The following is a 71,688-nucleotide window of genomic DNA, read 5'->3' on the forward strand; positions in this document are numbered from 1 at the left end:
AAACAGCCAGGTACCTGTAGCCTTTGAGACCTGAGGTCAGGGGCCCTTCCTCAGGACAAAAAGATGCCAGTAACCTCCCAAAGAGGGCCCTGGGTTGGAACAGCAAGGTCCCAGAGCTGTTGGAGATAGCCGGTGCATGAGGGGCAGATTCACTAACCAGCCTGCCTGGCCTTCACGGTTGCTTTGCCAGTTGCTGTTAGAACTGCTCATCCTGCGAATACGCAGCAGCCTTTTCTTTAAGTAGCTGTTTTGTGTTTTGTATGCATTTCAAGGTGGCAGCTCCTTCGAAGGGGTCCCTGCAGGAGGCCTGGTGCACTCACCACAGGTTTCCGTTTTTCCCTGGTGTCACTCTAATGAGTTTGAATATCAAGCAGCTTAAAACATGTAGGGGTTGTTCCCAAAAGGGGTGAATAGTCAGTGTTTTATATTCATTGGAGCATTCCAGCCAGTTTTAATCTGGTCCCAGCCCTGTGAGTCCTCCCTCATTGTCTCAGAAAGATTTCTGATAGCACTGAGTAGAATCTGATCTGTAAAGGAAAGGCCTTGTGGATTGTCTGCATCAGGGCAGACTGCCATCAGCAGTGGTGTGAGGGATGCAAATGAAACTTCGCTGGCCTCCTGTGAGCACTGCGTGGATTAGGCGGGGGGAGAACACATTTTTTAACTGAATGCAGAAGACAGAATCTGTGCACTGTGCCAGTTCGCCTGTGAAGCGTTTGGGCTTGTTATTAGTCCACACAGTGTTCAACCCCAGGGTAATGTCACTGACTTTGCTGAGGCTCCTGTTTGATGCAGTTGTGAGTGAAAGCACAAGGTTCTTCTAGGGCTTAAAGCCTGAAATATGAGAATCGAGACAATATATATTCAATAAGGTGAAATAACTAACACCTAACATTCCAAAACCAGCATTTTTGCTGGAGGCAGCAGTAAAGAAGAATGATGGTCTAATAATTAGGTCACCCACTTTGAACTTGGAAAGCATTGTATTCTCTGCTCTGCTGATCCTGCATTGGCCTTGGGCGCAGCACTTGGGCTACTCCCTGTCTCATTTCCCCTCTCCGCGAAGAGTAGACGTGCCTTCTTAGGAGTACGTGAAGTGCTTTCATGCAGTGTTAGTAGTGACCATGCAAATTCACAGATGTAGTAACAGGGAGGGCAAAGGCCTTTGTGATTTGATCTTTGTGATTTTTGATCTATGGAATCAACTACTTCTGACTGTGGAAGGAAAGTACATCGGAAGATATTAAATTCAACAGGACCACTTTTGGCTTAGTGACACTAAAAAGAAGTTTCCTGTAGGGCGGTAGGGTCTTCTAGGAAAGCATTGGCACATACTTGCAATGTTCTTAGGCTTCATCTAGATGTTTGCTATTAACCACTGTGGCAAAGAGGCTATTGGAGAAGATGGACTTGAGTCAGACCTAGGCTGGCTATTCTAATATTCCCTGTGTGTAACTAGTGTGATTTTCAGAAGTCTGAAGCCTTCATAGGTCCTATTTGTTTCTTCTGCAATTACAGGCACTCTGTATTTCAGACCTGGTCTATGCCATCATATAGTGTCATACTTCTCTGTCCTTTCTTTAATTCACACTCCATTTATATTTCTCTTTGTAGGTGAGTATAAGCATCCTTTCTTTATGAAGTTTGCTAAGTAGGTACTTTCCTTTCCTTGTGTTTTCCCATTTTTGGTTGCTCAGTCAAAGCATTTTTAACAGTCTTTGTGTTTTGTACTTGATTAAGTGTAGTTATAAGAAACAGAAAAAATAATACTCTTGACTAAAATGATCTGATTTTTCACTTACAAGCATGAGAGAGGCCAAGAAAGATTCAGGTTGCAACTGAATAGTTTTAACTATTATGAAATTTGCCATCCTTTCTGCCTGGGAGGAACTGAATCAGACTCTTCCGCATACCACTCAGAGCAGATTTGTATCAGTGAGGTCTGATTTACAGGACTCCTCCCACAGGCACTGCTTTTCTACCCATGCAGTTCTACTCTGTCCAGTGGATGTTTGCCTGATTTATTACCATGTGAGCGAGTGCTACACCAAACTGTGTGGCTCCTCCAGTTAGTCCCAACTTACACTGATGCAGCTGACAGCAGGATTTGACCTAAATGATCCCACTGTTGCTGTGGCACGTGCATTGTAACTGAAGCCAACGCCGCATCATTATCTCTTTAGAAATGCATGCTGTGTATGCACTTCTTAGCTCACTTCTTGTGTCTACAACTGCCTCCTCTTCTGAATAACTCTATTCAAAAGCATCATTACGTTGCTGTGCATCTGCCGTGAGGAGACTTCAGGTCCAGCATGGTGTAACTGGGGCATGTGTCCAAACCCCAACTCTGAAGTCATTCCCACTGTTATCCATTCAGGAGAATGCCAGTGATCTCGGGGAGAGCTCAGGGTGCTCAGCACGTGCAGGTGTAACCTGTGCTGGACAGGCAAATAAGTGAGTGCAGATGCCTATCGTGCTGGGTGTGGGCTGCCTGGGCTGCATCCTTGACCAAGAATTAGTGGAGCTAAGCGTCTTTTGTCTTTTGACTGAATGCCTCCAAAATGCTCCCCTTTCATCTAGTTTTCCTTCAGTGATTATTTCCAAGCAGTGCTGTGCAGCTTGGCCCAAATTCAGAAGCTGCTGATGCTGCAAGCGGTGTTGGTAAAGCTGGTTGTAGGAATGGGCAAAACCAGCAGCTCCTCGGGGCAGCAAAATGGTTGTGACAGCCCGATTTGTCTGTGGAGAGCTACAGCTGTGGGGCGGGAGGGTTAGGCTTGATGGGGCACTGCTCGCTGCTGCCACGGCAGCCCCTTGCAGCAGTGGCAGTTACTAAATGTGCCCAAACCTCTCAGAGGCAGCAGAAGCAGCAGCTCTGGGCCCCCCATCCCCAGCTGTCTGTCTCAGCGCTGCCCACGTTTTTCCCATACCCAGGGAGCCAAGGCACTCACCAAAAGGTTTCAGGAACTCAGAATCTATTCTCCAGCCCAGTGCATTTGCCTGATCAAGACTGCTATCTCTAATTCTCCAGGCCTTTCTCCTCTACTGCTTGCAACTTACAATTTTTTTGTTTATTTTCATCTTTATTTCCCATAGTGTACTGAAATGATGTGAAAGAAACATTTGTTCACACAAATAAGGGAAGGTAATAGCTTCCCTCCCTGACCACATGCTCTCTTCTGTTCCAAGTCTTAATTAAAATGGTACTAAAGGAAGCAAATCAATTAACAGATACAAGATGGTTTATTCACTTACACATGTACACACACACAATTACTTACAAGTATCACATTACTGCTTCAGTTTATTTGTTAGGCAAATGCTGCTAATGAACTGCAGTGTTACTGAACTAGGTAACAGACACCTAGGAATCCAGGGAAATTATTCCAATATATCAGTTTTCTCTGAAAATAAACCTTACGTTTTGTTGTTCAAAATGTACGGAAAAATTACCATCCAGTTTCCTTTGCACATTTTGAAAATTACCTGCTTTGCTAAGGTAATATTCACATATTCAAATCCTTTCAGTTACAGTTACAAGTAGTACAGTAGCTTATTCTTCATAGAAACAAAATTCTGACATATCTGCTGTTATGTTCTGACAGTGTGTTGACTCTAAGTCCCTGAGTCAGCACATCAGCTCTGCCTTTAATGTGTGGGGTTAATTGCAGCTCTTCACGGTCTGAAAGTTGATTATTGGATGGGAGGCCGTGGCTTCCACAATTTTTTCGAGTGATATTTCTTAATAATACAAAGAATTTCTGGGTTGGACTTCAGTCTAAAGTTTGCCTTTTTGTTTTTTTTTAAGTTTAATAACTTCTGCTGTATTACAGTAGTGAAGAACTGGAAAGAACTTCATTTATTATGATCTGCCACATGGCGTAAGAGCAGACACTGGCTTAAATGTTAACTTTAGGAATGCACATTAGATGAGAGATTAAAAAATCCCTATGTCTATAGACATTGGCCTGAGCTAAAAGTTTAGGCAGATCCAATCTATTTGCAGTTTGTGGTCTTTGGATCTGGCTAGTGGTTATTTGTAAGCTGCAATAAAATAGTGTAACATCTTGCTTGGAGTCATCCTGTAATGCTACAACATAACAGCTATGCCTGTGAAATACTGTGATATTTCTTAATGCTGTGCGTGCCATCTACCCGAGGCTCTCAAGCCTTTGAGTCCTGCTGAGTTTCCTGAGAGGAGTAGGAATAGCAGAGGACACCCAGCATGGCATTGCTGCTAGCCAAGTGCTCCCAGGGCTCCCACAGCTGACATTCGCTGCCCTGTCTTCACAAGCTGAAAGGAAAGCCTGGCTTGAAGTACAAAAATATTCCTGCTCTTCTTGCATCTTGTGATGCACCTTGTTATAATAAATCGTTCTTGAAAGAAGTGGATTTAAACAAACAGAATAGAATCTATAGCATTATTTTCTCAACTGAGACCAAAGCCACAGGCTCACAGCTTTGGTAAAAGCTGGGATGTGTTTACAAAATAACTTTGGTTTAAACCATTTAAAATTATTTAAACTATTCTAAATGTTCTGAGACAAAGCTCTATTTTTTCTTGTTGTCACTCCCACTGTAAGAAGCTTGTAATTAGAGCCAGGCAAAGCAATTCTGATGAAATCAAATTCAACAGAAAATATAAGGCTACAACAAGAATTTCAGCTCGGAGACTGAAATTATTCACAAATTCTGATTGAACTTAGTGCATTATTTTATACTAAAAAAACAGGGATGGGTGAATTTTGGAAATGTCAGATTAGCTTTTTTATAGCATGTTGATATGAAATGTTTTGTTTCAGATGTCCAGAAACTTTTTTTTGAGGATACAAAACTGTTTTCATGAAAAATGAAAATGAAACATGAAACATGAAAAATATTATTTCAGAAAGGAATTTTTCATTTTAAATGACCATAATTCATTTAAAATGGCAGAAATCGGCATTACCACCAGCACTTAAACAAAAGACATCAGTCCTAAAGCTAAAAAAAAAAGATATAACTTTAGTGTGAATTAAATGTTTTCATATTAACACAAAACATTTATTTCCTGAAAATGAGAAGCTTTGTTTTATTTCAAACTCAAATTAATGATTTTTAAAGTTACTTTGGTCGTTATTTACCTAACTTGAAATATGGGCGTGACCATGAATTCTGCTGCTGAAATGCATTGCTACCTTTTTGCTACTCTGTATTTAATTGATTTTAGAAATCAATCATATACTTATCGCGGACTAAACAGGATCTATTAATGAGCAGAGCTCATCTATTTTATTTTCCTCATACATTTCCTTCATATACATGCTGTTGGGGATTGCAGACTTTTTGTGTGCAGGTGATTGAAGTTAGCATGCATTATAAGCTCTTCCTGTAATCAATCAATCAGTCTTTCAATTAAAGAACAAAGAAAGGAGTTGGTATTGGTGAGATTCCTGCCTGTGCACAAGAGACTTCTATTGATCCTCGGACCAGGTAACTGTCGATTGCAAAAGGATTATTGATCATTTGTACTTTGTTTTCCTAGTACATTGACATCGTCTCTGAAAAGAAAGAAACATCACAGGTTAACAATAAGGTTTTGGCTTTGGTTTTACCTGGAATGATCCATAGCATCATTGTAAAAGCTGAGCTGGGAGATTCCCAGATAAAAAATACAGGAATTCTAGAAAAGTGTTAATGGAACTGCTGGAATTACATTCATGAAGTTCCTCCCACTTAACTTTTATTTTCCTAGAGGTTTCTTTGTATCTTTGGAGGTACCTGTTTTTCTTAAGTGAATTAACAGAACAAATTGTGATTCTGGCTGCTGTGGTGACTTCCAGATGCCAGGGAGGAATCCACTAGCAGCAAGCAATGCATTTTAGGGCAGCATCCTACTATAAGAACTGCTCACAGTGCTGCAGACTCTGGACTATCGTCATTTGGGCGGCGTCCCAGTATTGTCTTGCCACATGAGTGGGGAGCAGTTCCTGGATCCATATTGTGGCTGCATCTTTCCAAGAGCTTACTACTTGGAGCACCTCCTAATGGGAGGGCAGCTGCATTGCAGCATAGTCATGCCATAATGCAGACAGCCTTGCAGTGTGCCTGGGCCTTTTGTTAGGGTATTCCAGGTATACAACTGGGAGGCTGGAAGACAAGGCAGTTAAATGACTTGCCTTAGGCCATGCAGAGTGTCTGGCAGATCTGGGCTGTCAGCAGGAACTCAGGGTAACCCCATAGCCTTTATTACTGTGCGACCTTTCCCTTTACCTAGGTGGATGTGCCTTTACAACTTCTATGTGTCTGCCTAGAACTGTCACTCCACCTCCCTGCTCCACCAGACTCCCCCTTCCCCCGAAACATACCTGTTTTGGCTTGATCCCATGTTTGACCTGCAAAGTATAGAGAGCAAGATATTAATTGTGACTTTCAGAGCAGTGCTCAAAGATGAGCATTCGAAGAAGCAACACATTAGCAGCTGGGGAAATGCAGGAACTTCTCTTCCTTTCTCTTTTCTTCACTGCTCTTAATCTTTTATTCAGTTTTACTCCATCTAGCGTCAGTGCTTGGAAATAAAATCTTTCCTTGCCTTGCAGCCCTCAACTTGTTTATGTTCTTAGATCTCATGACTCCACGGGGAAATGGTATTCATCGTAGTCCCGTTCCTTCAATACTACTTAAGCATTTTCTGGTGACTTTGCTAAAGAACGAACTCACAGGAGATTTGGCAGGCAGGGATGCGCTTCTTGTAATTCACCTCAGCCTTTTTGCCTTCTCTGAGAGAAACTTTGTCACACGTGTCTCTTAGAAAGCTGTGCTGAAATTCTCTGCACTAACCGTTAGTGTCTGTAAGAAAGAGTTGAGAGCTGAGGCTCATCTTTCTCGTTTGAACTGGACATACAGTCCACGGGAGACCATATGGTGAGGCATATATAGGCTGGAATCAGAGGAAAATCTGTTTGGTTTCTTTTTTTTTTTTCTGCTGTGCTCCATTTCATCCCTTATTTCTTTCATTGGGGTGAGTTTGGGGCTGGAGTGAGTCAGCATAGCTCTATAGGTGGCAGTGCCTACTGCCCTGCAGTGCTTTCACAGCTAAATTTTCGTACTGCCTGCTTTGCCCAGCCCTCGGGGAGCTTCCAGGGCATCCAGAGAAGGCGTCTGCTGAATTGCAAGGGGGGAAGCTCACCAGCACCTAGCCAGTACCTGCCTGCCAGCCTGCTTGCCTGCAGCCTGGTGACCAGACTGGAGGTACCGGGGGTTGTCTCAGCCCTCCTTTGCCTGCAGCAGTCTGGCACGTCGCAGGTACAAGGAATTTCTTTTAGTGACACAGCACTGTTGTTACCCAGGATGTAATGGTTATGCAGCAATATTTTTCAGCTTGTTCCAAATAGTTTGTGGCAGCTCTTTCCCGGAAAGGAGAGGCATTTCAAGACATAATTAGGGGACCTGATATGGGCTGTGCTTATGAACTTGTCAAAATTTCTTCACACAAAATAACACAGATTTAAGCATGTGAACTAAGTTACACAAATTTCTGCCTGACTGGAACTGTAGCCATTAAAAAAACAAAAATTCTCCCCTCTTGTTCTGACTATGACAACAGATTAATGCAGAACAAGGCCAGTGCAAAGTGATTTGGGCTAACTGAGGTGAATTGGGAATGGATTAGGTTCAGGGATTCTCACCTGATCCCTTTCCCTGCCTGTGTCGAAGGGGTAGAAGGTGGCAGGGAACTGCTGGGAAGGGTGTTGTCTTTCAGCACCATTCCTAAGCCATTGCCTGCTTGTGGCCTAACCCTAAGTAACTCCAATTCTCTGCATGCAAAGAAGATTCTGGTTGGGAGGCCAATGCTCTTCTTCATGTAGCCCAACGTAATCGGTAAGTCACCTAAAGAGAGTGGCTTTCTCACTGATGCTCTCAGGCTGCCTTCCCACTATTGACAATGCCAATTGCTGCAGGAAAGGGTGGTCCAGCCTCCCCCAGCACCTTGACTGTAATATTTCACCACTTCTTTTGTGCTGAACAGCCTGGTCTCTCTGAAAATTATTTTTATGTTATACTGCATAGATTTTTGGCAGGGCCAGTTCCCTGGGGCAGTGGGGATGCGTGACTGCCTGACCAGAACATGCGGCTGCACTGGGAGGGAGAGGGAAGCGGAGCAGGACTGTCTTTGGGGATGGGACACTCAGTTGGTCCCACGCTTTGCTCTCCTTCAGGGAGTCGTGGAAGCTCACTCAAAGGAACCAGTTCACAAACACTTTAAAAACAGCATGTCCACCTAGGGGGGTAGTTATTCTTTAGCACTTGTATTTCAATGTCTGTGTAGTAAATCAGATTTGGGAGTGGGCCAGGTGTTGTTTTTAATGCACAAAAAATAACCTAGTTACTTTTCCGCCAGTGGTTTTCTGTCTTCTTCCATTTACAAGTTGGTACAAATTTTCCATTGAAGCTGTGGGCCTCTGTGAAGTGTCTTTAAGCCCAATTTAAAAACATATGAAAAGCCTTTAAACCCATAAACTTCTGTGAACTCCATGGATCCCCAAGCATTTGCAGCCTACAAGGCAGAAGTCAGCATCACTTTGTGTGATACTTGCTCATTTCTTTCAGCTTGGTATTTGCTCTCTGACACCAAGCTGTAAAGTGCACATGGAATATGGAGGGGGGTGGTTATAAGCAACGATCAGAAGAAAAACAAACTTAGTTTTGCTGATACCTAGTACCTTCAGGACAGAACTCTTGGAGAGTAAGAGATCAGGGAACTGAAATAAAATTATCTGACAGACTATATACATGATCTTAAAAAAGGATCTATAAATAATCTTATTTTCTGAGAAGTCACTGAAAAAAGGCTTCTAGGAGTCCATCTGAAATTAGTGATTCCTTTTTCATATGTTTAGTGTGAGCTCGTCCAGAAATTCAGTGGGACATAGGAAATTCTGAGAGTTGGAATATGCAAGGAGCTCTGATTTGATGCTCTTCTTTCCTGGCTGAGGCCTGTGGCACTCTGAGTCCCTTGCTTCAGGAGGCTTGTTTTGTTTTGTTTTGTTTCTAGGCTGTCCTTTAGCTATGATAGCAGCTTTCATTTCTAGCTAATCCCATGTTGTCACCTCTCTGACAAGCCCTAGTCAACATAAAGCTACTCAGTCTGGATGACAGACGGGCGCTGCCTGCGAGCAGGAGGTTCTCTGCTCGGTGGCATCTAGTATTTGAGTTACCCTGGGTGTCTGCTGACAGGAGTGAAGAGGCTACTCTTTCAGAAACATTTCTGATTTTTTATGCAGACTTGCAGCAGCTCCAGGGAAAGGTAGAGTTACTCATTTATTGCTGGAATCAGTGGCACCAGCAAGTTTGCCAGCAGAGACCACGATGGCTGTGGAAGGAATTGCCTCTGACAGGTGTCTGAATATTACCAGGAAAGCATTCTCCTGACTCAGCAGGTTTGGGACCAACTCTTACAAGCAAATGATTTAGAGCTATTCAAGACTAGCCTCAAACAGTTGTGCAAAGGGTTAGGAAGGAGTAAGGATTCCTCCCTGTTTGGCAGCTGTGAAAGGGTCAACCGCAAATGCAGCCCCCAGGTCGGAAGGGCGTGCAGGCGTCCTGGGGCCAGATGGTCTCCCAGGGAATGTGGTGAGTGGCCAGGGAGGAGCAAAAATTAGCCAGAAGTGTGGCTCTGCCCGTCAGGCTGGTAGCTGGCATCAGTGAAGTATGCTGTATCATGGAAAGGGGTTTAATGAATTAACCTCACCCCAAGAGTCTGAGCTATACGTATGTAAATATATATGTATAAAACTGTCTCTGTGTGTGTCTGTATATGAAGTATCCCCTCCATTCAAGAATGGTGCTAAGAGGAATTGAGAGCCTGAAAGTGCCTACAGAGTGTCTTAATGCTGCTTTTTAAAGCCTGGTGTCCCCAGCACAGTGCAAAGCTCAGTGTCCTTGGTTTTGAAGTGTGTGATATAAAGATTAATTTCATTTTATGGAAAGGGTAACCTGAGCCGAAGTAACTTGTCCAAGGTTGCTCAGAAGAACAAGTTCGGCTAGACAAGGCAGTGACTGAACCAGGTAGAAAAGCCAATTTATTGCTCTAGTCAGTGGTGACCATTGCCTCAACAGAGAATGGGTATTTACATTTTGTTTCTGCAAATGTATATGTGCAAGGAGTCGAGACAGCCATTTCTGCTGAGATATTTCCTCATTTTTTAACACTTACACAAGCACACATGGAGTTGTTTAGCCCACCTCTGTTCACACTTATGTTTATTTGCAATAGCGTGCATTATTATGGCATTTGTGCAGCTTTTAAATATTTTTCATTAAACTCCATTCTCGGGATGCATACTGAGAAAACCTAAGGCAGTGAATATAGCCTTCAGTCTATCAGCCACCCACTAATCCCTCCAGTGTTGAGCAAGGAATCAGGCCTACCCTGGTGTATCAGCAAGGCCAGACTCATCTTGTGCAGGTGGTATCTCCTCCTTAGTGAAGTGCAAATACATTTCTGTCTAAGAGGACTGTAGCCCTCCCAAGTTGTCTTCCACTGCCATTTTCCCAATAGTTGTTCACTACTGATATTTGGCCATGGTAGCAACGTGAAGGGAGGCTCTGCAGTCAAAGCAGACCACAAAGGAATAGTTTTTCATTGATTTTGCAAGGCTTATTTAGATCATGGAGGAGGCTAAGTGTCTTTGCTGGCTCTGTTTTTCCTTATTTGTAAACCTCTAACAACCTATAAAAACTTCATGTTGACCTGATGATTGGGTTGTTTGTAGAATATATTCATTGGCAGAATGAAAGACCTTGTGAAGGGCTGCTTGGAAAAAAAAATGAGTGGCAAGTGAAAGAACAGCTCATGATATAGCTGAGGAATGTTAAGAAAAAACATTCAAGTCTGACCCCAGAGGTGTCAAAGATTCTGCTGAATCTGCATGACTGATTTTCTCCAGATCCAAGAAGATGACACTGACTGTCATAGTTTAAAAGGAATATTCCTGGGAGAGGAAAAGAAAAAAGAGGCTTGTTTTGGAAGAACAAAGACAGATGCAGGCAACTCAATGGAAGTTGAGGATTACTGAAGAAATCCAGGAAGTTGTCTGGATTACTGGGGATTAGAGAGAACAGGGTTGCATGTAGGGTACAGCTAATTTTTCCCTTTGATGCTTCACTTCTGTTGTTGCAAGATGCTTTATGACCATGCATGAGAAGGCTACTTTGAACTGGTCATAGCTCCTGTAAGGGGGAACTGTAGCACTGAAACTCAGTTTTGCCTCCTCCACAAGTCCAGAAGATACTTAAAATCATAGAATCATTAAGGTTGGAAAAGACCTCTAAGATCATCAAGTCCAACCATCAACCCAACATCACCATGCCCACTACACCATGTCCCTAAGCGCCTCATCTACACGTCTTTTAAATACTTCCAGGGATGGTGACTCCACCACTTCCCTGGGCAGCCTGTTCCAAGGCCTGACCACTCTTTCAGTAAAGAAATTTCTCCTAATGTCCAGCCTAAACCTCCCTTGGCGCAACTTGAGGCCATTTCCTCTCGTCCTATCACTTGTTACTTGGCAGAAGAGACCAACACCCACCTCGCTACAACCTCCCTTCAGGTAGTTGTAGAGCGCGATGAAGGCTCCCCTCAGCCCCCTCTTCTCCAGGCTAAACAGTCCCAGTTCCCTCAGCCGCTCCTCATAAGACTTGTGCTCCAGGCCCTTCACCAGCTTCGTTGCCCTTGTCTGGACACGCTCCAGCACCTCCATGTCCTTCTTGTAGTGAGGAGCCCAGAACTGAACACAGGATTCGAGGTGTGGCCTCACCAGTGCCGAGTACAGGGGCACGATCACCTCCCTGCAAGGTACGGGGGGAGCTGTGGCATATTTTGTATTGTATAAGCACCACCATTTCTAGTCCTCCACGTGGGAAGAAACAGACACCTGCAGGCTACAGACGAGGGGTGAAGAAACGCCAGTTGGCACTGGGGAAGATAACCAGGATGGACATGGGAGAATAGATGGATTAGGAGGCAAGAGAGCTCTGCCATTTCCATCAGCTACAGTGATGGTCATAGGCAGGTGAAAGCTGGATAGACTTTGAAGCTTTTTGGTATGTTCTCCAGTGCTTTTTCTTCTCTGCTTTCCCATATGCCTCTACCTAACCTTGCTCTTTCCAGACCAGACAATGTTTTCTTTCTATGGCAGGAATGCCATGGCTGCACGCAACAAGGGCAAAACTGAACTGAGTGGGGAAAGGGAGGTAACTGGTGGGCTGGGGCAGATCCACTGGGGTGTGTTTTTGTGGGACTATATGAAGTGATTGTTGTGCCAGGGAGGCCCATCTGCACTGCAGTGAGAGACCCATCAAGTGCCAATGATTTTGAATGGCTTATGATAACTCTTCCATAAGTCTCTGTTTTGTTTTTTTTTCCCTTTTTTTTTTTCTTTTTTGCAGGTCTAGTGACTTGAGTTTGCAATTTGAATCAGTTGCAGTTTGAGTGAATGGTAGGCAGAGTCATATATTACATTTAAAGAAGAAAGTACTTTTCGAAAATTAGGATTCTTCATTGTTATATGTCCGAAGGCCAGGCTGGGAAAGAACCGAGCTGGGACTCTGCATGAAAGGCTAAGCCAACTCACCTTTTCAAACCATTCCATACCAAGACTTGCTCTTCTGGTAAGATTGGTAACACTCCAATGCTTTCCTCAGAATACCAGTGACTGTGCTTAACAAATTCCTTTCCTGTGCCTGTATTTCTTACTTGCATCCCGTGTGTTAAAAGAGGTGAATCGGACAGATAAGAGACAGCTGGAAGCAACTGAGGGAACTCGTTTAAGCAATAGGAGACTTGGAAGGTGGAGACTGTAATCTTACAGGCAAAGATGGGATGCTATAGTGCCCATCTCCTGGGGGCATATGACAGACATAGATTTATGCCTAGGAAAATGTGTGCTTCTTCATATCCATCTGCAATTGACAATGTTTGTAGTGATAGAGAATTCAGTGGTCACATATTTAGTGTAATAAGTCATTGATTTCATCTCCCTCTGCAAAGGTGTCCAAACAAATCCTATGTTAACTTTTTAATGGGGGTCTTAGCAGGAAGGCCACAGCTTGAATGAAATGTGGATAATGAACTAGCCTCATTCCAGGTATCTCCAGGCTGAAAAGTGAGATACCTTACTGCTGGGAAAAATGTCCTCTTAAAGTCAGGTCAGTGCAAAGAAAACATCTGTCTCCAAGTCTGACATATTTCCACAGGAGGGAATTACTTCATTGAAAAGTCATTAAAATTCACAAAAGTTGCTGTAGCATGGCTTAAAACAACCAATAATGGTCCTTGTTTCCTGCTCGCTTTGTATAAAAATCTTCCGTGGAGAAGATATCTTAGTTACTCTGATTAGGAACTGGATAAAGATAATTCCTTTGCATATTTATTTTTGGCATCATGCTATTTCAAGTACTTTTGCCATTGAACTTGCCTATAGTAGAGCAGCAGTATGTGCTTGCATCTTAAGCAGATATGATTTCAATGGATAGTACAGCGGCTGAGACAGTATCGCTCCCTGGTTGCAGACTGAATGTATAGTGTTACGTGTGAATAGCTGATGCAGTATATAAGTCGCTGCAATGCATTTCAATGCTCAGCGTCCTGCGCAAGCTGTGTTCTAGATCTTGATCCTTTTTCCTTGTGCATTGCTTTTCCATGTTCAGATAAGGCCAAAGTCTCTTCTCTTTTAATGTGTATTTATTTATGGATTTTGATTTGTAAATTTTGGGCCCATTTCCCAAAGGACTCCCACTTGTGGCTTTCTCAAGTACCCTAGCATCAAAACTAGGTCTCCAGTTAAGTTTGTTTGTGAGCTCAGACTCCGGTGATTAGACAGATTGTGTCTCTCATTTGCAGCTGATAATATCAGAGAGATGACTCGTGCCTACTCAATTGGCTTCCTGTTTGGTAAATGATGCATCCTGCAGTTCACAGTATTACAGATCAATTTGGACTGTTTAGATCAGAAAGAAAGGCTCTCCTCTCCAAAACAGGAGATTTTTCTTTCTATCTGACTTTAAACCTGTTTGAAAGATATAAAATTGTTAGATCAGCTCCTGTTCACTGTCTCTGCCTGTCAGTGCAGCTGGCTACAGACCTGAACATGACAAAATGCTAGGAAACAGGTTCTTGGCTCAAATGTTTAGGCTGAGACTGTTCTGCTAGTTGGAAGAAACTGCAGCTCAACAGTCAAACTTGCATATGATTGCCCAAACCTCGTCTTTGTCATGCCATCCATCTCTGATGTTTATATTTTCCAAGTGGATGATTTCAACTCCTATGTAATCCATGGCACTGTTTTTAGAGTTAGACAATGAGGAGACTGGAGGCTTTCGAGGTGCAATAACATTCCAAGCCCTCCTCCATTCTCCTAAAGAATACTGTGATTCTCAAGAGTACCTTGTGTTTCCCAAGCATAATCTAGAAAAGGAAAGAGAAGTCTTAGAAGACTTAGAAGTCGTCAAGTGGGAAAATACAGGAAAACATATAGATGCTGCTTTGGGTAGCAAAAGAAAATCACTGATACGCTTAGCACTTGGCCGATGCAGCTCCCAAGCTCCCCCTCTCCTCCATCAAACATCAGAATGACTTGTGTATTGCCTTTAAAACCTGATCTCTTGCTGAGTGATTTACATGAGGGCCTATAGAACCCAGTGAGTGGCATGGGGAGTTTTGGTGTGTGCTGTTGCCCAGGATGTGTTGAGGCAACAGATTCCTTTTTGCTATTGCAGCAGGTTTAAAATATGTACCTTTTCCTTTTCAGTAAACATTCTCTGTCTCTCCATCCTCCTTGTCTCTGTATGTCTCTTTCTTTGTCTCCTTCTGTCAAAATAAATCTGGCTGCCATGCACTGTAGTTAACTCAAAATATTGCTAACATTAAATGTGCCCAGACATTTTTATTAATACATTAAACTTGCATGAAATTTTTAGGCATTATAATTTACCAAGCTTACACCAAGATGGCATTTGAAACTGACATGAGCTATTAATTAAAAAAGAGGACATTAAATAATTGTCAGTTGACATATAAATTACTGTTTTGCTAGCTGACAGAAGCTTGCCTCAAGCCTTTTTCTCTTCTCAAGTGTTAGTAAATATCCCATTGAGTTTAAGGGCATCCCATTATGAATTGATTGTTTAAGTCTTAGTGTTATATATGTGACTAAATGAAGTGGTAAATGCTGTTAATTTTTTCACAATGAGCTGTCGGTGTCATGTAGAAACACTTCTGGTTTAAGTGTTTGGGAAAGTATCAAGGGGAACACATCAGAATGCTTCCTGATTTTAGTGGAAACGTGTTCTTGCAATGTGTTGCAAAGTATCAGCCAATCAGGGTTCTAGCATAAAAGAAGATTATCTGCATCAAGGCCTTCAACTGGTAGGAGGCTGAGCAACTCCATCGACTCTGATGGTACTGTGCTGGGTGACACCCACTCAGAGTATGTCCCAGCTAGGGAGAGAAATTGTTTAGTGGCTTGAGGCGCTTCTGGGAATAATTATGTGAAATTTAAAACAAAATTTGGCTGAAGGTGAATTTGCTCTATCAGTTGGATTAAAGTTTTTTCCTAAACAAACGCTAATCATCATCACTGGTCAAACAGAAAATGAAGTTGTCTGCAGAAGATATGCCAGTTCTTCTCCAATCCTAAAGGGGTGGTATCTTGATTATCACTGAGGGTTTCAGGTTGCCTGTATCCCTGAGGGATTCAGGATGGCTGTATGATTGGTTGGAGTAAATCTAGAACTAGGTGATTTCAGATAGTGGACTTTGCTTTATCAAAGGGTTTTCCAGGACTAGCCACTGGGCTAAAAATGCCATGAATTAGAATCCCCAGGGAATTGAAGCAAGTAGCTAAAATCAGTTTAGACCTAATTATCACGTTTCTCTGGTGACCTGAATAAATGAGAGACTATTCCTATGACCTATGGGGAAAAATAAATCAGATAAAAATGAACATACAGCTTGGATTTTCTTGAGGAATCTTCTTGGTATTTTTAATACTGTAGCACTTACAGTGCAAGTACTCAGCATGAGTAATATTTCAATGCTTTTTTCAGGAAATAAACTGGGGGGGATTGTGGTGGCTTTGTATTTGTGAGGTTTTCAGAATTTTTTTTGATTGCCATTGTTAAGAATGGCTACCTCCCATACATCTCCTTTCAGAGATGTACAACCTCAACCAGTTAGACGAAGAATGTTGGAATCCAAAACATGGCATATAACCGCATTCTTTGGGTCAAGTTTGGTCCTACAACGAAGAGATGCCAACATGGGTGAGATTCCTATGGAAGGCTACCACATACTTCAGCTATTACTTGTTCTATAAAGGTCCAGTTCCAACCTTTAAGATATTCCCATTATGTATAGGCCAATTTAACATGTCAACACAAACTACCATCTGGAAAGGCCCTACCCTGAAGGAAGTTAGGAGGAAAGATCAAGAAATACACTGAATCCTGTATGATGTAGTTCCTTTTGATGTTCTGTGAGTGGATCGCTTGGTTGCAGAATGATGGTGCAAAACCGACTAAGCTAGTTCTGCATCAACTATCTGAGATGTGGAAAAGTATAGCTTTGTTTATAAAACAAAGCACCATATATACTTCCTTGCTAAAAATTGATGCTATCTTGAGGATATCTGCGTTTCACTAATCCTACTAAGGATTTGTTTGTAGGGGCATTTTTAAATGTTTGCTATGGATCTGGTAGTATTTTTACTGTCAGAGGTTTCCTCAAGACCAGTAGAAGGGTGCACTGTTTCCTCAGATTAACAGCTGCTTTATAGAATCCCTTAATGAGCCACCAAGGAGCGGTGGCACCATAGATGCCCTGAAGTGAATGAGAACAAAGATTTGTTGGTAAACTACTCACTGCCACAGTAGAATTGAAAAGTACAACTGATTAAGAAGCAATTGTGGATTTCTAGTTGTTTTCTACTTAACCGAAAAAAGTCATCTTTAACATACATAGTTTTGCCCCCAAATATTGTGGAATTACAGCTTCTCTCACTGGTCAGCGTCGGTGGCTCTAAAGCAAAGAGGTTGTGTATTGTGTCACACTTCCAGCCTTAACACCAGAATTTTGACATGAAACTGGAAACTTCACTCTACCTTTTAGGAAACACCTGTAGACTGGGATGAGGAATCATCAAAGAGGTCAATGTAAGGTCATCATTAAAGATGTTAAATTTTGCTGCCGTGACCAAGTCAGTCACTTCCCCTAGAAAGATCAGAGGATGGTATCACAGATGTTCAAACTGTCTCTGAAAGAAAATATCATACATAATAAACAGCAAGGGGAGGTAGAGAAGTCTAATGTGGAGTAGTTCATAGATCATACCATCTGCATTTCATCCAGGCAATAAATCTACTGCCCTCTGTGTCTCTTCTTGTCTCTGTCCCTCTCCTCCCTTCATTCCCTTTTCTCTTGACTCTGGTCTCTGGCTTTTCTGTTTCGGCTTAGCTCTTTCTCACACCCTTCCCATTCGTTGCTCTGTCTATACTGCCCTTAGTACACCAGAAAGTTTACTGGGTATTCTATGTTTGTTCTTCTGGCCATATAATAGTCCTAATCTATTTTAGGTTAGTACACAGAAATTGTCAGTGTCTTGTAAGAGAATAGTGTGTTACTAGAAAGGAAACATTTTGTGACAGTTAGCTGTGTTAGGTTGGGGAAGTGTCTCCCTGGGAAAATAACAGATGCTTCATGGCTGGAGCCCTTCTGTGTTGGACAGGCAAAACATTGAAGTACTTGCTGCAATGGGTGCCGTTGCTTTCTTTATGAGGAATGACTGTGATGGGGACATCCTTCTATCCAGTTGTCTGAGAGAAGCCAAAAGCCATTTCTTAGGTCATTGAGTACAGCTGTTGCCTTCAGCTTATGAGAATGCTGATTAATTAATGTTTGGGTTTTTTTAGTCATTTATAAAATGTCTCAAAGGGATACAAAAAAGTGTCTACATCCGTAGATTACCATGAGCCAACAGACAACTTGCAGTCCGGAGTCCCTACTCCTGTACATCTCAACCCTATTGCCTGTCCTTGGAGGGGATGAGGAGTGCATTGCCTATGCAGTCTAGCACTGCCTCTTCTGCCTGTGAACCCGTCAGCTGCTGAAAACCTAAAATGGTCTTACGTTTCTGGATAGCAGGGAGGAAGGTGAAGGGCAAAAATGCATCCCTTCCAGCAGGAATGATCACGGCATGATCTTGACCTGTAAGAGCCTCGATCGAGTGAAGGGAGTTCTCAGAACTGAGGTCCAGGCACAGTAACTGGGAAATTTTTGATGAAGCCATTTACCCTGGTTTACTTCTTTTTCTTTTTCCTTTTTTCTTTTCTTTTTTTTTTTTTTTAAATCTAAAGGGCTTGTGAATATATGACAATACAGTAAAAACTTTGTTTCAGAAAAAATGTGGAAAAGTTCTAGCAATGTCAAAGAACATCCAACTTCAGCACTTTTGAAACAAGGCCTTTGGCTTTCATCCCTTAAAAATACTTTTTTTAAATGAGTTTGATATTATAATACATAGTGCGAACTCAAAAAAAAAAGCTTAATCAAAAGTATTTGAAGGATTTTCTTTTTAAAAAGAATCTCAGTCTGCTGGGATTTCTTTCCTATTTCTGAAATGTCAAAACCCTCTTACAATGAATTTCCTTTTTCCACACAGATCAACTAAATACACTGCCTATCATGGTCCTCTAGAGGCTTACATGTGTGTTATGTGTTATCATTCAAATCACAGTTGTGGGGAAGCATCATGCACAACGAGAGAGACGAGTTAAATATTACAGTTTGTGTATCATGCCGTAGAAAACACGTGGGGCAATGACTCTTACCTTCTATCCGTTTTGCCATCCGACTCTAAAGGGAGAACAGGAAAATGTGGTTAGTTAAGAAACCAGGAACAGAGTGGTGATAGGCCTGCTCAGAAGTTGTGAGGATGCAACCAGGAGAACACAGTTACAGCTGGTAAAGATCCAGCCATCCTTTCTGAGGCAAAACTCTTTGGTATTTGTAATGTCACACAACCTTCCTAAAGCCCTCCTTGACTCTTCCAGCTGGAACATCTCGTGTCAATTTTCTCAGAGCTGTCTCTTTGCTAATATTTTGGAATTATAAGCTTGATTGTAGCACATGACCAGAGTGTCATGAGAAACAACTCTGAGGGCAGATGCTTGATGAGAATGAGGCGGAAGCAGTTTCCCTGTAGGCCTGCTATGTAGTGCCGCTAAAGAAAGCATCAGCCATTTGTCTTTCGGGAAGTGGCATTACATTGTCATTTGTATCCTCATGGGGTACCTGGGGAGTCTGTCTGCAAAATTATCCTTTAAAAGACCCGTGTTGACTGTACATAGGATGGAATCAGGTTGTGACTGATAGGCTGAGCTCACTGTAGCAGTACTGGGCCCGGAGAGCTCAGTTTACTTTACTCCAAGCTTAATAGTTAAGACCACTCTGCTCTCCTAAGCAAAAGTCTGTGACTACTGTTGAAGCGGTGTGTCATGGTGCACTGCTGACTTAGTAGGGTTAGTCAGTTCTGGTTGCTGGGAAATTACCTCTCATTTGTCGCGTGAAGATTAATGCAAAGATCTGGCCACAGAAACAAATGTTTCTGCATAGAGTGGATGGACAAGCAGCTCCTAGTCCTATGCTGTAGCAACCTGACTGAGTTCTCTCACTGCATTTTCCTTGTTTAATGTCTGGCTCATTTTCGTGGTGGAAACTGGCTACATTTATGAGAATTTCTTTGTTTTTAAAAGTAGTCTGCGAGAGCTGGCACTTTGCATGCAACCAGAGCTGCAAAGGTGCTTTTAGAAATTCACCGTGCAGATGCCATACAGAGAGCAATGCTTTTAGTCCCTAAACTCTCTTGTTATAGTCTCTCTTCTTTCAGTAAGGATTATTTCCCCACATATGTCATGAGATTGCCTTACTGCTTCCATTTCTGCTATGGTTTCCTTCCAAGCCAAATTTTCATGTGCTACTAAGAGTACAGACCTCTCTTGACAAGCAAAACCTAGGTTGCAAAGATTAGCACTAGCAATGTCCCAGGATTCATTTTTGCAAAAAAAGAACAGCTTATACTGTTGTTCTGGTCAACCTGTTAGGACTTTGCATTTCCTCATTTGCCCCTCTCTGTTGCTGTTCTATTTGCTATGCTTTTTTATTTCTAGCTTTTAGCTGCAGTTGTATTTCAGCAGTGGAAGAAATCACCACAATATTTGCTCTACAGTGCTCTGTGAAGCACTTTGGAGCCCTGTCAAGTGAGAGGCTTTTTGCAGAGGGTGGAGGGCCGTGGACCAGCATTGCCTCTGGGGAGGCTCATGGACCAAATTCTGCCTGTCACTAACTTCTGTCTACTGAAATGATGGGCATTATTCAGTTTAAGATTTTGGATTTGAATCCAAAACCATGGGTTGTAAACTGCTGGTCCAAAGTCAAAAGGATCTGTTGCTATCAGCAGTTATGATGTTAGATCAAAGAGCTTTTGCCTGTTTCACATAAAAAACATGCTTTCCTGTGGCAACTTGAAAACCAGTCACAGTTGAAAAGTTATGGGGAGTTTTGCTATGTACTCTGATGGAAACAGTGTATCTTAGAGTCAGACAGTCACATTTGAAGGAAAAGTTCAGAATCGGTGAAATAAATAGCAATTTTGGCTAGGAAGTTTGAGCAAGCTTCTTGCCCATTCTGCAAATCCAACAGGCTCTTTAACTTATGTCTAATAGACAGATATTTGTTTTAAAAAATAATTATTCTAAAAGATACCCAGGCAGTAAGCTGAAGTGAATTCTAGTTCTCTTGTAAGGCTAAAAAGCAGAGTTGGATATACTGAAATGTGAATCTGCAGTTCTAGAGACTCCAGCACTTCAGACACTTTAAAAATAGTTCTTCAAAGGAAAACCAGAGCTGTAGTACATACACAATTCCTAACACTGAAGTTCAGATCTGCTGTATCAGAACATAAGGAGATCTAGATCTCTGGATAAGAAACCAGGAATATTTTTTCTTACCTCCAAAGACATTGTCAATCATTTGTTTTTTGATCATGCAGATTATTATTGCTACAAAACTGATTGCTAGAAACGCTCCCAGAGTAACTCCTATAATAACATACGTGAAATCTGCAAAAATTGAAAACAAGCCGGTGAGTATACACCATTAAATAATAAATACAGTCTTTGTGTTTCAGATGTGACACAAAGTTTCCAAAGTTTAAATGCATCCCTTTTAAAAAAAAAAAAAAAAATCATATTTATTCTTCAGAAGGGGCTGATGATGCTGAGTCAGACTAGGTAGCTGAGAAGAGTCTACTCTTTCAACCCCCTGCACATCATAAAACCATGTGAACCTATGGCTAACGGGCTCAATGTCATTTTATGATAATGAACAAGTTTAGCCTTTGGTGTGTGCAGGTCTCAGCTGAGTTTTAGAGCTGTACTTTTCTCCCCAAAATGAAACTCTCCATCCCCACTCCCTTGCCATTCTGTATCCTGCCAAACTCTTATTCCTGCTTCCCATAGCTGCACACACAGAGCTTCATCTCCACCTCCCAGTACCCAGCCTCCTGCCCTGCCCGACTGTTCTGCCTCTATAAGTCTTCAGTGGGAGGAAGCAGGTGAATTTTTAAGTGTAAAGTATGAACCACATTGTGATTTCTTTTTTTTTTTTTTTTTAATCACTGTGTGTGTGTAAGGGTCCACCTTCATCTGTCCGGCAGGAGGGTGCCTGTGTTCAGGATCTGTGTTCCAGGCTCTCTCCTCCCTATGCTCATTACATTTACTTAAAAGTCATTTAAAGGCCCCAGTCACGCGGCAGGACTCTGCTGTGCTAGGCAAAGTACAAACACACAACCACATGATTATCTTCTAGACATAAAAAGCACGTGAAGTCTTCTAAGCACATTCATTTTTCTTATATTTGCTTTGCCCCTAACTTCCTGTCTGGAAGCGAAAATCTCACCATGAACTCACCTATTTCCTCCTCTGAGTTTCCAGAAGCATAGACCTTTGCTCTCCAAAAATCTGAAATGGAAGTATTTTAGCCTGTTAGGACATCAAGTAGAATACTCTATATTCAAGGAGAATGCCGTATTTGGCTGTTTCCAAGGGAACAGTTGATCCTGGTAAAGCTTAAGAAAGGATCTGAGGCTTCCTGGAGTAGTGAAGTGTTATCAGTCAAGTTAATAAGGGCATCCTAGGAATGTGGTCACCACATGCCAGTTTTTGGTCAGAATAGAAAATACAATTTTAAAATTTTATTTTTTCTTGGCACTGTTTTCATTCTAGAGTTTCCCCACTGCAAACCTGAGAGCTGTATGCAGGAGAAGTTGCTATAAATCAAGAAAAAGGTTATGGATGCAGTAAAGCTAATAAGACATGCTAACAGGAGAGAATATGGCACACCCCAGCACCCTTCTCCAGAAAACATGAGTCCTAGTCCTGCCTGTAGTTCCAGTCTCCAAAATGTGATTTATTGCTGGCAGAGAAGAGTCTTTTGCTCTTGCAAGAAAATGTTATAGGCTGGAAGCAACCTTTTCAGAGACTCCCATGCCAAGTTCCTTGTTCATCAAAAGGACACCCTCCTGGCCCTTCCCCTTTCCATAAAGCCACTGAGCTGTGTTGCCTGATGCTCAGAGTGTGCAGGCCCTTAGAATGGAGTGTCTTTGAAGAAAACAATTAATTCCCACACACTTTTTGACGGAAACAGATTCAAAATTTTCCAAACAAAAAAAAAAGTCAAGAAAAAGGAGAGAAGTCATGTTTAGTTTTAATGTTACTTGTTTATTATAGGAAATTGCTAAAAATGTACACTCTAATGTTTTTTTCAGTGATGGGCATGCAAGGATATTTCCACCAAAGTTTTCAAGTACCTCCAAATGAAGTTAACTGATGTGCAGCTGCATGAGGTGCCTGGAGCATGAGAAGGCTTTAAAGGCAGATAGGACTCCTGCTTTTTAAAACAGTATGCTATGAAATTTCTGTCTCCTGCACATGGTTTAGGTAGAACATGAAGTCCTCTCCTACAGCTCTTGCTCTTTGGCAATCCACTGCCTGGCTGACAGTACATATGGGACCTGGTGGGAAGATAGCTGTTTTGCACGCTTCATCTTTTCATAGGCATTCCCCACTGTAATGGGGAATTGTGAGGGAGTATTCTCTGACTGAAACTCAAGTAGGATTTTAAGGTCTTAAATGCATCCAGTTTTCCTATTGCTAAGGGGTCCAACATCATAAGTCCCAGCTCACCTCTCTTCTCTCTCCTCCACTTTTTGTGGAGAAATAATTCTGTCGTCTTGAGGTTTTGGGGACTGTGCTTTCATTTCTTGTCCAGTAAAATGAATGCTAGAAATATGATTGCTTTTAAACTTGAAGCATAGTCCTCCCATGCCAAAACCAGCCATTTTGGTACCTTTACAGAAATCCATCTTGAGTCTGCTGTTCAGACTGCTGAAACTCTCTCTTGAGCTGAGTGTGGGCTCTGGGGCTTCCGCAGTTATGTCAGAAAAATCTGATATGTTGGGTGGCTCACAACAGATTTGTGTTTATTTCCTGGTTTTAATCACATTTCTAATCCCAAATTTTCATAAATTACAAACCAAGCTTCAAAAACCTGGAGACGAACTTAAAAAAATCTTGAGTTTTAAAGCAAATGTATTTTGGGAGCTATAATTCTGAGCTGAAAGTCCTTTTTTGCCAAACTTCTCTTCATAATTAAAATGTCTGGAAACATATTTTATGCAAGCAGAAATGTTTTCTCTTCAAAAATCCCATGACATTCAGAGAAGGGAGTTGGGAGGAGTGGGGGATCCAATTGCAGATATGATCTCAAAAGCTGGCTATTCTAAATGACCAAAACCAAAGTTACAAAGAAAAGGAAATTTAAAAAAAAAAAAAAAAAAGCCTAAGACTACACAGTGGGTGTAAAAAGCATAGCTCCTGATTTTCCAGATTAAAAACCAGTCTCTTTGCTCTCGCTTGTGAATTTATTTCATTATAAATTTAAAAAAAAACCCCTTTCTTCTATCTCCTTAATTATTCTTTGTGCTCATATGAAGAATGTTTTAAATTCAAACATAATAAAAGTGATATTGTATTACTTTTATTATCCTAATGATCATAATACATAGACCTTAATGTATGCTTTCTAATGGAATTAAACCAGTGACAGATTATGTGTTTTATGGCAGAAATAATATTTTACATGGAATATTTTATGTAGGTCAGTTTAATATATTGAGATTAAATTATTAGTTTCTTTTTAAAAAGGGAGAGAGGGAGGGAAATCTCTGAAAACCCACAGGACTAGAGAGAACATTTTCAATTCATACTTTCAATATGGTTTTAATTAAGGTTTAATATCATTTACTGGATGCTACTTAAATACCGTTTGCTTTTGAGGACTGTGTAAGATAGCCAGCTTCTGTTTGTTTCAGTTTCTCCTTAGGTGGAAAGAAGTGGATTGACCAAGTCAAATACACGTGTGTCGCTGTTTGTCCTAGATCCCATCTTTAGTTTAGATCTTTTGGGGATGTACACAAGCCTCCCGGTACAGAGGGGTTAGAAATGATGCCTGAGATTCTGCAGCACTCCAGTCCTAATGCTAGCTTTCTGACCCCTTATCTCTGTATACTGGATTTAGACTAACTCCCATGCCTTGAACCAACCCTCTGAACTTGGAGAATATTTGCTTCTGGGTGGAAGAGCCTTGCAGATGACTTTGATATCTATACTTGAGTGACTCATGGATCATTTTTCAAAGGGTCTCAAAGCAACTGACGGTGCTTTCTCCCCTCCCCTGTGTGCCTGGCTCAGGCGTAGCGTGCAATTGGCAGTATCATAAGATGTGCCCCCCCGGGGCTCTGGCAGCACCAGGAGGCTGGTGAGAGGCACGGGCTGTGTCATGGTTTTGTGCCTGTGTCATTGGTAGAGAGTCCGGAGATGAGACTGCAGACTAGACAGGTCTTGCATTAGAGGTGGGAGGGGATGGAGAAAGAGTAAGTGTGAATCTGCCGCGGCAGCCTGCCTGAGGAGCCGGGCTTGGTCCGGTATGCTGGAGCCAGCCGTGCCGCTGAGGAAGCTTTTGCTTCTGGCTGCCCACCGCAGTCCTCTGCCAGTGTGGCTGTCTCCCCTGAGGTAGAGCTACTGAGCAGGTGATGGACCCGCAAATAAATATACTGGGCTGTGAGGGGGCTGGGAGCCTCTGGTCTGTCATCTCTGGGCAGGCTTAGCCCTTCTCAGACCTGCCGTGCACTATGCAGAAAACAGCTTCTGAGCTGCACTGAGAGACGTCCTATTCTCCCTGTGCCCTCTGCTATGTAACTGTGCTCGCGCGGTGCCTTGACTGCAGGTCAGCGCAGTGAGGAAAGCGTAATTTGGGCACAAGTTCAGGGAGCAGGAATAGCTCACTTTCCCCACCTTATGAGATATTGTGAACAACTCCCAGCCATAACCTACAGTGATAAACAGCAACATGTGCCTTGTCTTTCTCAATGCACAGCACTTGCCTTAGTCCCTTTGCTTTTTGCCTCCTGCTTCCATGTGACTTTCTTCTCCCTTCCTCCCCTATCTCAGGTTTCTCCTCATTGCAGCAGATAGCGGCTGGTCCTGGGGCATTGCAGCAGCCACTGCCATTTATCTTTGAGACAGCAAATGGGAAAGGAAGCAAGTATCTGGGAAACCCAGAGGTAGGATGGAAAAAAGGGATGGCTCACAGCGGTTGTCTGAGCAATTCCAGAGTCAAATAAGGAATGCCCATGACAACAAAGAGGTTACAGGCAATGATCCTGCTGGAAAGCATTCCTGAAAACCATTATTAAAAAAAAAGAAGAGTATTCTGGCTGGTATTTAGTGTAGCAAAATTCCCAGCTACGTGTAAATTTCATGAGATTGGCACTGTTGGCATCCAGGCAAACGGGGTCCTTCCTTGGTCCTCAAATTAGAGGCAAATTCTTTCTCTGTAGTAACAGATGAGGACAGGAGTCCTACCTGAAGACAGGAATTTTTTGAGCTCTAGTCCTTTCCAGGCACCCCTCCATCCAAGGGCTGTGGATTTGCCATTGCCTGCACCTTTCCATGGAAGCATATTAATGCATTTTCTGTGTGTCTATTGCAAAGTGCCTTTTGCTGTAGAACATGTCCTGCTGTTCTTGAGTCAACATCTCTTTGCTCTAGGCAGATGCTACTGTATTAGTGGGACTCGTGCCATTTGTTTGCTGAGCAATAGCTAGTCAGTAACTAGGGAGCAATCGTTGCTGACTTTCTCTTCACATCTATAAGAACAGTTAGTTATGCATGTCCTGTGTGACGGACAGTCTTCATTTCTCTGGACTCTTGGAAGCATCTATAGAAAGGTGCAGAGGGCTTGAAGGGCCAACAAAAAAGGATAGTGAGAGTGACAAATTCCTATGTATTCCTGAGAAAGATGACAAGAGGATAGTGCACTGCTGTAGACCTATGGATAGCTTTGCTTGCAGAAGCTGAGGCAGGAGCGGACATTCAGTGGATGCAAGCTGGAATAGCTGGTCTGCATACCTCAGGTGGGGCAAACTGACCTTGTGGGGTTCCCCAAAGGTAGATGATGTTTTTCTATGAATTTCTGCATGAAGTAGAGTGGTGTGGGAGGTGTCCATTAAGTAAAGATCAGGCTTTTGCCACCAGAGGGTGCCTGCCCCCTTACCTAACGTCTCGGAGACCACAGTAACCCATGTAAACTTCTGTCTTTGTAGCTGCCGTCAGCTCCGTCCTCCACATTAGTCCCAATGAGCCCCACTTCTTCCCTGCACAAAGTGGAGGTGAGTAACCACGAAGTAAGAGGCAAGTTGTGAGGATGAGAAAGCCCTGCTTTGAGCTGGGAGGAAGCATTAGAAGCAGACTGAGTCAGGAGCATTGAAGTCCTGTGAGTGAGAGTTGCAGAGACCAAAAGTGGCTTGCAGATAGCATGCACACAGATCAACTTTTTCCTTATACTCTACTGAAGTACTGTTTTCTGTACAGTGCCAAACAGGATGCTCAGCAGCTCTGCCATCTCATCTGCAAAGATGCAGGTATTTAACTTCATGATGGCTTCCGGATTGCGCACAGCTGGCCCCTTAGCACTCAGGCTAGGACATGTTAGCTAGAAAACTCAGCAAAATACCCCACTGTCTCACAAATGTTCTTTCTCCAAGGAACAGAGTTCTAAACAAAGTTTTAAAACAACATACATACAATTAGTCTGGGAAATACATAACCCCACCAAGCTCTGGAAAAAAAAAGCTCTCAAAAAGGATGGAAAAGAAATATGATAGATCACTTACGTAAGAGAAGAAGAAATGCCGTTAGGACTGGTATCCAGCTTGTTAGTAAGGTCATTGTGAAGTTTTGACAACAGAGTGGTTTCACCCAAATTTTCTGAATTTAGCTCTTCTGCAGTGTCTTTTTAAAAAAAAGTTAAAGCAGGTCATGTGACTATATTGGGAAACTACAGTCACATCCTGAGTAGTTACATTTGCAAATAGAAGTTCCCTTTTTTGGGTTTAAGATCAACATATAAATGAACTCCCTGCTTGAAAACATTCTGTGGAGAAGGTGGACAGCCAACAGTCACAGCCTACTTCAGCTGTTCCCTTTGTTCTCTAAGGGACCTTTAAATGCTAACATTTATTTTTACAAAATTGAAAAAGTCCTGTCACAATGAATTGGTCTCTGCTGAAGTCTTCTAAATCCATGGAGATGCGAGTGGGTTTTCTGTCTTAGAAGGAGAACCTTCTAAGGCAGTCTCTCTCAATGTTGCCAGCTTTTTTTTTAACGCAACATGAATGCCATCATAACATGGTGTGGAGAGGAATACTTGGCCGAACACTTCCCTTTCATAATCAGCTTTTTCAAGAGTGGAGTGAAGAAGCTCACCATGGCTGCAAAACCATTGCAAGCCAGTTCCTGGAAAAGAACTTCTGCCTTAGAAACATATCTTGACATAGTAGGAACTAAAAAGCAGGAACTTACTGGCAGATAATGCTTCTGATGAGTCAAGCTTATTCTTTGAACCACAGTGAAAAAACAGATTTTTCTGTTCTTCAGGAAAATTCATCATTTCAAACCGACAACAAAAATGATAACAAAACATGCAAGTAAATATTAATGCTTTTTACGAAGTGAACCCATTCCTCCCAACTCATTTCAGGTCCATCCTTCAGAGATGGAAGACACAAGAATATGGGCCTTGTTTGGTTTTTTTTTTTTTTTTTACAGCAGAGGACTCTGGAGGGTCTCTGTATTGTTTTTACCTCTTGCTTCTTTGAATTGCCTTTCTGCTTTAGATTAGTCCTTTGCTGTCTGGTATTATCATGTCATGTAGATGCTTATATACACCAATCAAAATAATCTGAAACACATCTTGAGTGAGAAGGTTTAAGAGAAAAATAATTATTGGGTATTTCTTTTTCCTCCTGTTATTGAGGGAATGTCTGAGCAATCTGGTTTCAGCAGAATGTTACATCTTAAGGCTGGATGAAACATCTGCCTTGCTGAGTAAATTATAGTTGTAAAGCCCTCCTTCCAGAAGTCTTTTTTTAATGGGACTATTGCAGACCATAAGGAATGCTGGTGACTGCATATGTATGGACACCTTGGCAGAAAAATGACTGCAAATGAGCAAGATGTTCACAAATGTTTAGTTGCTCTGACAAGCTGTGAGTGAAAAATTGTGTTTATGACTTCCAGGTGTTTGTGGAGGGATAAGCAAAACACAGTGATAGCCAACAAATAAGACTCTTGAGGCACTAAAAATATAAGTAAAGTTGACCCATGTACCCTCTGAGGTGACCTTAATTCCTGGCTTATTTTGCTGTATGAAGCATAGGTAGAACTGACTGGGTGTGGTAGATGTGATAGAAAGTATTTGTTGATGCCTTTGACCCATTGTGAGTGTGTGTGTGTGTGCACACATGCATGTGTGTGTAATTCATTTTTGCTCTTTCACTGTTCCTGGTTCTCTCTGGGATCAGAGTTGAAAACACCAAAACCAAGCAAACAAAAATCCCTGCACCAGCTGCAGGGAAAAGATATCAGGAGCCTTGTAAGAAACCTCCAATGTTTCCATACCTCATGTGTTTCATCTGCAAATGATCCCATGCTCCAAGGTTCCTGAGAACCTCTTATGGAAGGAATAACATGAATGTCAACTCTCTCTTTTTTTTCTTTTCTCTCCCCGCCCCCAGCCCAAGTCAGTAGTCTCAGGGGGCTCTCGTATTTCAGAGAAGCAAATAAACATCTGAGTATTTGGCTGAACTATCTAAAGCTGCTTGGTTTATTCCGTTGCTACCTCTCCACAAAATGCTTCAGATAGCTCAGCTAGCTGACTGAGCACTTCTGACTACGTATGCTTCACTACTCTCATTCACAGCATACCTCCAGTGAGGAAAAGCACTGATCAGAATAAGCCAGGCTTAATAAAATCCTGCTTTGCAGTGGGTTTATTCTGATTCTTGACCAAACTGGGAAATGTGGTTTCAAGCATAGTCATGGTTATCAGCCTTCCTGCTATTACCCACTCTCCACCCTCTGGCCACTGGGCAGGATATATATGTTTAATTAATTCTGCTTTTACCTTCAACCTGTAAATAGTGGGAGTAATGTCAGATTTATACGTTAGATGAATAACAAGGATTTCTCAGGAGACCCTATCCTGGTGAAAGAGGCTAACTGTAATTTTCAGCTGTGAGTAATTGTATATAATATAATCCTAAATGATTTTTCTTCTGTAATTTCATTAGAGTTTAGAAATTTAATTAGATTTTGAATCACTCTGAAATAAAGTAGCAAAACACCCAGAGACTAAGAGCAGTGGTTATTTTGTCCTCTGAGGCCAGAATTCTTGGTCTCAAATTGGCATGTGTTCATTAGGAGGAAGTTTGCAGAAGTTCTTGATATATTATTGTCTTTCAGAATGGACTCTGAATAGGTCTTTGGAGAGCATTAGAAGAGCACACAATTATTATACAGACTCTTTTTGAGGTTTAAGATCATCTGCCTTGCATATACTTAATAAAAATATGCCTCTAAAGTTGTTTAAGAAACTATGGAGATAGGAAAGATGCTCCTCCAGTGCCTCAGTGCTCTTCCTGGTTTATTAGCAACTCCAGTACCTGTGTATGATGATACAGAGAGGAGCTGTTTGCTTTACTTTAATGATTAGGTAGGTTTATGGTTATTTTTATTGCTACACATATGAACTGTCATGGTGGCTGTAATTAGAAGCACACTAAAATGCTGTTCCTTCTCTTCCATCTGAGGTTCAAAAGAAATCTGTCCTTCTGGCAAACTTTGATTCTCTGGAATTCATCCCATGTGTTAAAAAAAAAAAAATTTGAATCAAACTGCACTAAACAGGACAAAGCAAAGACCAGAAGACCAGTGCAGCAGCTTATGATTGTGGGGTGCCAGGATAGTTGTAGTGGATTCAGAAAGGGGATCCTCCTAAAAGATTCTGAGGGACTAGATATGCAAGTGCTTGTTCCTTTTTTGTTTTAACTGTTGTAACACGGTTTGTGTTTGTGGAGATGGCCTGGTTTGTACTGCTTAACTAAAAAGGGGATTTGGGCATTTAAGAGCACATTCTCCAAAGCCTGTACCCACATAGCAGTGCCTCTTTTCTCATTGGGGTTAGTTGCCTGAACCAGGACTAGCCGCATGATTTTGTGAGAATAGGTCCTTAAAGTAAAAGCATGTAACAAATTGAGGCGTTAGATAGAAAGGAGAAAATTCAGATTACTTTCAGCATGGCAGCAATATAAGGAACCACAACAGAGCCATAGACAGCATGAATTAAAGAATCTCACAGAAATGAGCAAGGGGAGAGAAAGCAAATGTGAAATGAAGAATTTCAGCACGACAAATCAAACAGAAAAAAAAATGCTCTTTAAATAATGGCAATCCATTGAAAAGAAAGAGGAAACTTCAATGCAATAGAATGCATGTCAGTCCCAAAGTAAGAAGTCAAAAAGAAACCTCCAGGCAGACCAGGGTGTTCTGTTACTGACTGACCTATGTGTAACCATTGCTAGCATCCGCTACTTTGGCCACTGCAGGCAGACATGGGGTGAAATAGTTCATTGGTCTGATCCAAGGAGCCGTTTCCTTTTTTTCATGAGCTCTCGATGAGAACTCATTATCACACAAATCCAGTCCTCAGGCTCAAAATCTTCTTTCAGAGTGTGGCGAAGTAAGTCTTGGAGCCTGATTGAAAAAGATTCTTAGAAAAAGATTGAAAGTTTTTGTGCACTTGGCTTGATGGACATCGATGGAGATTAGGCAACCTCAGGGCATTCTGGTGTGCGTGGACATGCTGCCTTCCATTAACGTGTCACGTCACATCACAGAACAAGTTGAAAAAAACATGTTCAGGCTGGTTACTGCCAAAAATCAAGTTCTTTTGCTATGGGCATCCGGAACAAATGGAAACTATGTTTGAAAACTCTCAGCTGCTCTTCCTCTGCTATTTTCTCCATCTCCTCCTCTGTCAGGATTCTGAGCTGCTGGGACAACTGGGAGGGATTCCACATCTCAGCAAGCAGCAGAATCACAGATGTCGGGTGTGTTAACAAAGGGAAACACGCCTGCACCAGTTATTTAGCGCCTTCCTCCCTCAACGTTAAGGAATACTATGGGAAACCATTCAATATTTCAGTCTTGCTCCTTTTTTTTCTTCTCCATCTCTGTTTCCTTTTCAATGTGAAGGAACATGTTATGTTACAGAGATGCTGGTACATTTTAAAAACATGTTTTCTTGATTTTACTTGAGGGATGCTATAGCTTAGTGCTGTTGCCAACTTGGAGAGGTGCAAGGAGACAAAGAAAAAAGCCTTGGGACATGTGTACTCAAGTGTCTTTCATGCAACATCAAGAAAGAAAATGCTGAAGCAGTCCATGGCTCATCTGAGCAGTCTATTAATTTGCAGATGTCCTGCCCCAGATCTTGGTCTGTTCTTAGGTTTTTAAAATTGTGTGGTATCCCTCATGGAAGTTGTAACTTTTACTGAGCTTCATTTCTTCCATACTAGGTGTATTTGGATTATTCATTCAGGTGGTCTGCATCTATGTGTCATTATTGCTTGCTTCCCAGGGAAAAGGATTTTTTATATTTCTAAACTAGACTGATTCTGTGTTATGCTACAACAGGGAAAATGGTATTAAAACAGAAGGCGATTTCTTCCATGGTGGAGGAAAGCGCCTGCACATCACTTTGGGAAGTTGTATATCTTTTGGGTTAACCCATAGCAATGAGCATACTAGATGCTGGGAAACACAGGTAGGTAGGTAGAAATTTGGATTGAAAAATAAAGCTTTTTGTAGGAAACCACGTGGCTAATCTTTCTGCTTGAAAGGTGCATATCTGATATTTGCATGAAAAAAGTCAAATTCGTTCTCAGCTGAGTTTCAGCCTCCTGCCACTGTGCCGTAGGCATGGTCTGGGATCCTGGGGAACCTACTGATACTGTTTCCTGATGACACAGTTTATAGCTCCGACTCGAGTGCAGACAACGGGAGTGTTCATGGTTCTTCTTCTCCGGTGTGCTTTTCCATGTTGACATGCTTCAGCTGGAGAGCTTTGGCACCTGCACACAGTGTAGCAAGGCTGTCAGTGAGGTGGTCAGGGAGGTATGTTTTTTCACTCTTCCTTTGTGCGTGTGTTTGGCAGAGGGACTTCTGTTTAGAGCTAGCCATGTTATAAGCCATTGAAAATCTTCCTTTCCTGTCTGGACCTTGTGTTGCATGGCCATCGCAGCAACTGTCTCTCTAGCATTTCCCTTGTGTCTCTTACTGTCATTTCCTACAAGCTGGGATTCCAGGTAGCATACAGACAACATCAGCAATGGCAGCATTTTTTCTCATCTTCCTCTGCTTTAAACCGGAGGATTTCAATTCCTTTCTGGTTTCAGCTAAAAATTTTCTAGGAGAGGTATCAATCTCCAGCTAGTGCATTTAGGCCTATAGGTATGTTTTTAGGATTACCTTTGCTGACCCTTAAACATAGTCCAGAGACTCATATGTATTTGTAGACCACAGCTCAGAGGAGTGGTTTTACAGAAACTTGTAATCTGACTTGTCTTGTCTTAGACAACCATAGCCCGACCTGTAGCCTGTTGTATAAAATGTTTATAAAAGTTGGAGACAAATTGTCTAGTACAAAATAGTTTATTTAGATTAAAAAGATTAGTAATAAAGACTCTTCCAGGCTTCTCATGAAACCACCAGTCAGTTAGCTGAGAGAGTCTAGAAGTAGAAGGATGTGTTCATGCTTGAGATGACTGGGAAGTGTTTCAGTTAGCTAAGGAAAGAGGAAAGAGGTCAGGATCCTGCCTGAGACATCGTAGTCCGTGAGTCACTGGGAAGGATGAGTGTGGGAACACAAGGAGCAAAAGTTTAACAAGTCAAAGGAACTAAGACAACTGAGAATTAGGCCTATGTTCCTCCAAAAGCAAGGTTGCAAATAATAGTCAACAGAGACAGAAGCTCTGTTTTGTTTTGTAGCTTGATCTTGTTTTATTTTCAATAGAACCAGGTCACTTTTTAGTAGCAACTTGAGACCATCTGATCTGACTTGTTTTTTCACCTGAAAGGGATTATTTTTTCACTCTGATATCTTTCAGAGGGTTAGCAGGTGGGAAATTTCTTTTAAAATTACAAAAACTTCACCAACTGGAAAAGATCTTAGCCCTCTCTCAAATTTAATTGGAATTGTTCAGTAAGTTCAGATGCCTTTGGGAGGACTGAGGAACACACACACAGACAGTGTGATCATATGAGCTTTGTGGCTGTAGGGAAACATGCCATAGAAAACCTATGGTTCCCCGTCTCTCACCCACAGTGCCTCTTGGAAATATCCTGCAATACTTTTGGCTTGGTTGTCTAAAAAATGCGTGTACTCCCATGTGGATAATCCATTGTTTTTTCGACTGTGTATCCTTCTCTATTGCATGGATGGATTTATTGTGTTGAGTAGAAAATATCTATTACAGTATGGAAAATTCAATAGTCTAACTCTGATGATGATGCCTGAACAGATGCTATTACAAAGTCAGAGAACCAAATCTGGATTTTTATTTATTTATTTATTTAAAACCAAAGCACACATCTAGGAAACACTACCAAAATAACATTAGAAGAACTGTATTGCACTAAGACAAGTTTTTTGGAAATGCTATTTTGTGCTACCATGTGAAACTTCAGATATAAGATACGTTAATTCAGCCTGTTGCATATTTCCATGATAGTACGGACTTTGGTAACATGGTCCCATGGTCCGCAGTCTTCCCTGTCCCATCTCCACCTGACTTCAAGAACAGATCCTCACCTCATCTGAAATGGATGATGAATGAGGCAGAGTGAAGAAATGCAGTTGTTCAATATATCTCTTTATTTCCATCATTCAGTGGGATTAACAGGCCTTATTTATTATCTGCCCCCTGTGCCAAACACAGAACAAACTTGCATTAATCCTAGCAAAGCTGCTCATATGCATCAGCAGGTGCCTTTCACCGCTTGGTCCAACTCCATCAGAAAGGTTTGGCTGGGGAAGGGTGTTTTTCTTGGCTAGCTTTGGCTAACAGCTCCTCTCTGTACAGGTCAGCTCCAGGCTGGAGTTAAGAGTCTGCTCAGGGGGAGAAGGGACCCTCTTCACAGAGCATGTGGATCTCAGTACATTCAGCATCCTGTGGGAAAACCTCTCTACATTGCATTTGTCTCATTGCTCACATCTGAGTGAGCTACTGGAGGAGGAGAACCCTCCACATACCGTGTATTCTCTGAAGCACTGTAAGTCACACTGGAGGTACTGTAGCATTTGGAAAGGTGCTAGAGGAACTGGGAGGCTGTGGGAGGAAGCAACCATTCCACAAAGCTGATTAAAGATGTCCTTGGGGGAAGTCTGGCTCTCTGAGCAATGAGTTTAGGACTGGGTGATCCTAAATGAAGGCTCCAGTACTCACTGGATGATACTGTCTGCTCCTCTGATTATCAAGAGTCTCAGTTGCTGGAGGGCTCTGTGTTGATAAAGTTCCTTTACTGAGGCAGCACTGCTGGAATTTTTCCTATGTAGGTTTTCATACAGCATGAACAAAACATCCCAGGCAGCCCGGCTTTGTCGTTGTTGCACATTCTGATACACTCAGCTGTGTCTTAAAATACCTTTGAAGTGTATGATGATAACTAAGTTCCTAAGCAGCCTCTGAAAATGGCTGGGTGTTTACTTTTTGAAGGTGGCATGTGTGATGGTGGAGCAAAATGCAGCGCCCAGGAAAATTCAGAGCAAGAGAAAGAAAGGGTAAAGTATGTCCAATTCCCATCCAATATTCTTGCATCTCCTGTCCACCTGTACTCTGTATAAGCATGTTGGACTTTAAGTGAAGCCACTGTGAGTAATTTATATTAGTAAAATGGGGTTAACACTTACAAGGTCATTGTGGTTATTGGAGGGGGAAAAAAAAACAAACACCAGAGACTCTGAAAATCTGGAGCTAGAGTTATACTTTAGAGAAAGTGAAACCATCAGAAATTTTGAAGTAACTGCAAAGGCACAAGGTTTTGCTTAGCCCTCTTCAGACAGTATTTGATTCTAATGCAAAGATTTGGTTTTGGCAGATGATTTGTTGTTGGATTTGTTTTTTGCGGATGATGTTTAGCGTTCTGCAATTCACAGAGGTTCAGGACTGGGAGGCAGATCCCAGCCACTCTCAGGTTGTGTCCTGCTCACCTTAAATTCCTCCTCCTGCTGCTGCTGTCACGGTACAGAGCAGCATCATTTTCTCCGCTGCAAGAGGTCCTCTGTACTTCTGAAAATCAGCCTGTTTATTCTACTGCTAACCCAGGAGATGGAGCACAATCTTTAACTAGTGTTTATAAGAATATGAACATAAATAGCTGTGTTAATGGTAAACCTAAAGGTGCCAGGGTGCCAAAGAAAGAAATGAGGAAGTCAAATGATATGAAAGTAATGGCACCATATCCAAAACAGTGTTTCTGTTGTTGTTTTTCTAAAATACTTACGGTTTCACGTATTACTACTTACCTAATTAAAAGCAGGACATGAAAAGAGCAAGACAGGACACCTGGTGTAGTCAGTTCCTGTTTTTTAGCTTTGCCTTTTCTTGATGTGTTTGCCTTGTAATTGTACAGCTTCTTAAGGTATTTGGGATATTAACAATTTTTAGAGGTACTAAGTATTCTTTTTTTTTAAGGGTGAACAATAAGAGGATAGCAAAAATAAATTGCCCACCTGTAATAACACTTACTTTTAATGGATCAATTAGGCTTTGAAGGGAAGAATCAAGAGAGGTGGATGGGAGGAGAAGGTGGCAGAGTTGACGGATTTGCTCTTGCTTTCAGTTGCTGTAGTGGAGGTGATCTGGTCCTTTGCTCTTGTCTGCATGTGTGTGTTGTCCTGTTTTAATTATGCTGGTGTCAGGAAAGTGAAATAGGTCCTCTGAGTCCTGCATAGGACAGAATGCAGTTTTGGAGGTGCTGGGAGAACTGGGAAACTTAATTTAATCATTTTTGCTAATACAGCCACAGAGATAATTTCTTTCCATGCAACAGCTGCAGTCTAGGGAGGCATTTGAATGAACAGCCTCGTTGTTTCACAGAGGAAGGGCTGGACCCAGGATTTCATCTCTGGCTTCTCCCCACGTTGGTCCAGGAGAATCTACACTTGCTGGCCTCTGCGGGTAGCAAAAAGGTCACTTGCTGGGTGTTGAATGTGGCAGAAGTGGCTCTTCACTGTGTGGTGATTTAAGCAGTTTATTAGTATTTCAAGAATAATGGTGTCAAAGGCATGGCATCTGACTCTGAAGATAGAGGATTTTGGGAGATAATGTGTCTTTCAATGAGATATTTTTTATTTATCTCATTAAAATTGTGCTGACTGCAGTTCCCGTTAGTACCCAAGTACCTCTCAGAGAGCACAACTCTCCTTATGTCTCTCTAGTTTAGTAGGAAGAAAACTGTCCGTTGTTTGTCTGCCTACCTCACCTCAAATCCCAAACTTCATTAAGGTGAGAATAAGTGTAAGTGGTCATGCTGACATGACCACTTGGCAGATTAAAACCAGTGATGTAGGAAATTCTAGGCCATATCTAAATATAACAGTGACAAATGCATTCAGCAATACGTATTTTTCAGGAAATAATAAGAGTATCATAACACACTGCTCATAGCTAGTACCTGCTGCTACAGGTACAGAGCACTGTAAGTACATGATGCTCTTCCAAAGTCACTTTGCAGCTTTAGTGGCTAGGCAATGTATGGAAGGCTCAAGGTCCATTGCTGCTTTCCTCCTGGGCAGAAGTCGTGGGTTTCTTTATGGCAAAGGTCTGCACGTTGTTTCCTCCAAATGACCCACTAAGGAACATGGATGTTGGAATGGATGAAACTTTTTTGGTCTCTTCTGTTCCTAGGTGTAAAATAGGGTTTTCAACAGAATAAATCTTTCAAGAAAATGTGCCATAAATGTGGAAAGGTTGAGCTTCTATCAGGAATGAACTCCTGAAAAACATCAGTTGTTCCTTTTTGAGAAGGTAGATGCAGTACCCCATAAGAGTTGTAATTCAGATAGTTCATGTCCCTGTTATCCTCTCTTGGCTGTATCACCCACTGAATTGCATTCTCATGATGTGCTGTAACCAGAGGACAGAATGATCCATTGCACTGGCACAGCAAAAATTTGATGCATTCAGGGATTCTTTTCCTTTTTGATTAATCAATTCAACCATCAAAAGAGGGGACATGAAATGTCGGATATGTAACTTCCACAAGAAAGCTTGGTAAGTTTCTGAGTAGAAACGTTCAGCTTGGATTTTTTTTTAATGTTTGCTTGTTTGTTTGTTTGTTTTAAAGATAATGGAATCATTTGATTTCAAACTGCTAGTCAAGGGCAACGATGACTAGTGAATAGTGGACAAATGGGCTCCTACAGCATGTTTATATTATTCCTTAAATGTATGAACTGTTGCTCTTAACTCTTGAAATCCTGTTGTTCGAAGCAAATTTTGAATGCACATAAAGCAGAGCCACTTGAACAAACTATCCAGTCCTGCCTCAAAGTAAGTGCCACTTACTTTGTTTATAACATGAGCAATGCTGGTGACATGACATTAGACTTAACTGCATTCCATTTTGGTGCTAATATTTGCCTTTACGCTAGGCATAAATAAACTGGGACTTCTCTTGAGATAAAGAAGATAGTGCATCTTTAATGGAATATAATAGGCATAAACAAGCCAATTGCCCTGCTTTGGGATTAGGATTATGTGATTTTTCTCCTTTTACATTTAACAAACGCTGAAAAGCACTAGAAGTCATTAGGCAATCTTCATAAACACCAAGTTAAAATAAAACAACCATTCATCATTCATTTCCATGCAGATTTCCCCCAAATACATTATTGCCTGTGAAGACAGTCATTTTGCTCTTGTGCATGATGCGGTGGAAAGCTGAAAGCTTTCAGCCCCTGACAGAGGCTTCCCAAAAATCTCAGTCTCTGCGCAGTGGGGCTGTGCTTGCCTTGCTCTGGCATGCCAAGCAGAGTGAGTGTTTATGGACAAATGAGGAAGAAGGGCACTAAAATCCAAGTTTGGATGCCTGAAATGAGAGACTTAAATATGTTTCTAGTTCCTCCCTGCTTCCTTTAAGCACTTATATATAGATTTAGGTATATAAATCTGTTTTAGCTCCTTAAACAGGAATTTAAGCACCTACATTATAGTTTAAGATTCTCAAATTAAGTTAGAGAATCTAACCAATGTTCTCTTTCTGACGGATCAGGTCTGAGGTCTTTCCTATGGAGGCAGTGTTAATGATGGGCAATTAGCAGAAACAGCATCGCAGTGCATAGTCACTTTGCTAGTAAAATCATCACTATGCATGATCGAGTGACAGCCAAGGCATTCAACTTTGACTACGTTACTAACATCTGCCTGCATCACAACACAAATTAATCTTATGGGAGGGATCTGAAACGAGACTGACTTTCCCCCTAAATCTTGAATTCAGATTCAGACAGATGCCATTCCCCTGCTTTGTCCATCTCTATCGAGCTTGCAGTCTCCCACTCTCCCACTTCCCTTCATACAAAGCACCTTGTGAATCAGATTTATTTGAAGATGTCCTTAAAAGCCTTATGTGGTGGACAACAAATGAGAAGTGGCCATTGATCACAGCTTATGTGAAATTAATGTGCTCTCTGGTCTTCATTGCTCTGTGGAAATCAAGCCCTTGGCCATAACATATTGCTTAATTTCCTTCCCTCTTGTTTGTCATTGTCCTTGTTTGTCAATCAAAAGCATATCAGACGGACCAGTTCAGGCACAATACAGGGTTGCTTAAAGGTCTTGATGTTTGGGGAGGAAGGAGCAGAACCAGCATGTGAATTATTCAAGGGCTGACTTTGAACTATGTGAATTTGTACTATGCAAGCTGCACCAGAAAAGGGAATGTGAGGTTACTGCAGTCACTCAAGCCTGGGCAGATATTTGTCATTCCAAAAGTATGCTGTTGAGGGGGAGCATCAGGGAGGGGAAAATAGAAAGTGGAATGTAGGTTCTCAGGATTGCAGTCTATTAAGAGGCAGAAGTGCCATCATCACAAACTCACCTATTTCCCCCCCAGGGAAAAAGTGGAAACAGTACAGATAACATTACCTCAGGTCTCTTAGTCTGAATTTTGCAGGGTTTGTATAAATCTGGTCCAGTGTACATCCATGCATTGAAATTTAGATTGGGACTGCTGTGTTCAAGGGCAATGTGAACTACACTTTTGCCTCACTTGGGCTCTTATTCTCTCTGTGGGCTTGCTGTAACCTCAGCCTGCCTATGGACACCAAGTCTCTTCATGGCTTCAGCAATGCAAGAGTTTGCAGGATGAGAAGTGAGGAAGAGATAACATTTACATATGCACCTATTGGCCACAGAAAATCAAAATCATCCCCCTTTGGTTATGAGTATCCTTAAATGCCACCATCCACTCCTGGGATGCCAGGGGAAGAGGTGCCACTCCTCCAGCCTCTGGGGCTGTTTCTGCCTATAGCACACAGCTCTGGGTTCTGCCTAGCAGCCTTTCTCTAAAGCGTTTCAGCTTGTTTTGTTATACAGTGCTAAACAGACAGGAGGCATCTGTCATCTCTTCAGTGCCTGCATGGAAGTCCCTGTGCCCCGTGGCTGCCGGCACCAACTGGGGGTGTGCAATGCGTTTGACTCTGCAGGGTGTGCAATATTCTTCATTGTCCAACAGCTTCTCTGTGCCTCCCACCATGAAATGCTGCAGCAGAGGCATTTCTGAGGGTCTTCACTGGCATAGATGGAGAAGACTGATGCCTAGATGTCATATTTGAAAATGAATTTTGCATGTCCAGTGATTTCTTTTTACTTTTACAGCATTTTACAGCATTTTTCCATGTTTTTCTTCTCCTTGGCTATCTAGAGAAGTCCATGCCTTGATAAGACTTGCCTGGAAATGCAGGCTGGGCTGGAGCTGGTGTCTTGCTGACTTGCTTGGATCCATTCTCATCTCTTGGGATCTTCAGTATTAGTTGTCCATTTTCTCCTTTTCTGAGCTTTTTTCTTCTCCTGCCAACCCCCTTGGCTGTACCATCTCCTAACAGTGAATGCAGCAGAGGGTTTTGTTCAAAATTTATTTCCCTGATGCCCGAAGATGGAGAAAATTAATAAAAACCTGAGTCAGCACCTCCTATGGGAGAGTTTTCAGTGATCCCCATGTTCAAATGGTCTGACACTGCGATTAAGGGAGGCAAGGTTCGTGTCCTATCATGTTTCTTTGGCATTTAGTTATCTAACTCACCAAGGAAAATTCTCGTCTGAGTTACATGTCTACATTTTAGTGTGTCACTGGTTTAGTACATTATTTTGTTTTCTCTATGACTAAAGGATTTTAAATTTCCCAGGTCACCAGCAAGAGCCCAATCCAGCAACATTTAGGCAACATTAGTAAAATTACAAGGTGTCTTTCATCTGTGAGGACCCTCCCCCCACAAAGTCCTTTATGATCAACACTAAGAGGTCATTCTTTCATCCTTGCAGCCTTTATTGGGGTGAAATGCAAGCACTGTTACACGCACTTAGCACGGTTAAGCAACAGCTTAGTTGGGGCTGCAGTATTTACTTGAGGCTGCAAGGATGCAAGACTTAAGGAGGCCCAATCTGATCATTATTCACTCCTGAGACAAATGTCTAAGGAAGAGTTTGATATAGTCCTGTATCACTGGGCTTCTGTGTGGAGCTGTAAGCAGGGTTTTGTGGGGTCTGGGATGTAGGGAGGCCATGGGGGAGGGAAAGACAGTATCAGAGGTGAGAAAAGTTAAATAGCTGTTAGGAGGATGTTGATGTTTACAGAGCAGAGGCACGGGCACCTTCTCTGGCTATAGCAAAAGCAGCATGGCATGGCATGGCATGGCATGGTAAAGAAGAAAGGAAATACAAAACTGAGGGTCACACTAAAAGTACAGACTATGAAGTGCCATGGCCGGGGGCAGGCATAGAGGGAGCAATGATATACAAGTAGATATATTTTTTAAAGCCGCTTTTGGGGCTCTTTGGCTAAGGAAACTTTAGGTAAAGTTTCAAATGTCAGGTCAGACAAGGGGACAAAGTCGTAACTTTGTTGGAGGCAAGGCCGGAGTTGAAGGTGAAAGTAGAGAGCACAGCGATGTTAGTCTGAGCAGAGACCCAGTAAAAGGGCTTGGCTCATTCTACAGAGCTACAAACTGACGCAGCATTTTCCAAAGAAGGCCTGTAGCAGTCAGGTACCTCTTGCAGTTGCGTCCCCTGGACTGGGCATCCATATCCCCTTGGCTCTTCAGACTATCCTCTATCTGTTCAGTGAACTCTTGCCATCCCACTTGGTGTGATAAAAGCAACTGCTAAAACTGGAGGCTGCTGAGTGCTGTGCTGCCTCTATTCAAATCTCTAATGAGCTCCTCCTTGTAGCTCTAGGTTTAATTAGTTTTCATTGCAATATTAATGATCCAAACAAACCATTTTAACTTTCCTGTTGCACAGCTGGAATCTTCTTATTTAGTATTCTGCTCTATAAGGGAATCGCACCAACTTCCTTTCCCCTCCCCCATTTGTCCCATTAATATGCATTAAAATCACAGTCTCATTGGCATAGAGTTTCAGACCTGCTATAAAACTCTAATAATTTCTAAAAATGGCAAGATTGAACTAATGACAGAGCCTCATTCAAATAATACAAAGATAGATTTTTCCCAGAGTTTGATGACAGTGATGATTAATACTTCATTTATTTATTTACAGTCTACCAGCACTTACAAAGATTTTCTCATTCGTCTGAGCGCACATACAATCTCTCTTGAACTCCATGGTATTACAGCAGAAATGTCTGATCTGTTAGTCTTCAACAAAAATGCCTTCTTTCTCTCTTTTTTCCCTCAGGAGAAGGGCATGCCCTGCCCTTCCCGGAGTAAATCTGAAAACTGCACATCTAAAAGACTTCTCCTACCACAATGGAATAGGTGCATCTCGCATTTCCCTCTGAAATCCCTGATAGGGAAGACACTTTGTCACCTTCTGGTGTGTTTCAGCTCCTCGACTCCTCGTGAATTGTGGAGACTGAAATAAATTGTGTTGTAGATAATCTGGGGATCTTTGTGTTGACGGATGCTAGAGAAGACTAGACTCTCCCATGCTGAAGGACTGATGTGGAGTCTTGCCAGCACCTTCTCCTTCCTGAGCCGTAGAAATCATGGGAACGTTGGTAGGAAGGAAGCTCCAGAGTCTCTTGCCCAACCTCCTTCTCAGAGCTGGTCTGTTGCTAACCCTAGATCTAGTCAGTTTTGGCTTTGTCTTGTTTAGAAATGAACGTTTTCTAGGAGCCTGAGGAGCTGTGCTCTGCAGATAGGCTGTCGGCAGCTGGATAAAAGGGTTTGCTGACCATACTGCACAAGCAGAGGTCAAGATACAACTCTGAAGGTGCCAAAGAGATTTAGTGCCACTTGCAAAGAGTCATTTTCATTGGGACTTACTCTCCTAAGTGCTCACATTGTTTTTGAAAATAGGACTTTGGAGTGTGAGCATGAAGATAAAGGGGTGAGGTCTGATTGCTTGCTTTGGCATTGCCTGCAGGGTCGAAGTTCAAGAGAGCAGTGAGTGACTTGATTGCAGAGTGCCTGCCCCATGGCCAGGCAGTGGAGAGCTGGAAGTGCCTTACCCGGAGCCCCTGCTCTAGGAGCCTGATGTACGCAGTCTTTCCTCGTGCACAACCCCCAACTCACTCCTTCTCAAAGGGGCATGTCCTCACAGAGCATTTTCCCTTATGAAGTCATCAAGCCAGATGTGAGCTAAACACACACTGCTATACCTAAATCAAGCATTTCTGGTACCGTAGACTTACTGGAAAACCAAAGCAATTCATTAAGTGCAGGAAAGAAGTTGCATCATCATGGTCTCCCCTGTTGGTGTTAGGAGAATCGTCCAGGAGATAGATTGGGTACTGAGGGTCAGGACTTCACTCCAGTCCTGGGCTCTCTCCAGCTGTGTAGGATTGTAAAAATAAAACTCCCTGCCTCCTTCTAGCTGTGTTTAAATATCATAATTTTTTTCTGTCTACCTAGCTGACTGAATAGAGACCTTTAGTGGGTGGGTATCTTATCTGGTGGGATTCGTGACCTATTTTCTTAACTTTTGTGATCTCACAGGGGAAAGACTTCAACCTGTGGAGTTTTTTGCCAGAACATTTCTCTGCAGCAGAAGTTTCTTGAAGGTTCATATCAGTGAGCTGGTTTTGATAATGCTGTCATGCTGGTTTCCTTCATGTTTACAAGAGTTTGTCACTCATTTGTTGCACTGGAGTATAACTGTGAATGGTAACCTACAAAAGCACATTGTCAACAAGTTGAAATGTATTTGTCCAAAGTGCTCCTGCTGGAAACTAACTATAGGAAACTAACTTGTTTGCTCCCAAGAGGGAAAAAGCAAGAGCATGCGTTATCCCTTCAGAAATTGTGAGAGTAGAAGGGGAGCAAAGGAGACAGGGAAAGGAAGGATGCTATCTCCTTGCTCATCTGCAAAAAGTGGAGATAAACCTTACGTGAACTGAAAGCAGTATCAGAATCATATCCTGACAGTGTGCCAGGGGTATGCAGCCTGCACCCACAGGTAGTGTGGCGTGATGGAGGACCCTTTCCCTGGTCTGGAAGCACGGCTCATTGCCGGGCCATGTCCCAGTTTGGAAGGGCACCATCAAGAAAGGTACTTAATAGCAACAGGGAGATAACTACCCCAAGGTTCCATGTAGCCAGAGTTCCCTGTAATGCCTTGCTGCAGTTGACAGTACAACAGCATGAAAATGAGCAGTTTAGATACATTTCCTACTCCAAATGCAGCTTTTGTTTAAGATTAAAATTAGTAAACTCTCTTATCGCTTTCAGCTAGCTGCAGCTTACCACACAAATATCTCCCTTACTTGATTTCCTTTCCCTATCAGTAAATATCTCCCTCCACCTCTGGGAACACACTGGTGCCTCCCAAAAGCTCAAATTAAATGGTTCACCAAAACCAGCATGTGTGGTGGGTGTGTCTGTTAGCTAAAACTGAACCCAGAGCATTCTAACTTCTACTGGTATTTATGGTTAAGCATGCCAGCAAGGTTTCAAACAGTATGTCCATACAGGTCAGCGTGGCTTAACTTAAATGAGTTTAACATCACTCGTTTCACTGGAATTTAAGCCAACACATTTTACATCATATTTGCTGTAAGCTGCAGTAATGAGCCCATGGCTAGTTAGCATGGTTCAGTTGGTATGTGGTGGTGGTGCTAAATTGTAACCTAGTTTGCCACAGGAGCACATCTGACTGCAGGTTTAGTGTGTTACACAAAATTTTGTCATGAACGATTGAACCAAGTCAAACAATACATAAAGTTTTAAGCAGTATAACTTAGGGCTCAGACTGAGGTCTGAGTATGGGTTACCACATATCACTACTTACTTACCCAGGGGCTTATTGTCCTCTCTGGTCTGCCAACATAATTATGTGTGGTTTCTCCCTAACCCAGTTCCATCAGAAAGATGAAGTTTAGTTTAAGTTCTTACTGGGAGGACTTTCAGTCTGTGCTGTTTCTGCAGAGTCAGGCTTGGGGAATCCAAAGTGGCCAGTAAGATCCGGAGTGGGAAGACGGGGCAGTAAGGCTCAGCCAGAAAACTGCTGGGCACTAACCTCCTGACTGGCTTGACAGCAATCTGCACAGCATGTGTAATTGCAGCTTCAGTGACCTGCTTTGCTCTTTCTTCAGTCAGTCCCTTAGCCAAAATAGTGCTGTCAAACTAAAATCAAAGTAACTGTACCAAGGGACGGATCTGTTTTAACAAAATTGTTTTCTAAATTGATTTAAATTGGTGTTCAAACTGTGTGCACGGCTTCCTTCAGTGACAGAAGTATGATTTTACTTCTTTCTATTCCTGAGAGCTCTGCAGAACCGAATCACCTGAGAGGGAACAGGCTTGTGTCTCTCCATAGCTGGGCATTTCCATTAAAACCGAGCCAACTTTTGATAACAAAATTGTAATTGTCAGTGATGTTTCAATTAAGAGCCTTGGGTGACTAAATCACATGGCACTTATAGAAACATCATTTTATCTCATACCAGAGCACATCTTTCATTGCTGGTGGGACTGATAGCATCTCTTAAAAACAGAAGATTTCAGGAGAGCAGATGCTTCATATTATTTCTATTTTCTTGGCACTTTGAACCTTTGCAACACCGGCCAGCTTCAGGTTTTCCTTTTGCAGCTGTGAATGTGAACTTATGTGTTTTTTGGAGGACTGAGTTCTGACTGCCTTAGGTTGAAACCATTTAACTGCACTGCCCTCTTTTTAAACGAAAGAATCATTTCTTGTGCTAAAAGAAACATAAAAATTGATATGTTTGGGGGATAAGCTGATGTGTCTGCATTAAACACTGCATCTTTTGACTCTCAATAGAAGCATTGGGGCCAGCAACCTTGCCTTAGGTGCGGATGCACTGTAGGAGAAAAACCCAGACACCTACCAGCAATTTCAGCAAGGGCATTTCCAAAGACGAATGGTACTGCAGGAGCTAGGTGCATTTATAGTTGTTTATGAATAATTAATAATTATATTAAAGGTGTAGGGTTGACTGGGCAGGCTTCCTCTTCTGGAATTGAAATCTCGTCTCAAAATCTTTAGCCATTTAGCTTGTGATTGAAAGCTGCGTGGTATTTCCACATTGGACCTCATTGCAGGGAAAGACTTGAAGCTGTCAATTGTTCCAAGAGCTAATGGGGTCATTAAAAATGTAGCAGCTCACTGGGGAGAAAGCAGGGTGGGTGGGGAACACGTGTTACTAGCATATGCTGTAACTGGACTGTAAGTGGTCTCCATATTCATGAATGATGGCTGACCTCTACTCTGCTAGGGCACATGTGTGCACGTCCATCATGACAACACACTCTGAACTTACTCCATCAGAGGCCCTTGGGAACATAACCCCTGTATCTGTCTCCAAATATAGCTCTGCTGGTCTGCAATATAAGGCAGTGGGGAGAGCTGCTGGATCGAGGAGCCGTTTGGAAACTGTGCTGCAGTGATATCCACCGAGATCTCTATGCCTGGTTGGTGACCTTCTTCGCTAAGAGGCAAATGTCTGCAGCTGGTAAAAGAAAAAGATGCCTCTGAATGCCTTTCCACTTTTAAAAGCTCCTCATTGCCGGCTCAGCAGAGCAAGTGAAACCCCCAAGTGGCAGCGCTTACTGTACTTGTACTGTATGAATGTATGCAGCTATACATCTGGACAGGGACTCATGTCCCAAAGAGGGGGCTGGGAATAATTCCTGGAGCTGCCTCTGACTTAGAGCTAGAGCTTTTACCTGAGCCAAACCACTAACTAGGAACTGTTTCAAAGTCAGTTCCTGTGAAAATAAGGCCAGTAACCCCTCCCTGCCTCAGCCTCCTCCTTTGTAACCCCTTTGTAAAATAAGACTATGTAACGGCTCACAAGGGATTAGGGAAGACTCATTCATTTGTATTTAAAGTACATCAGCGTTCTTGGAGAAAAGTCCCTTATTAGAGCAATAATGAATACAAACAATAATAACAATTCTGTTATCACTGTGAAATGGCAGGGATTTGGTCAACACCACTTGACTACAGCTTTGTTTGCCCTGTAGATTACAACAAAGAACAAATCATCTTCTCTAAGTGTTTTTGAACATGGAGGATGAAAATGATATATTGCTATCTTTTAAAAGAAAATTAAAACTTTAACTCTAAGGTGTGTGTAATAAAATGGCACTTTAATTCTCTAGTGTGCCATGCAGGCTTCTTCTGTTAATTTATTCTTTTCTTTTCTTTTGTGCTTCATGTAATATTCTGAAGTTATTAATGTGGCAATATATTTGACCACAAAAACCTGCCTTCTAGTGTTGTTAAGACTGTGAATTAACTCCACAAATGGAAGGCATTTCTGACTTCAAGGCAAACAGATAATGCTTGGGATAAAATGATTAGCAACATGACAGATACGAAAGAACTTCTAGGGGAAGGTTTTCCCAGGTACCTTGCCACGGTGTGTGGGCTTAGGTCTCACGAGCCCGTGGGACTCCAGCTGTAAGTAGCGAGTCTCTGTGGTGCAAACACCTGTGACCACCACCACCTGAGCTGCTGCAGCCCCTGGAACACAGCCGCTCGATGCAGCTGATTCCCCCTGAACAGCACTGCCACTGCTATGCTTGGATACCTTCCTGGGCCAGAGTGAGGGTGCTAGGTGCCATGTTGGGGTCCCTGCAGCACGCACCCCAGTGCACCACACACGGGCAAAATTCACTTGGTAAGGTAGCACCTCAGCCCTCAGATGACTTGGATATCACCTGTCTTAGCTGGGTAACCCAAAACCCAGCAGCAGCCCACAGAAAGGCATTTGGTGGGATTGCATTCAGTTCAGCGCAATCCAGACTGAATACTCGTAACTCTGCAAACACACAAAAACAGGACTAAGACGTGGACCTAGAAATGCCCAATCAATTTCACCTTGTACCTGTGAGCTAAGTCATCAAAGGCTGGCAGAGTGCTGCCCCTTGTAGTGGTTGTAGCATCAAGCCCTGAAATCACCAGTGCCAGCCTAGATTGTAGGTAGCAAATAACTTTCCTCATCTGACTCATTCCTTTATCCCTGTGCTTAGGCATTTGCAGTACTCGTCCTGCGTCAGTGGTACAGTTTCCACAGAATGCAAATTAATGGGCACAAGTTCAGCGTTATTAAGACTGTGAATTAACTCCACAAATGGAAGACATTTCTTAGAAGCCTAGTTGCTAATAGCCACTTCTCATGGCTACTGATTTTCCACCCTCTTTTCAGGCCTTGCTGGTCAGACCATCAGCTCCAGCACTGTTGTGTGAGTGTTTCCCTGACACCTGAGCTCCCTGACTCTGGGCACAAGCAAGAGAGAGGTCGGTCAGTGTTGCCTTTGCCAGTGGCTGGGCAGAGGCAGGTTGCATCGCCCTAGCCCTTTGTTGGACTTCTTCTGGAGAAGAATGAGGTACGGTTAAGGCAAATTTTTCATTTGATGAATGAAGAGTTGAGCTGTAACTGCTCATCCCCCCCACTGCTTCCAGGCAGAGAGCTGCTGAAGTGAGGCCAAGCCACTGCCACCCTCTCCCTCCGTCCCCCAGCCTTTGTGCTCAGCACGCTGAGAGCTGAGGACATGCACTTTTTCCAGGGCTGTCAAATGAACAGTGAAAGGAAACAGACTTAAAGGCTCATTTAACTGGAAACCAGCACCTGTCTTTTTAGGCGAAGGCAGTGTTTGCTTGTCACTCCTGTCAGCAGCATGGGCTCTACCCGAAAGGCCCTTTAGGCACCTGATTATGTAGGAGGGGGAGCTATGTTTTCGTGCTGCAACACCCGCAGCGCTGGCGGGCCGTGGGGCGAGGGGAGGCGGGTTCGGTGTCAGTCCTGGGGGATATCGCTGCCAGCGCTGCTCAGACCCCTCGCTCGCGCAGGGCGCGCCGCCCCGGCCCTGCCGTTTCACTCTCCTAGCCACAGTAGGGGAAGGAGGGCATCGGCACGGGCAGAATTTCTCTGTGAGGGCGACTGGGTACGTATCTCTTTAGTTCAGCTTTCTGGGCGAAATGCTGTTTCCTGACTGATTTTGAAGTGAAATATAACACCCTTCGTGTATGTGAATTTGTTGCTGGCGAGAGATGGCACCCTGTCTTGCTCAAATTTGCCAACGGTTTCAGTGTCCACCTTCTCTCCTCCTCTTTTTAGCCTAGCTCTAAAATCCCGTTGTGTTGCAGTGGTCGAGAATGACACTTGGGTCTGACAGTAAAAGCTCACGGCAAAGGCAGCCCGGGGGTTCGGTGCTTGCCCAGCACTGAGAGCACAGCAGGGCTGCTCACAGGCTTCTCGGGCAGCGTGACAGCTTAGTGCGGTGTGCTCGGGAAGGCTGAAATGAAGGGACTTAGAGGAGAATGCTTAATTCGTTTAGGCGCCTTTGATTTGATCCTATAAAATCTTAATCTGCTCATATTTCCTGCTGGAAAATTCACAAGGAGTCAACAGAAATAGGATCAGACCCGCAAAGTTTAGAAGAAAAACAATGACTTGGGTTGTTTTGTTGCTCTTAGTTTTCCCTTTAATCCTTCCTTATTTTTGTAGGAGTTTCCCAGTATCCCCGCTCCCTTTACATCTTTTGTGTGTATTTCGTTTTTGTATTTCCTCGCCCTGGGGATCTTAGCTGTTGCTGGGGTTCAGTCCCTTTTCTGGGGGCCAGAGTTCTGCCACCTCTCTTCAGCTGCCTCAGCACTCGGTGCCTCGGCTAGGCCAGTCAGGAGGGCTTCCTCTCTCACCCATGGGGAGGACCGTGTCCTGAGACCGTGATTCTTCCCGCAGGAAGAAAGGCATTTCAAACCTCTCAGAGGTGTCTGCTACCCTCCACTGATGAGAAAGGGAGCCTAGATGGCCAGTTTAAACTTGTAAAAGGACAGTACTGGGTGTGATAGATTCCGTCCGCTGGATCTCATCTTCTTGCTCATACAGGATATTTTGCGCTAGAGCTTTTCTCTCCCTCACATCACCAGTTGTGAACCATCCATGCATTCAAATGCTGGAACAAGTGTTCTTGAGTGTCTCTGTCCCCTGAGGGTGAATTGTTGCATTCTTGCTCCCTCCCAATAATAATAATAATAATAATAATAATAATAATAATAATAATAATAATAATAATAATATCATCTTCTATTTATAGAGCTTCAAAGATTCCCAAAGAGCCACCTTTGGGATGGAACATACCAACAGTTAGATAGTGCATAGCAACCCTAGACAACAACTTAAGACAGATGAATGTATCCAGTTGAAGCTGAAGATGAGATTTCATTTGGCAGAAGATAATTGCAAAAGTTATTAATTATTATTGTTGTTGTTTATGCAGCTCTAGACTCAAGAGCAATAGGCACTTTCTAAATACTACCAGTAGGTAGACAAAAGAGCAAAGGCATTATGATCATACCATAGTAATTTGCAGAAGGCAGAATGTACTAATAAAAATCCTCCCTTGGAGGTTTTCCCATCTAGGACTCAGCATAAGCTGATGAATAGTCCATAATGCTGGAAGAGGAGAGAGCTGGATTCTCTTCCTGGCTTTTCTATAGATTCGCAGTGTAACTGAGCATATAGTTTAGTTACTCTGAATCTAACAACATGTCTACACAGCATGTTGTAGATGTTTAACTAAAGGTGAGATCTGGAAAGCATTCCAATAGAAGTATTTGATATGAATCTCTATGTGTTTGTTCAAATTAGAGAGTAGTTGGGTTTTTTTGTCTTAAGCAACGGGTGTACATGGGACCTGGCTTTACAGATCATCTTCTCCGAGTGCAAGGTTAGGTGCTTGCTTACTCTGGTACTGGCCACAGTGGAAACCCCTAATATACTTGATGACTGTTGTTAAAATCTCATAGACTTCACAAACTAATCTAACTCAAATAGTAAACATAAGGATTGTGTGATTATATCTGAAGTATCCTGCGGAAACAGTGAGTCTGCAAATGATTTTTGAAGGCAACTATGAAAATTTGGTGACTATAATTTTTTACATTTATGCCAAAATAAATGGTAAAGCTGTGAAAGGTAAAAAGGAAAATGTGAATCAGGACATGGGAATTAACTATATATCAGAGCATCTAATGCTGAACAATGTAAAATTATTGTTGTTTAAATAACGTTTAATTTTTACTCATTTCTATTTACACCACCAGTTCCTTGCTTTCTTTGTATTTTCTGGTCTTGCATGACTAACATGGAAGTTTTGTATTCATTTCTTCAATTGTTTTCCTAAAACTCTGTAGACTTTCAGAATTTGTAGAGGTATTTTTTTTTTTCTGCTGAGATGTTTCATGCGTGTCATGCTTAACTAGGCTGGAAAAAGCCTAGTCCAAGGTCTCATTAGCATCCCTTCTGTGAGGACAGCACAAACTCCGTCTTTAAAGCAATAAGCAAACAGAGCATGTTCCAGCTCCCACTCATGTCTCTGGAAGGGTTTCTGTTGACTGGAGCTGGCTCAGCCGTGTCTGCCAGGCTGCTTCTGCAGTCAACATCGATTTCCAAAATATCCAGCTTCCATGCGTCACACTGAAATGTCTGAAGGGCTATTGTCCTTCGGGAGGGTTGGAATATTGAAATCAGTGGGACTTGTGATCCCAAATGACATGGACACTGTTGAAAGTATCACCAGTGGAGACATCAAACCTTGTCTCCTCGTTCAGGCCTGCCTGCATACACAGTCATTTTCCTAATGGATTGCAGATACACTTTGGATTTGGGAATTACTGCTGTATTTTGAAACAGCAATACTTTCTCTCACTAACAAAAAAATTGCAATAAAAATGCGCTTTGAGCTTGCAATGCTTAAATGCGTCAGTCTGTGCTCTACATTGTGCGTAAACACTTCTGCTGAAATCACTGAGAGTATCTGTATGAGTGAAGTTGTGGATTTGCTTAGAGCCCTGATTCTGCAAACATGTTTAGTTTTGTTCCTAAAAGAAGAGCCTCTGATCTCTGCAGGAACATAATTAATCACATACATGTTTGCAGGATTAGAATTTTCATCACTAATAATTTTATTATTTGTTTTACGTTTATCTTTTTGCCTAAAATGCCTTTGTAAAGTTTAAAGAAACCAGTTGTGACTTTTTTTTAAAAGACAATATCTATCTCTTTATTCCCATTATATTTTTCTTCAAATATTTGACAGCATAAATTTTCTAATGAGTTTTGCAGACTACAAACCTTTAAAAAGTGCCTGAAGTCAGTGGTTTTTATGGTCATAATTCAAACCACATGCCTTTTCCTTAATGGAATGAGATTAAAGAAGTATTCTTTTGTTTGCATTTGTCAGTTTATTAATACCAGCCACTTTAGTGCATTTGGTACAGTGAATTTCAGTCCCAGGAATCACTTTACTGCTAAGAGTAGTCTCTGATTACCTGGGACTCATCTGGTTAATCCTCATTAAGGGGTTGTGACATAGTTTTTAGGCCTGGGGGATTCTTAGGGGGTTCTCTGATGCTGTCTTCCTATCTACTCTACATATCTCACTGACCCTATTCTCCAAGTTCAGCTGCAGGGAAAGGATGAAGATCCATCCCTAGTTTTTCAGTCCACCCAATTCCCTAGGCAGGTTGTGCCAAGGACCTTGCAGCCAGGTCCTAGGTTGTGTCGACCAGCCCAGGTGTACTGCAGGCGGAGGAGCTGGGACTGATTTCTGCAGCAAATCTGCACAACTGAGCTCTGTTTCTGATTGCCACATTTCTGTTTTCTCACTTTTCTGCAGCAGTTGCTTTCTGTTCCTCATTTGGCTCCTTTCTTCTCAGTCATTATTTAGCACTGTTCTGCAGAGAAGCACATTTGCTATCTTTCAGACCAGGTTTTTAGATGTTCTTGGCCTTTCTGTGTTTGCGTGAATTCCTCCTGCTAACACTGATAATCTCGCTATGTCACAATCTGTTGGCTTCTTAATCTTCCATTCCTGACATTCAGTAAAACCTTGAACAATTACACATTGGCTTTTTCTGAAAGGCTGGGCATAAACTTCTAGTTCTCTCTCTAGCGCTTCCTGTTTTACTGAATGCCAATTTTAGATTACTTACTCTTCTTAAACGCGACTTAAATTCCTATCATTTTAGAAATACACTATTATAATTCCTCGGATTACTGGAATGGGAAAAAGACAAAAAGCCACGTTGCTTTTTGCACTTAACTGGTGCGTTCTGATCTGCTAGTGGACGGAAACAGGTTAGGCAATTGTGTTTGCTGTGGCTTGCATACTAGCGGTGCCCATTTTTCTGCCAAGATATGCAAAACTGAAATATTTTTCAAAATCTTCTGTGGTTTCCAATACTCCTTTTCTGGGAAAGGTTTTGAGCTAGGAAGAGAGTTGGTTTGAGAAGGAGGAAGTGCAAATTTAGATTCCTTCCCTGTCTGATTCATATCTGGGCTGAAACTTCTCTCCTAAGCCAAGCTGGCCTTCCCCTCACTGCCCACCTGTGCTCCAGCACAAAACCAGGCAGGTGGACATTTTGCGCCCCAGTATTTTCTGAACACATTCTGCAGTGCTATGAGTTTTTGAGATAGTGCAAATATGTTTTGAAACTTCAGTGACTGCTGAGGAATAAAATTCTCATATTTTCTTCTGCTTCACTGTTTCCTCTTCCTGCCCACAGGAAGTGTATTCTGCAGACCAAAAAATGAAAGCCCATGTAATTCAGGCAAACTCATTAGCCTATAATAAGTTTTAATGTTTTATCTTTTTTCTCCTCACCCCTCCCCACCCAGAGATAAGCGCGCATTTGAACCGCAGCTACCTCTGCAGTACCAGCTGTACTGCAGCACAACACAGCTTCCTCTTGTACAACATTGGTATTCCCCAGCGTCTGGGGGGAATCAGCCCTGCAAACACTGCCCAAACCCCATCTCTCAGTTGCAAAGGAACCTGGCACAGGGCAGGGCCAGTGGTTCTGTGGAAACTTCTATGGAAATTCATCCAACGTGTTGTGTAAATTGCAAAGTATTGCATGAAATGTGGATGGGGGTGTGGGGGGCTGGAACGAAAATCTTACTGGCTTGTTCACCTTGTCTGTGGTGGGGTGATACAGTGCAAAGGTCTCTGAGAGCAGCCATGTGACACCTCTGGGTTGACTAGACTTCTAGCTGCTTGGGCTCTCATATGATCCCCTAAAAATAGCACCTTCTGTTTCCCATCGTTGCTGTCCAGCTATTTTAATTAGCCTGTGGTCTCTGGTTTTTGCGTTGTGATTTGTAAATAGGAAATATTTACTCTAGGCCAGTAACTCCACATTCCTCCAACCTCTCTTCCTAAATTAGATGGATTATAGCTATGTTTATATAATACCTAATGCATTTGTTCTAATATCTCTAAATGTCACTGGCTTCTACATAATGTTTTTAAAGGGAACTAATTTTTAGATCACTCAGACTATTTACAGGCATTTTTTCCCTCATCTGACCTGTCACAAGTGTGCTCATTTCTTAACCTTTAACTGAAAGACCGATTCATCGCCTGTCCTGGGACAGGCTGAATCTCTCCTGCAAATTGCAAAGTGCTGTCAGTTCCTGCTGATTTCACTGACAACTCCTCATGGCTTGGAAGGAAAAGGTTTCCAAAGTAAATTGGTACCCAGTGGGCAGATAGGTACCTAACATGGTTTTCAGCTATTTTAGATAGTGCTGTCTCTTTCAAAATCCTTTGCAGGATTGAACCTTTACTTGCACAATAATTTAGCCATCTTCTGGTTTTTAGCATTTCCTGTAGTAAGTTTCTTTTCTGCCACATCTGTCTTCCTCTCTTGGCAGAGTGTTTAATCGTGAAACAGTTATACAAAAGCATCTTTTTGGGCTTCTGCAGATATGATCAATATATGTGAGGCAGCTGTCTTACCAGCAAAAGCAGGACTTTGCTCCTGATTGAAGAGTCAGTTTGAGTCAGGGGAAACAAGCAGGATGTGGTTGTGACTTGCCAAAACTGTTACTGAGGCTGTATCTTTAGAGTCCTTCTAGCCTACGTTATGTCCCTGAAAGCCATAAGAGGGCTGCTGAGCCCCAGTCTGGTGCCACAGCCAGGCACCTCCCAGAGTTTTAGGATGAGTGTTCGGGGCTGGAATCCAGACGAGTTGTCTCTGAGTCAGCTGAGTCTGGGTGGTATTGATGGGGCAGCAGCAGGGAGAGCAGATCAGGCTGTAGAAATTCTTTTAAAATGGAATTTAAGGTCGTATTCACAAAGTTAAAAAGATGGACAAAGAGATGGTGGAACCAATGTCTGCCAGTGATCACAAATGCAGTCAAAGCTGAAATGTAGCAGAGTTTGTTGTTTTCATGAGAAATCTGATTTCAGAGAAGAATCATAGCATTTTGTTTGTTGGAAAATAATAGCTTTTACTACTTTCTGAGGACAGGATGAAAATAATTTTGATATTGTATTATATTAAACACCATATTATAAAATTCTGAAAGGTGAAATCAAGGAAATATTTCTTTTTGCTTGAATCATGCTGAAATTTCTTCCAGACCTTCCTTTTGCAGTGGATTTTTACTTTGCCAGGCTTCATTCAAAACTGCAATAAGGACAAATAGAGAAAGCTCCAATGTCTTAAAAAATTAAAATTTCTCTCCTTGTCAGAGTTCTAGGAGTCCCTGGAATTGGGATCAATAAACTCCAGCTGCTGGCAAGGTTTGAGCCCTAAGGAGTAGCCCTGGAGAGAGGCTGTGGATGGGTCCTGCACCTGTCTCATTGCACAAATTCTGCACAAGGAGTGGATAAGCAGCCCTTCCAGCAAGGTGGAGAAATGGCCCCAAGGGAAGAGGCCGCAGGACTGCTACTGGTGCTCAGGTGCTGGGGATCCTTCTGTCCTCACCTACATCTGCTCAGCTGGGTTTGTCAGGACGGAAGCTGGTTCAAACCTGGATGTATATTGAGGCTGGAGCCAGAAGAGGATACAGGCAGAGAGGAATATGACAAAGATCTACTTGTCATTTCCCCTGATACCAGGTGCAGCACAGCCTGTGTTGGCTAACAGGAGGTGCTGAGCGAAAAGTGCAGCCTTGATCTTGTTCCCCTTTGGGTGAGAAAATACCTATAACAATACTGAGACATCTTCCTCCCTCGGGACCCTCAGGTCTCTGCTGCCTCCTGGAGTCAGGGAAGGAGGGTAGGTCTGACCAGAGCTTTTGCACAAAATCCAGCTGCAGGAGGAAGCAGTGATGCTTTCACATTCAGTAGAAAATATACAGATGCTCAGGCAAGTCCAATGCCTCCTAGAGGAGAATGCAAAACCGGAGACCTCCGCTCATTTTCAGGCATGCTTTCTCCTCCAGCAAGGTGTGAAATGCAGAGATTGCAAGAGAAGGAACAAGTGGAGCACCCCCTCCCCAGAAACTGGGAGCATTTCCATCATCAGAGGAGGTGTGCATTCAGATCAGTTTGAGCATGGAAGGAATTTGGGTCTAGGCTGCTGACATGCTGCAAGAATGGGACAGAACTGGCAGCCACCTCCCCATCCGGACTGGTTTCATGGAGGTGGAGCCTCCTTGCTGGAAAACAAGCTGGGGGGCTTGGGCTGTCCCAAGGAGGCAGGTGGAGCAGCATCCAGTTTACACCATGACTCCTTGCTCAGCACTGTAGTGCTGCTGCACTCCTGCACGCATCCAGGAGCAGACATGCAGGTGCTAGAAACAACCCCAGAGAAATGCAGGCCTTGCAAGACTTCAGGTGGGGCACAGCAATACCCACCTGCAAGGGTGGGGATCAACATGCACAGCAGACAAAGCGTTGTCCTGCTGTGGGACATGTTCTAGTCCTCGGTTCACTGCTTTCTTTCAGCTGATGGGACCCTGGGGCTGCTCTGTCCAGCCGATGCTCAGCACTCATCTGTCCTGTGCCCAGAGGCCAAGTTATTGCACTGACAATCAAACAAATCATTCAGTCTGTGGCTGCCAGGTAAGAACTGAACCTGCATTGCTCTGCTGGACAAAAAGTGCTGTAAACAAACACCTGAAAACTCAATATAGTCATATTGCTCTCATGGGTTATTAAATAGGCCCCTTGCTCATTAATGCCAAGAGAATTATAAACCGTTTACTTTCTACAACTAAAGCAGTTTGATGCTTGCATTTTCCTAGTCCAGGGTGGCATGTTTTCATTTCTGTTTATAATCAGTTCCACTTTTTGGTTTCCATGTACCAGGGACTTTTTGCATGTGATCGGTCCATTGACCCCTCGGGGTCTTCATATTGCTTCTCCGGGATATGCAGCTAAGGTAACAAAGGAAAAAACTGTCTCTCTCAGTAGGGCAGAACACCATTTATTTCCCTGGAGAAAGTGTTAAGGGATGGGATACAAGTCAGAAAAGGCTGGAAACTACTGCTCTTGCATAAGTAATCTCATGTCTGTGTTCTCAGCCTTGGCAAGCGTACAAAGTTTCAAGTGTATGTGTGTGTGTGAAAGATGGAGTTCATTATATATACATACATACATTCATTTTCCATTAACATATTTGTGCAAATTGCATACTCTTTTCATATAAATTTAGAATTTCTGTCCAAATTGCTGTCTACAAAAGTTCAGTGTGATCTGTTATTGCTCTGCACTCACTGAAAGGAAGCAGCAGGAATTTTTGCTTTTTAACTTTCCTGGGAGCAGGATAACAACATCTAAGTGCCACTGGGTTGTGTTTGCTGTGTGTTGTTCAGTAATTTTCCCCAGAAGTGGTTTTATTTTAATGACAGGCCATCTGATCCCAGAGTCTCATCTGAGCACTGAATTTGCAAATATACGTATTTGTTATCATCATATTTGAACAAGCATAATGCCTATCCCAAGATCTGAGTCCTTTCAAAGCTGGAGTCTGTAAAGCACATTTATCATGATGAATAGTGTTAACCCCAGCTGCTTTCATGCGAGAGGCCTGTTTTGGATTTTTCGAGCAATCAGCCACCCTTCCTGCACTAGCAATTACAATTTCCATAGGGGTCTTTCTAGTTGCAATTCAGCCTCTAAGCAGTTCACAAGTTCATGGGCACAGAAAGCAGGGGTATACCTGCCTCTCTTCATAGACAGCAGGGATGGGTTTATTTTTAGCGCGAGTATTCCAGAAATACATTCCACCCCTCTTCAGAAATGTGTGGGAGAGACAGACACACATGTACAGACAGTTTTGCCTACATTAGTGTCAGTAGGTGCCTGAAAACTACTTTTTCACTGTCTTCATCCCAAACCTTTTTTTTGTTTGCAGCGTGTGCAAGTTTTCTCTGATGTCTCGTAGGTTCGTAGGTGCCATAACTCAAGCATGCACCAGATCTTTGTGCTTATGTGCTCTAATGGGTGCAGGGAGTGGGTAGTGGTTGGGAGTATGTCGTTTGGGGCCAGAACTTAGCAGAAGTGCCCTGATATTTGGCAAGACCAGCATTCAGTTCGGGATGAGTTAGGAGAAGCACTTGAGCATCAAAAGCCCAGACCGGGAGTCTAGGAGAGTGAGCTTTGCAAAATCTTCCTGCTGGGATCTGAGGTGAGTGATACACCTCTCCCAGGTGGGGAATTCAAAGCTGAAGGTTGCTTTGCAGAACGCAGGTCGTTGTCCCTCCAAGGACTGGTAAGCTTAGGCTGCTCTTGGATGAGTTCATCACAAGCCTCCCAGTGCTTGGAGATTCTCAGGCAGCAGATACCGCATGGTTGTTGCCTTGCTCATGCTGTAGCAATGCAATTAGCAGCTCTTTTTAAAATGCAAATGAGCACTGGGCTCACGAGGAACCCTGCTCTGCCGTGGAAGCAGGAGTGGGGCTGTAATCGCAGGAGATTCTGCTCTTCATTTTGCTGCAGGCTATGGCTCAAGTCCAGCGTGATGCTGAGCCCCAAGAGAGCCCCATGACTTCAGCAAGGAGCTCTGTGTGCTCAGCATGGCACAGGGTGCAATCCATTGTTTATATCTACGGTACAAAAACTTAGCTTGTTGACTTCATGGCATATTTCCCCGATTATTCCACATCCTATTGCAGTTCGCCAAATGAAACCCAATGCTGGCGTGTGCCTCCCAGGAGGGCGGCTGGTCTTGTTTGCTTTGGAAGGACGGTGGAATGGGGTCCTTACTCCAGGAACACTGGATACATTTGCCCAGTCTTGATGATGAAATGAGCTATTTATGAAAAAGCACCAGTAGGGCAGTAATGTGTTACTCATGTGCATACTTCTTACACATTATTTTTAATGGTGACCTTAAAACACATTTTGACTCCCACCCGTAGACACAAAAATGCAGTGCTTTAAGGTTTGAATCACTGGCAGTGGCAAGCCAATCGCACAACATTACTTTCTGTATTAGTTATCTCTGAAGCATTACCAATGGCGAATCTGAATGTAAAAATAGCTGATGACTGTTTGTTTCATCTGTCTGTTACTTGACACCGCATGGTTATTCCAATACGTATGTTTGCCTCTTCCCCACCATGATCTCCGTTTGGTTTCCCCTTGCATGATAACTATTTAAATAGATTTTACTAACTTTGGATTCCTTGCTCACTTCACTTCACCTGGCTGGGCAGGTCTGTGAGGGCTCAAGGGTTAGCTCCTCCACTTTTATTGTTTTATTTATTTTTCAGTGGTTGTTTCTATTAAGATAACCATGTTCAGAAGGAGAGTCCGAAACACGTAAATAATGGGAAGTGCTAATAGTAAGCAGGCTGCTGTAAAATGTGCTGGGGCTTTGACTTAAGGGAAGAAAGCGCAGCCCTGCACTGTCCCTGATCAGGAAGCTGGAGCACAGAAGGTAAGGGGGAAGCGTATGGGTGTTTTTAAAGCAGGGAAATGGTGAAGAAGGGTGGTGTCTGAGCATGTGAATGTGTGTGCACTCACAGATCAGTTGTGTAATTGATCAGATAAGAGAAATCAAACAGCATTTATATCTTTTTTTCAGTGATTAGAGGTGGAAAGTCCTTTCATTTTGTCCAGCATTTTCTGCTCTGAAAAATGCAGGATTGTCTCTGAAAGTCTGTGTGTGGAAAGAGACATACATACAGATTTGTATTCAGTGATTACTGTTTACGACACGTAATTATTTGATAAAGGGGTATGATCTTCTTAAAAGACCACTAAATTGCTATGAAGCTCCATTTAATTGTCCTGTGCATTGTGCTGTAAGCAAATTTAAGCAAATATACACTGATTTTATTTTCCAGATGATTACTGTCTACAGATAAGATACTCCTAAAAACTTTAGTAATTTGTGTAGGGGGTTGAAGGCATTTTTATTTCTCTTTTTGGAACAAATAGGAAGTGAATAAATATTTTATAGCAAGCAATTAGTATGCCGCAGAACCTGAAAAAGTAAAATAGTTCAAATACGTAGGCAGTGCTAAGAGGCCACTATAAATGATTGCGACTATGACTTGTATCCAATTTTAATCACTGGAAAATTTCTTAAATGGCATAAGCTTTTCTGAGTCCAGTTGTTGCAGAACTTCTTAATCTGCCATCCCAAGGAACTGCATTTTATTAGCCTAGTTGCGGAACTCAGCAGCAAAATAAGAACAGAATAATTAAAATTGAGCTTGAGAAGCCAAACTGCTTATGCTTTTTAAATGGCCTGTGAACAGGCAATCCGATTAAATCTGAATAGGGAAGAGTTTTCCAGCAGCAGGCCAAAGTGACTGGTTCACACTGACTTTGTACAGTATCAGCTAGAGGGTTCCTCACTAGTCCTCTGGGGAGAAGGAAAAGTGAGAAGAGAGAAGAAAGAGAAATAAGCTTTCTGCACAGGATCAAAGTCCATGGCTCTTTTCCTTCACTTCTTCAAGGAATTGACCATGTAAAAAGCAAATGCCCTCGGTTAAATGCTTGAAGGATAAGGCCTGTGGAAAATACTAACAAATAAAAGACTCCCAGTATATTGGAGCCCCAAAACAACTAAATTTCTCCATCCTTCCACGCTTGTCACTAGGAAGGTATTTACATACATATTCACAACTTAGTTACCAAAACAGTTGTAACAGGCACTCACCAGTGAACTTGCAGGCCACAACTGGGTGGAGGTATGCAGGTATAATTGCATCCCTGCACCGCAAAGCAAAAGCACACGGAAATTTCACTCTGTAGCCTCTTACTCCTACCTGCTTTTCTGAAATGTTTGTCTTGTCTGTGCCTGTGTAACTAGTCCTGTGCAAAAGGCCCATGAAAACATAAATCCCTCCAAGACCAGAAAAAAGCCAACTAACCCTATGAGCCAGATTGGGAGAAATTACCACTCATCTCTATCAGGCTTTCCTTTCTTTAGTCTAGCTGAATTTACACACACAACAAGTTGCTGGCAGAGGCAAATTCTGCAAGTATTTTTTAGCTGCAGGCTTCACTGTGCTGGCTTGCCTGCAGCTGGGGTGCCGGGTCACACAGAGCTTTGTCTACTGTAAGCAAGCGGGTGAGTCCATTGCTTTTAGAGCTAGCGTGCATTGCTTGAGGTAGTGCCGCATTTTGGGATCAGTGGTCTGTGAGCCAGCTGACAGGTATGTGGGGAAAGGGAACATAGTGGGGGCTGCATGTGTGCACTGATAAGGGAACTCTACCCTTGAAAAAAGGTTGTCCCTCTGCAATCAAGCCTGCATATGTTTTTGGGTGGGTCAGTGATTGCTTATACATACGTATCTAAAGGTGTGTATGTGTGTGTATTTGCATGTGTGTCTTAAGCTTGGTGTTTTGTGACTATGTTGCTGCCTGCCAGGCTTCTATGGTTTTCCAGTATGTATGGTCAGAGAGATTGCCGCCGAGACCCCTGTCCCTTAGCAGCCCCAGGGAAACTGAGGCAGCATTGAAGCCATAAGAGGACAACGCTTCCCCAGAAGTAAGGTTTCCCTCTCCTTTGGGTTCCCCTGCCAAATGATCCTCTTTGGACAGTTACAGAAAGCAGATATTTAATTATAGTCCTAGGTTTCTTTATCATCCATCTCCTGTGCTTGCAAATAATGATATACAAGAAGGCATTAGCTAGTAATGCTTAATCTAAATCATCTAGTAACAGTCAGACCAACCTTCTTATGAGCCAAGCAGGTCAAATAGTGATGCATCTTTATTTTCAGTCTCTCACATAACTACATCCCAGTAGTTTCAGGGATGCTTTCCCTGTTACTTACACACTATGTCTGAGGCTGTTTTGGGAACCATGATAGGGCTATGACAGTCAGGTACGTGAAGGCCACCTAACTCATACTTTCCACTGGGAAAAGATAAGAGATTAAAATCCCTGCAATTTTTGGAAAAGTCTCTAGAAGAGACACATGCGGTTATCATTTGGCTATACCTTAACATGCAAAGTCAGCAAACAGCAGTAGCTGGCAGTTTACAGCTACTGCAGATCCTCGGTCTCAGATGTGCCTCTCTCTATCACCTTTACCTGGATCAGACATAACCTGTCATATCTTAAGGCCAGCTTGGCTTGCCTGTCAGCTTCGTTATAGACCCTTGTACAATTCTGCACACTTCTGATGGCTTCTGCTCTGTGAGATGTATTTCAGGCTTGTTGCTGTCCCCATCCTTTGCATGTTTCAAAGCATAGGGCTCCATTGTGCAGAAATCGGAGTAAGTGCCCAGGACTGTCTGGGATGTTGGTACAGAAGCAGCAGTATGTTCAGAGGGAACCAGAGCCTACAAGCTGCATCCAGGATTTGTGCTGGGGCAGTGGGGCAGCGTTCCTGATCATGATATTGTTGTTCACTGATCTGCTTTGAAGTAGTGGCATTAGGACTTAGTCTGTTTCTCCAAAATTGAGAAATGATTCTTTGAGCTACAGGAGTTGTGACCAGGCCTGTTAATTGAATGAAGTCATAGACAAGTAGGTAGAATTGCCGCTCGGGGTGTGGGGGAGAACTGAGGAGAAGGGCTGGGGAAGAAGAAGTGGCTGGTGATGGCACTGGGCTGCAGGTGATGCTATTGTCTGCCTGCAGGTTTCTATAGAGGGTCTGGGGGTCTGGAAGAGCACTGTGATGACAGCATCGCTGAGGTTACTGAGGGACTGATTCAGCCGGAGTCATTGGGGTCTCTCTTAGGGAATAAGTGTAGATTCTGCTTAAAACTTGTTATTTTCCTTTCTGTCTTTTGCATATATCTGTTACAGAATAATCACAAGAAATGCCTTAGCATATGCATTAACTGTAAAAGAATGAGGGGGTGCCTTGGGGACACACCATTAAATCATAACAATGAATCAATCTCTGAATAGGAAGAGGGAGTCTTCATTTCCCAGGAAAAAAAATAAAGAACCCCAGTTGCACAGTGAAGAGGGAACTGGAAGGAGTTTCCATCTTGCCCACGATGAGACCACTGGCCAGCTTTTGCTCCTCAAAAGGAGGAAAATAGTGTGGCCTCCAGAGGTAACACTTGGGGGCAAGGGTGAGTGGACTCTCCCCTGCCCTCTCAAAGTCCTCCCAGAGGCGGATAGCTAGCTGTCCCATGGCCATCTTCCAGATAGCAGGCAGGAGTAAGGCAAGCTACAGCTTTTGTCCTTCAACCGGAATGGCTCTGTTATCATCACAAATGGTTGAGGAGCAGGTTGTCATTGGAGGAAAGATGTTATGCGAATGGATGGTTGTGTGCTTGAGTCATATGCTCTGGCATGTATATAAGTATGTATTTCCCTCCCTGCCACACCGCTTGCTCAAGAACTGAGCACTCCTGACTGCACTTGAAAGCTATAGCAGGGTGTAAGTAAGAAATAGCTCTATTCCTGCAGCCTGAGCCAGAAAACCTTGAAAACCAAAGCCTCTACCTTCTCTTCCGCCCTCTGGTATATATACCTATTTGTCTTTGGTAGAAGGCAGATATTTCAGGATATTGCATGTCCCTAAATCCCATGGAATCCAGTGGGTGATAAAACCACTTAGAACTTGAAACAATTTTGAACCTAGCACCTACAAATGGCTTGAATTCTTTTCTTTATAGAAAACAGATTCAGCAAAATCCTTGTCCAAACCTTGGACATTATCTGGAAATATCCAGAAGATATAAAGGAAAGGAGCAGGTGAGACTACCAGTAAAAGAATAATACTTGTTTTCTGCAAGCCTGTTATTTCCTGAGACTGTATCCTGTGGGAGCGTGTGTGGGTCAGGCTCTCCTTGTCAAGAAGCTTCGATGGTCTAAGTGTAAACTTGACAGTGCAGATGGTATCGGTGCGCTGGGGCTGACGAGGAGGGCAGTGTAAGTGGGGAATGGTTTCAGATTCCCCAGCCTGGAAAGAGAAGTGAGGCATGACTGGTTGCTAGCTGCAGATTTCCTTGTGTAGATAACAGAAGAGAATACACCTGCTTCCCTCTTATTTCTAGCGTACTTGCTGGTATCATTACAATGTTCCCATGACAGGGGCCGGGATTGTCTGGCATGCTCCTTTACAAGGCATCCAGGCCATTACATTTCTTCTCTTGTCCATGTGTTTTTCTTCCCTTCCCTCCTTGTCATCCCCTGTCTCTAGTGATTGCGATGCTGCGGTACTCTACAACTTTCCCTCTACTGTGGAAAAATCTCCTTTCTTCCACTCAGGAAGTGAAAACTCAGAAGCTTTCATCCTCTAAGCCTTGCTTGAGGCTAAATGAAAGGAGACTAATACCTGTCTCATCAGCCAAAATCTTGTCAGTGCACAGTGGAGGGGCTGTACTGATGCAATGTCAGTTGTCACCTTGAACTAGTGAGGAAGGCTTGAGTCTTCATGATCTCAAAGAGACGTACAGGTATCAAGAACCTGAGGCAGAGCTGAGATCTTTGCAGTAAGTCAGTCACCTGCAAATCCATATGGATTTCACTATACAATATAACACCAAGCTACAGCACCATACTCAGTTAAAGGTTTTTTTTTTTTGCAGAGGCTCATGGTAAAGTACCATGCCCTATAAAGGGCAGTGGGAAGGCACGTTTTTGCCTTAACTGACAAAGGTTAAGCTCTTCTTGTGTGATTCAAAAAACATAGATTTGGTTCCCTGCCTTGCCACAGATGTCCTGTTTGATCTTGGGCAAATCAGTCAGCTGAAGCTGGGCCTTAGCTGCTGATCTGTCAATGAGACAGAAATCCTGCTTGCACTGGGAGAGTTTGTAAGGATAAATAGCCACAAGGTGTTCATGTACCATCTTACTGGGGAGCTGTATAAATATCTCAGTATATAATGACTGACCTAGTGACAGACAGTGGCCTTTTCCAGTCAGACGTTTAATGCCAAGAAATGCACTGTTTGGGTTCAGTTTCTTAACTGTCACTTGTCTGTGCTGATTTCAGGTCATGAGAAGAGCACCATCCCTTTGCCTTGTGATTCTTGTAGACTTGTGCTGTTTGTCAAGCACTGCACCTGCCCTTTGCCTGTGTTAGTCATGCACTCTGTGCCTGACGGCTTCCTCCGTCATTTCTGCATGTTACTGACTCTTCAAAGGCAGTGGATAGGGCTCAGGTAATGGAAGGAGTGAACAGGAGTTGCAAGAAAGCCTCAGTCCAGATACAACCCGTTCTGAGAGACATCTCCTTCTTCCAGACTTGACAGGCCTCTTGGCAGGATGGGGCATTTGGAGGACATTGGGAAAGGCAGTCCAGAGACCAGCTGGAAATAACTGTTGGGTCTTTGCCATTGAACCAGAAAGGGAAGGGTAGAAAGACTTGCCATGATTCTCCATAGCTGTCACAAGCCACCTCTGTTCCTCCCATTTTTCTTCACGTGAAGTCTTCATCTCCCAGTGCTTGAAGCTTTGTGGTCTAAGCTGAAGAGGTAAGCGTTCCAGCTGGGGCCTGGAAGAGGTTCACATCTTTTGGGGAAAGGACACAGAGCAGGATACATAACACAAGGTCATTAGCTAGGTACACCCCCTCCTTGCATTCATGCTTCCACCAGGTTGCACTGACCTTCCTTGAGCTGTGAGTCTGATGAGTCCCCGGTTCCAGCTCCCATGGCAACAGATGCACTAGCTTCAGTAGAGCTCACAGGGAGAAAAAGACTTCAGCTGTCTTTTCTTCAGAAAAAACTGGTTTGATTAAACAAATAAAATCACAATCATATTCATTTTAATGACATTTCCCCTAGAAAGATAATTAGACATGGTTTTTTTGATCATTTGGAATATTTACTTAGGGAAATTTCAAAACAAGATCACACTTTCTGCTGCAATACCACCAGAGTATTGTTTGACATAGAGAATAAAATGAAAAGTTTCAGTTAATGTTAAATAACATACACCTTCTCTGACTTAAGGACAGTAGTAATATAGTATTTTAACTATTATGGTATATATTACATGCTATTTCTCATGGCCTATAGTGTAAAAGTAGTGAAATAATTTGAACCTAAAAGATATTTTTTTTAATTCTGAATGAAATTTTGAAAATTATAATTTAATTTCTCTTCAGAATCTTTATTCCATGTGAAATTTCAAAAACAATCTAAATGAGAACATCCTCCCATCACACACACACGCACACACACACACAAACACATTTCCAAAAGATTACAGTGTCCATAGGGTGGCAGTTCAGATTGCCAGCCAGCTCTGCTGGTCCAGTCTGGGACTGCACAACATCTACCACACCACTCTTAGGTGTAGATATTCTAGTGAATGCACTGCTATTGTCAGTGGTGAGTGATACAGGTTAGAAAATCAGAATGTCCAGAGGACCTGATTTGGTGGCATAGCAATGTGGTATCGGTTCCAAATCCCTTTCCTTCGCATGTTGGTCTGAATGCCACATGGAGGTGAGGTTTGGCTCCTCAGAGATGTTGGATTTCACTTTACTGTGGTTACAGTTACTTCTGTAGCCTTCTGGACAGCGCACCAGTGTCGGCTTAGGAAGTAGATGTATTTAGAGTCACCAATTCTGTTCTCAGTTATTCTACTGACGTCAGTAAAATTACTCTAGATTTATACCAGTGTAACTGAGAACAGAAGTTGGCCCAAAGTCAAGAACAGTCTCTCCTCTTCTCTGGCCCAGGACAAGCTGTTCGAGACACAATTGCTGGGCCAAATCCTCAAGGCAAATGGACCCCAGTCTACATTGTTTGGTCCAGACACATGGTTCCTTCACCTTGCTTCCCAGTGCAGTGATCAAAGATCTGATGCTAGAATAGCTGAGGTCAGCTTGTTCTATGCTAGTAATTTCTGTCAGTGTTTGAGATCTTCACCCTAAGCTTGACTGACCTTGTTCTCCACCCTCCATCAGCTGGAGCAGGTATTTGTACTTGAGCAAATTCCTTTCCCCCAAGCAGGAGAATTCACTTTGGCCGCCCTTTACGAACACAAAGCATAGATGAAAATTATCTTGTTGGATGAGGGAAATGGAGGCTTGTGCTAATAGCTTTCACCTTATGACCATCTTAATCCAGAAATTGCCTTTCCTGACAGTTTGGGGAAGTGTGGCTGGAGCACCACTGTCTCGCTTGCCAGGCAGCTCCCCTCCTTGGTGAGGGTGTTGTGATCCTCCCCCCAGTCCCTGTGCCCCAACTGCTCAGAACGGCAGTGTGCCTGGAGCTGCCCAGGCAGCAGGGCAGATCGGAGGGAGCATTTGGCTCAATGCAGCCCCATATGACCAGCCCACACAGTCTTGGCTGTCCAAGCAGCCCAGCGCAAGGGATGTTTAGGTATTCTACACCAGACTACAGGGGTCTTTCCTTTCTCCTGGACATCCTCCTGGCTCCTTGTCTCTGACAGGGACTCACAGGGTGACCTTTAACTCCCTGACACCTTCTGTCTGTTTTCCTAAATGCAAAGTGAAGACAGGGGTAGTGCGCGCATTGACCGACAGCAGCACACTCAATAGCCATTCATGTACTGATTGCTGCTGCCACACAGGACTTTCTGGAGATACCCAAGCGAGCTCACTGAGCTAGACCTGCTTGGGGCTGGGACCGTTGTCTCAGCCTGATGACACATAGCTGAACAGGCCTGTTTCCATCCAGACCTCTCATCTGATTATGAGCTCCCATGTGTGCCATGAACAAACACTCACCTATGCAAAAAAGTCATCAATTCGTTAGGGATTCTCTTATTTCCCATGGTAAGAAGCACTAACTACTTGTCATGATGAGCCCCTGGAAGCCCTAAGCAGCAGTGGCAGCATGTGTGTGAATAAATCTCAGCCAGCAGTCACCATAGGGCTCTGAATTTTGGGCTGGAACTGTGGATGGATGCCATACAGAGAGCACCACAGGAAGAAACCAGCTCACAAAGATCAAAAAAAAACCACCTTCCCTCCCTCTCCCTTCTTTTCTCATCGTCAAGGGGAGTGCAGTGCTGCTGACTTCAGACGGCTATACAACTCCCAAGGGTGCTGCCAAAATGCCACCGCGATGTCTCATGGCACATTTCAGCCAAATACCAGCCCAAGGGGGGTGGGGGAACCAACTGGCCCTTTATATATTGCAGCAGCAGTGATGTCACACGCTCCAGCCAAGCTTGCTGGTTTGCCCAGCTCCTGTCTAGTGAAAAAAGTTGACATTCAGTCTTTGCCAGGCCAGGAATAGTCTCTGTAATTTAACCTCCTCATCACAACTTGCTAGGCACTTAAGAGAGCCACTGAAAAAAGCCTCCTATTTAGAAGAGAGGGGAGGTTGGTTTATGATTAAGCTCCTTGAAATCTGTGCATTCATGCAAGCTTTTTCGGTAGCTTGTATCAGATGATGCCTACTGCAAACACCTCACATGTTTCTCAGCATTTCCCAAGCAGTTCCAAATGCCCAGTGTTGCTTTCCTCTGTCTTAAAAATAGCCTAAATTCAGGCATCCTTAAATGTTTTAACTAGCTGAATCCTGACCTAAGCTCAAACACTGCACCTTGCTTGCTGGCTGCCGTGTTTGCCCAAAAAAGTAAAGAAATGGGACTTTACCAGGTTGTTAAACCAGCCACAAACAGCTGCTTTGCCCAAAGTTCAGAAGTTGCCATCATACCTATACAAGGGATAGCCAGATCAGTACAGTGCTGCTGTTTCAATCCAGTCCCAGTAGTGATCTGCACCTTGAACGCTTGGTGTAGATACAGCTTTTCCAGCTTGAAACATTACACTGCCCAAGTACTAGTATTATGGCCAGGAGAGATGAGGATCTTCACAAGGGTTTCAGAGACAGTGACAGTCACTATTCTTTTTTAATCAGTGGCACTGAGTTGTTTTTGTAACAGTGACTCCATCTAGGAAAATAATTGCTGAGATTACATCATGATCTCCATGTTTATTGTTACCCTACTCACTTCTCAGCAAATGTTCTCAGTTTACAAAGGACAAGATGTTTCTTCAGACCTCTGCCCATGAGATCTGAAAGCCAAGCTTCCTCCTAGTTCAGGCACCACCACCAATAAATAGTGATAAATATTGTGCCACTGGAATTTAGTCAAGAGCCCGGTTGATGAGTGAGCCAGCACATAATCACAATCTCCCACGGCTGTGTTGGCTTTGCACAGTTAAGAGTACCACAGAAGCAGTAAAATTGTAATTTAACCTCTGAGCAAAGAGAACTGAGTACACATCTCTGCAATGAGGATGTCCTTTTACATCTGGCTGCAACCAGACATAACATTGGGGGTTTTTTCCTTTGCTTTTACTTTTTTTTACTCGAACATCTTTAACACACCACAAAAAGCTCTGATTGGTACAGGCTTGTCCCTGAACTAACAACTGTCCTTCCTCAGGTAAGGTGTAGGAGACCGTCCCAGTGGATGAGCCCTTGTTGCTGCTTTTGCCAGTGTGTTTTGAATACCATAGGCTGACACAAAAATTTCCTTAGAGGAGACCCTTGCTTCAGGAAAACCTACTGTATCTACACCTATGTGCTATTTGCATTACCTCAGGACCAGGCAGTTCTCCTTGTAGGAAATGGATATATTCTTGCAAAGATTAAACAAACTAGCCTGAACCTCGGGGGTCTCCACAGCAAAAGGGCAGCAGCAACGCACATTCACCATAGCTGAGCTTTCCTTTAGCATCTCCTGACTCTGGTTCATACATGGAAGCAAAAAGACATTTTGTCTTCTGCCCCTTACCATTCCAGCTGTCCACCTTTCCTCTCCTTTACAACAGGGACAGTGAAAAGGATGGCCTTTCAAACCTCTGCTGCATTAGTTCCCAGTCCACCAGACTGACGTCTGTCTATACTTGTTGGCAGTAGGAAGTCATATACAGGTGGTGTGAAGGCACACATTTTCCTCTGCAGTCCTTCTGAAAGGGTGGCACAGCAGGGACGTAGACAGCAGCAGGGAAGAATTCATCCGGCACAACCCCTCTTTTTAGCCTGGAGATGTCACCCAGCCTTTGCAACGAGCAGACTGCCAGGAAACCATTGCTCGCTCAGCTGTTAGTCCCTGCTGGGGCTACCAGAGAGTGCTGGAGGTTGTAATAGTTGTTTGCTAGGCACTTAAGAGAGCCACTGAAAAAAGCCTCCTATTTAGAAGAGAGGGGAGGAGCTGCACTCCGCAAGCTACCAAACCCTCAAGGTATCTGGTTATTATCACTCTGGGATGGATACCTTGGTAAGAAATCCTGTGAATCACCCCTAAAATGGTTGTAAAACGTGAATGAACAAATAAATGAATGAATACAGCATAAGAAAGTCTTCAGATCATGCAAATAAATGTCTTTGTTTTCAAATTGCAGAGTTCACTTAAGATCAAAAAATGCTGAAGGTTGGAAACATCCCAGGACGCTACTTCTGTCGAATCTACATCACTGGACTATTTCTACCTCCTCACTAAAGATGGTCAGAAATGAAGCCAAATACAAGCATGAGAGGGAGTTCTAAAGATGAGAAGCAAAATTACATGGCAGGTATGTACCTGTACTTCCCGCTCATGTAAAGTTAAGAATCAAAACCAGGAGCGGGATGGCCTTTCATTTGTCTTCTCTTTTTTTTCTTGCTGTATTATACACAAAAATATATGTGCGGTGAGGGGAGTGAAACTCACTTTTGAAAAATGTTTGTACGAAGTAAAATGGAGAAGCTCTATTAAGCTCGTTTTATTTCTGGTGTAAATCTATTGTAGTTCTGCATAAGTCATTGGAATTGTATGGCTGGAAGGACAGAGTCAAGATTCACTATGATAACTTTGAGCCTAAAAATAGGTTGGCTGAGGTTTTTTTAAATAGAAAAGGAAGGTGAAGAGTGTTTTCATTTGAAGAAACAACTGAGCCTAAGTAACTTAGCTGATTAAGCACAGTTCCTCTGACTTTTCATATTTTGACCAGCACTGAGTCGTCATAGGGAAAAACATGCCCTTTCCAAGAGTCTCACTGAGATGGGCCACAGTGGAATCATGGATTTGGACAGCTGGAGAGGCCGAAATCTGGATCTGGATTTCATTGCTCAGTTCTACAGTGGATCTAAGCTTGAGATGGAGACAGCTTCCACCTGTATAGAAGCTGGAAGCTGCTGTAGATGTGAACCGTAGTGTTCCAGCTCATCACATGTTAATAATGCAATTGTACTAGGAAATGGAGATACAGATTAGACTTTCCTTAAGGAGTCTAAAAGGACTTTCCTTTTAGCTAGCTCTTGAATATGCTTTTAAACTGAGTCTCACTGTACTTTGGTCAGTACCCTGCTCAAGCCCTTGAATGTGAGAATAAGTATCTAAAGAGTTTACA

The 71,688-nt window shown here is 42.8% G+C and overlaps 1 protein-coding gene across 3 annotated transcripts; it reads right to left on the reverse strand.

Annotated features, from left to right (window-relative positions):
- Positions 1–3,210: 3,210 nt before the first annotated feature.
- On the reverse strand, positions 3,211–27,432 carry TMEM273 (transmembrane protein 273). Of its 3 annotated transcripts, XR_012674298.1 has the most exons (7): positions 27,324–27,432; positions 22,000–22,050; positions 21,040–21,150; positions 18,862–18,886; positions 17,137–17,245; positions 6,345–6,371; positions 5,487–5,537 (listed from the first exon to the last, which is right to left on the reverse strand). XR_012674298.1 is itself a non-coding variant. In XM_075154620.1 (6 exons), exons 1-6 carry the CDS (start codon positions 27,376–27,378, stop codon positions 5,492–5,494), a joined length of 315 nt encoding a protein of 104 aa, XP_075010721.1. In that variant the 5' UTR covers positions 27,379–27,432; the 3' UTR covers positions 3,211–5,491. The 3 variants fall into 3 exon arrangements, 2 of the variants coding, with proteins under 2 accessions (XP_075010721.1, XP_075010722.1); XM_075154620.1 differs by lacking the exon at positions 17,137–17,245 and having other exon boundaries at positions 3,211–5,537; XM_075154621.1 differs by lacking the exons at positions 17,137–17,245; positions 18,862–18,886 and having other exon boundaries at positions 3,211–5,537.
- Between the last annotated feature and the right edge of the window lie 44,256 nt (positions 27,433–71,688).

The sequence above is a fragment of the Calonectris borealis genome, chromosome 7 (assembly GCF_964195595.1).
Source record: "Calonectris borealis chromosome 7, bCalBor7.hap1.2, whole genome shotgun sequence".
NCBI classification, from domain to species: Eukaryota; Metazoa; Chordata; class Aves; order Procellariiformes; family Procellariidae; genus Calonectris; species Calonectris borealis.

Excerpts from the sequence above, each read along its gene's own strand:
- TMEM273 (XM_075154620.1), bottom strand. The coding sequence starts at position 27,378 with ATGACCTTACTAACAAGCTGGATACCAGTCCTAACGGCATTTCTTCTT. Across the intron at positions 22,051-27,323 it reads GGCATTTCTTCTTCTCTTAC|ATTTTTGGAGAGCAAAGGTC; the intron begins GTAAGTGATCTA and ends CTTCCATTTCAG. Across the intron at positions 6,372-18,861 it reads GATGGCAAAACGGATAGAAG|GTCAAACATGGGATCAAGCC; the intron begins GTAAGAGTCATT and ends TATACTTTGCAG.